Here is a 62,050-nt window from a genome sequence, read left to right as displayed (position 1 = left end):
GCAGCTAACCCAGGAAGGTCGCAAATTGCGCTGCGCCCGCGATGCTGGTAAACCTCAGCACATCAGTGTGAAAGCAGCCTTATAGGGGGCTCAGAACAGTAAGAGTTCATTTACATTTGTAGTTTCTGGGGTGGTAAAACCCCACAGATTTTTGGATGAGGGAATGTCCGTTTTTTTTTGTTGCATGCTAGTCTCATGTCGAAAGTGAAGAGGTTACTCACCATACAAAAATTCTCATGACAGGATACAACTTTAGAAGTGACGTAATGTTTTGAATAGTTTTGTATGTATTCTTTTGTTTCTGAGCATGCGTAGTCTTGCGATTATGATTTTTTTTGTACGAAAACCGTACTAATTAAACGAAAATCAGATGTGGAGTACCCCTTACCCAACTGTACCCCCTTTAGATGCAATGGCCAGGGATGAACACGTCGCAGCCGGAGTTATACGCCCTGTCATGGTTGGTGGGTGTAGCACCTGCCAAGCATGACCCATTCAAGTGAATTGCAAATGCCCTACAACCTTGTGCAATACAGCAGACAAGGGGTTAATGCAGGCAGCGTTGTGTTGCTTTCTCACTACCTGCTTTAACCCCTTAGACACCGCAGGAGCATGCAGTTGTGGGGCGCTGGCAGAGTGGACTCATTTTTTTGAATAGGTCGCGTTTGGCAGGCGGTAGCACCCACCAAAAGCAACAAGGGGGTATAATTCCTGCTGCGGCATGTGTACACCCTTTGGCTGCTGCTTCAGCAGCTAAAGGGGGTAGGGATTGGGGGCGGTAAATCTGACTCATACGGCAGGGTTTTACCACCCCCCAACTTTGTGTGAATGAGCCCTAAGGGTGCCGCTGACAAAGGAAAGGACTCATTCACAAGTGCAGCAGGCACCGCTTCTCCTCTGAAAAGCGATCGGAGTGTGTTTGACAATTGGAGAGGGGGCAATAAGTTGCGACACGGTAGTATGGCAATTAAGAGGCTTAAATCAGGGGAGAGGAGGCGACACTGTGCCCGGTGATCTTTGACTTCTCCTATATTGTTCAGGTAAACCTCCACTTCTTTAAGGTTGCCTACCCCTGCTCTAAGTGCCGGTTCACACAGGGGAGACTTGTCAGGCGACCTAGCCGCCTGACAAGTCGCCTCCCGTTCTGTACAATGGAACCGTTCTAATAAATTAGAAAAAGGTTCCTGTACTACTTTGGGGGTGACTTGCATAGACTTCTATACAGAAGTCGTTTTGCAAGTCGCCGTGGAAGTCGTGTGCAGGTCGCCTCGGTGAGAAGGTGAAGAGGTTACTCACCATACGAAAATTCTCGTATGACAGAATACAACTTTAGAAGTGATGTAATGTGTTGAATAGTTTTGTATGTATTCCTTCGTTTCTGAGCATGCGTAGTCTTGCGCTTACGATTTTCTTCGTACGAAAACCATACTAAATTAATGAAAATCGGATGTGGAGTTCACGTACTACAAAAACTTTATAGTCTGCACATCCAGCTTTTGTCTTGACAAAAAAGCAAAATCGGCTGTCGAAAGCACCGTACTAACGATCCGAAAATCGGCAGGTCGGACGAAGTTTTACTTCCGATTTTCGTATCGAGTGTAGGGGGCCTTTACACCTGTTGCAGAATAAAAAATCCTGTCATTGCAGAAGTAGTAGCTCAGACCAAATTTATATCTGTCCTACGTTAATATTTCACATTAAGCCTTCAGCTGCTGAGATGACTTATTTCTAGAACCTCAAGAAAACGATCCATAGTGAAAAACTGCATAAATGATATCTTGGATCACAATAATTTTCTGTACATTAGTTTATTGTTGGTCAATAACATTTATATTTAACAGTTGCCAGTGAGATAGAAGATCTGTCAGTGGTTCACATCTAGTCGATATTTTCCAAACCCTAAAAGAAAAGAAAAAAAAAAAAAAGGACAAGTGTTAACACCGAATGCCAATTGTCTTAATTTCCCTCAAATTTGTTTTTTCCACAGTTTAAATCAGAATTGCATATGTTACTCCCGCACACATATGTAAATGGTGATTGCACCACGCATGCGAGGTATTGTCACAAATGTCAGAGCGAGAGCAATCATTCTAGCACTGGACCGCCTATATAACTCTAAACTGATAACCTGTAAAAGGCATTTAAAGCGTCGCCTATGGGGAACTTTAAGCACCGTAGTTTGCTGCCATTCCATGGCCAGACGCAATTTTAAAGTGTGATATCTTAGATATCTATTTACTTGGCGTAACATTCACATGGTACAAAAAAATTTAGGTAAATATTGTTTTTTGTTTTATATTAATTCATTAAAGTGTATTTTTTCCCCCCAAAAATTGCCTTTGAAAAACCGCTTCACAAATACCATGTGACATACAAAAATTGCAACACCCATCATTTTATTCTATAGGGCCTCTGCTAATAATAAAAAAAAAACAAAAAACAAAACACACACCAAACCAAACTTTTTTCACATTATCATTATGGGGTATTTTTGAGGAAAATAATAAATGTAATCTATTCTGGAATAAGGCTGTAACATAACAAAATGTGGAAAAAGTCAAGCGCTGTGAATACTTTCCAGATGCACTAATAATAGAGATAGATATCTATCGAATATGTTTTTGAGTTCTAAGTAATTCTGTAGCAAAAAAAAAAAACAAAAAAACAGATTTTCACACGTAGGAGCGAAGCATCAGAATTGGCCCAGATACGAAGTGGTTAATCAATACAAGATATTTTCTAATGTAATGAGGTGGAGAGCAGGGGTTCCACCTCATTCAAATCAGAAGAAGCCTTGTATTTATTATAAAAAAAAAAAAAAAAAAAAATCAAGGTGTTCTGTGAATGGCAGCAGTGCCAAGCAAGAGACCCATGTTCAGTGTGCAGAGGGAAAAGCCGCTTATCACAGTTGGGATGCTGTGTAAAATCTACATAAAAACAGAACGCTATGATTTACAAATCTCATAAACCTATATTTTATTAAAAATAGAAAACATAGGTGTTTAAACTGAGAAAAATGTACCATTTTAAGAAAACAAATAAGGTAAATTTGAAATTGATGACAGCAACAAATCAAAAAAGTTGGGACAGAGCCATGTTTACCACAGTGTGGCACCCCCTCTTCTTTTAACAACACACACTGTAAATATCTGGGAGCTGAGGAGACCAGTTTCTGGTGTTTTGGGAGAGGACTGTGGTCTCATTTTTACCTGATATAGGATTCTAACTGCTCCACAGTTCTGGAGTCTTTTGTCGTATTGCATTTCATGTTGTATTTTGCATTTCAAGTTAAATATTTTCAATTGGTGAAAGGTCTGGACTGCATGCAGGTCAGTTAAGCACCCAGACTCTTCTAATACAAAAGCCATGCTCTTGTAATAGTTGCAAGTATGTGGTTTAGCACTGCCCTGGTGAAATTGCTGAATTATGCAAGGCCTTTCCTGGAAAAAATAATCGTCTGGATGGGAGCATATGCGGCTCTAAAACCTGGATATATATCTTTCAGCATTGATGGTGCCTTTCCAGATGTGCACGCTGCCCATTCCATACACACTAATGTACCCCCATACCATCAGAGATGCAGGCTTTTGAACTGATCACTAATAATAAGGTCTCCTCTTTAGTTCGGAGGACGTGGCACCCATGGTTGCCAAAAAGAATGTGAAATTTTGATTCATCTGACCATAGAAAAATTTTACCACTTTGAGCAAAGTCTCAGTAAAATGGTCTGTTGCAGAGAAGACGGTGGCGTTCGAGTCATGTTCAGACATGGCTTCTTTGCATGATAGAGCTTTACCTTGCATTTTTTTGTATGGCACAGTGCCTGGTGTTCACCGACAGTGATTTTTGGAAGTATTCCTGAGACCATGCAGTGATGTCCATCACAGAATCATACCGGTTTTTAATGCAGTGCCCTCTGAGGGCCCGAAGATCACAGGCATGCGATATTGCCTTTCAGCCATGTACCCAGAGAATTATCCATATTCTCTTGATATTACGTACTGTAGATGATATATTTAAAGTCTTCTTAATGTTGATGAACATTTTTCAGAAATTGTTCAACAATTTTTAGATGCAACTTTTCACAGGATTGGTGAACCTCTGCCCATCTTTACTTCTGAGACACTGACTCATTAAGATGCCCTTTTTTTTTATACCCAATCATATTAACCACTTCCAGACCAGCCGCCGCAGTTTTTACTGCGTCAGGTTGGCTCGGCAAATCGATGTTACCTTACGTCGCTTTTCCCTCTGGCCAGTAGGCGCACGCGTGTGCCCGAAGCTTATGCGAGTGCCCAGCGGGCATGATGACCGCCGGGTACCCACGATCGCATGTGACAGAGCGAGAACCGGGATCTGTGTGTGTAGACACACAAATTCCGGTTCTTTCAGGGGAGTAGATAGAGACAGATTGGTGTTCATACTAAGTATGAACACCGATCTCTCTCCTCCTCCTAGACAGTCCCATCCCCCTTACAGTTAGAACACAGTTAACCTCTTCCCTACCAGTGACATTTATACAGTAATCAGTGCATTTTTATAGCACTGGTCGCTGCATAATTGTCAATGGTCCCAAAAATGTGTCCAATTTGTCCGCCGCAATATCGCAGTCCCGATAAAAAAAATATTCCCTGTTTTGTAGACGCTATAACTTTTGTGCAATTCAATTAATATACGCTTATTGTGTTTTTTTTTTTTTTTTTTTTTACTAAAAATATGTAGAAGAATAGATATCAGCCTAAACTAAGGAAAAATGTTTTTTTTTTTTTTTTAAGTGGGATATTTATTATACCAAAAAGTAAAAGATAATGTTTTTTTCAAAATTGTCGCTCTTCTTTTGTTTATAGAACAAAAAATAAAAACCGCAGGAGGTGATCAAATACCACCAAACGAAAGCTCTATTTGTGGGCAAAAAAAAGACGTCAATTTTGTTTGGGTACAACGTCGCACGACCGCGCAGTTGTCAGTTAAAGCGACACAGTGCCGTATCACAAAAAATGGCCTGGTCATTGAGCAGCCAAATCTTCCGGGGCTGAAGTGGTTAACATATATTAGTTGCAAAATGTTCTTTCTGCTCTTCGTTGTTAGTACCACCTAATATGCCAGCTTTTTGGTGCCCTGTCCAAACTTTTTAGGGATGTTCTGCCATCAATTAAAAAAATTCTTAATTTTTTTCTTAAAATGGTACATTATCTCAGTTTAACCGCTTCAGCCCCGGAAGATTTTATTCCCTTCCTGACCAAAGCACTTTCTGCGATTTGGCACTGCGTCGCGTTGACTGACAATTGTGCGGTCCTGCGACATTGCACCCAATTATTTTTTACTTTTTGCTATAATAAATATCCCCCAAAAATATATAAAAAAAACTTTTTTTCCTCATTTTAGGCCGATATGTATTCTTCTACATATTTTTGGTAAAATAAATAAATTCGCAATAAGCGTATATTTATTAAAATAATAAAAAACAAACTCACATTTGGAAGAACGAAACAGAGCCCAAACATCAAACAGCGGCGATCGCGAGGGGCCCACCCGACACGTCCCAGCCAAGGAGCCGCCATCCGGAGGTTGATGACGGCTCCCCAGCCGACACATGCTGGGCGGACCCCCCACGACCGCCGCCACCCGACACCCGAGCCCTGCCTCGCTCCCCCAAACGCGAGCCCGTTCTCTCTTTTTTATATAATCTTTATTTATCAAAACGTTTTAACAATACTTTATAATACATATACACATCCATAACATGAAACAATTCTATAATTCTTTATCGTGACCATTATTACATTCTCTATTTCCTTAAAACTACATAATTTATTCAAGGATGTACATGCCATAATGTAAACCCATCCCCCATCCTCTCTAACAAAACAATCAAACCCATTCATACCAACAAACCATACGACAACAATAACAGAGGAGAGAAAGAGGAAAAAAAAAAAAAAAAAAAAAAAAAAAAAAACCTTCCTTTAGAATTTTCTCTCTTTTTTCCTGGGGACCTCACTTCCTCCCATGTTAAATTAGAAATTCTATGCCTTCCTCAGAAGCTTTGAAGAGACTCTGTACTCTTCCCATTTAATCCATATGTTTAATAATTGTTCCTTATACCCTTCTTCTATCATCATTCTTTCCTCCAGGGCACGCATCTCCGCCATTTCACACTCCCACTCCACTACTGAAGGCATATATGTGCTCTTCCAATTTCTTGCTATAATGGTTCGAGCCGCTGTCAAAAACTATTTCAAAATTCCCCTTTTTTTTTTCACCGATCCTGGGATCATAGATAATACTGCTATCTGTATTCCAGGGTATAAATCAGTCCCGGTCATATCTCTGTATATCTCGAATATTCTCTGCCAGAATGGTTGAATTTCTGAGCAATAGTACCAAATATGTGACACTGTACCCTGAGCTGCATGACACCTCCAACAGGTATCCTCATTATCAGGGTTTATTTTATGTAAATCCACAGGACATCTATACCATCTGGCTAAGATTTTATAGTTCCTTTCTTGATGTTTAGCAGATATTGAGAGCTTATGGGTTGCTATGATTGCTTTTTTCCACTTTTCCCTAGGGATTTCCATCCCTATCTCTATTTCCCACTTCTTAATGTAGGGTAATTCCAGTTCTTTATTCTCTGAATTCAAATATTTTTATATCTTAGATAGAACATGGGTGGGTCTATGTTCTTGCAGGAAAATTTTTTCTAGATCTGTCAGAGGCCTATCTATTACTGATTCTTTTATTAAAGATGTAATATACCGTTGAAGCAATCCATACTGCATCCATTTTGTTTTATGTTCTTCGCCAATCCAATGGAAGGAGTCTATTCCCTGCCATCGTCTCCACTATCCTGGTATCCTCACATCTCTTCCATTTAAGAAATGTTTTGGCTTCAAGTGCCAATGGGAATTCTGGGTTACTAAATAGTGGGATCATTGGGCCTCTACTGATAGATCCTATCCCTCTCTTTATCATGCTATCCCATACCTTTAGTGTCGATACCACTAGAGAGGGCATTTCTCCGTCCGGCGGTCTTAGCTCTTTTCTAATCCAAGGTAATGATTTTAATTTTAGGGCCGTGATCTCTTCTTCAAGCCTCACCCACTGTTTATTATCTCTGTTGTGGAACCAATCCACCATTCTTGTTACCAAAATTGCTCTAAGATATAAATCTATATCTGGAAGGGCAAGGCCCCCATCTCTTTCATTTTTGTTTAACACTGTTCTATTGATTCTGGGGGTCCTGCCTCCCCAGATAAACTTACCTATTAAACTATGTAGTTTTTTTACAACATTTGTTGAGGGAAAAATGGGTATCGCTTGTAAAATATAGAGAATTTTGGGTAATATGTCCATTTTTACTATACTTATTCTACCCATCCAGGAGAACATTCCTTTCTCATACTGTTGTAACATTCTCACAGTTTTCTGCACCATCGGGACATAATTATATTCCTGCAATTTACCGAGGTCGGTAGGGATATAGATACCTAAATATTTGAATGCATTTACCTGCCATTTAAAAGAAAAATTATTTTTAAGGAGTTCCACCATACGTTACAGAACGTCGTTTCGCCCAGCAGTGCCATTCAGCCAGGTCGGCAAGTGGTTAAACATTTGATGTTTTCTATTTTCCATTGTGAATAAAATATGGTTTTGTGAAATTTTCTAAATATTGTATTCAGTTTTCATGTAGATTATAAACAGTGTCCCAATTTTTTTTTAAATTGGGGTTGTAGCTCTGTTGGAGGCCAGCAAATTCAGTCTCCAATGTCTTGGTTTATAAAAAAAATAAAAATTAATAATTATATAAAATATATATATATATATATATATATATATATATATATATATATATATATATATATATATATATATATATATATATATATATATATATATATATATATATATATATATATATATATACATATACATATACATACACAACCAATTATATAACATGATGTCATGCAAATGTCTCTTAATGTCAACTACACTGTGTTACTAAGCAGACATGCCTGAGTCATGGCTTTCTAAAAATCCACTATTTGAAAAAAATAATCAGAGGGCTCCAGCTTTCATACAAAAGGTTTGCTTTTGTTAGATTATGTGTCAGGAGTACAATAACATAGAAGATTTAGGTGAAGCGGAGCATCGTGGTGATGTCAGCATGGTGGCTCACACGGATGCTGTGGTTATATTCCTTGTTTGTGACTATTTTTAACCTGTTTTTTTTAATAAATTAAGTTTAAAATGCTACACTTTGTGGATTCTCCTTCTTCCACTCGAGACCATCTTTACTTATCTTATAGTTTTTTATTTTCACATCAGAACTAGTTGCATTTATGCACATAATAGTTTATTGCAGGCATGTCCAAAGTCCGGCTCGCGGGCCAATCGTGGCCCGCATTCCGGTTTTGAATGGCGCGCCTGGTTATTTGGACATATATATCTTTTGTGGCCCCCCAACGATCTCCCAGCGCCATGGCCACAAAAGATATATATGTCCAGATGCCTTGGAGGGGACAGGGAGGAGGCGGGACAAGTGTCGTGCACACAGCGGCCTCTGTAATAGGAAGTCCCATCTCTGGCGCTGCCATTGGATGTCTGTTCTGTCCATCAAAAGGAGGCGGGACTTTCTATTAAAGAGGCCGCCGAGAAAATAGGAGTTTCTCCTGTATCTAATCTTTTGGCGCTCGTCCCACCCCCCCCTCCCTGTGTCCCCTCTGAGGCTGCAGATGGATGGGCATCAGTCAGGCTGCACTGATTGCAATGGTGAGTCTGCATTCCTGGCAACGATGGGGGTGCTGCATTCCTGGCAATGATGGGGCTGCAGATGGGTACTGACCCTTATTTTCCTTCATAGTTCTTTATTTAAAATGTGAGTTTTTTTCCTGAAACTTCCCTCTTAAAGTGAAGGTGTGTGTTATACGCCAAAAAATATGGTATATCCAAATAACACGCCCGAGATCATCTCTTTACTCACACACAGCCACAAAGGCAAGAGAATTCTTGTTGGGCAGTGTATTAGTGCTCAAACACACAGACCAAATTTTGATAGTTTAAAGAATGTCAGGGAAAATGGTCGGCCCTCACGCACGTTCACTTCATCAAATCTGGCCCCCTTTGAAAAAAGTTTGGACACCCTTGGTTTATTGAATTTTTAAACAGCACAACACACTGGGGTTTATTTTACTAGAACTGGAGAGTAGAGCTGCACAATTAATCGTTAAAAAAATCATGATCTCGATTCACCTCCCCTGATGATCTCTCCTGCAGAGGTTGCCGATTCTTTCATATAAACAAGTGGAGAGACTTTATCTGTCAGCTGTCAAAAGAAAGCATCCGGGCATTCTGCCAAGTCTTTTAACTTGAAACATTGTAACTAAGCTTCCTTCTTAGATCAAAGGGATAGAACTTCTGTGTAACTAAATAATCCAGGCAGTCTGCCAAGTTTTCAACACTGTGTAAATGCAGGAAGTTTGACCACTTAAAGGGGTTGTAAAGGTAATTTTTTTTTTCTTTAAAAATAACAAACATGTTATACTTACCTTCACTGTGCAGCTCGTTCTGCACAGAGTGGCCCCGAACCTGCTCTTCTGGGGTCCCTCGGCGGCTGTCTCAGCTCCTCCCCGCAATAACTAACCACCTTAATGCGAGCTCCCTCGCATGGTGGTTAGTTATTGCGGGCGCGCTCCCGTGATACAGCCGGCGGCTATAGCCGCTCGCTGTATCACTCGGCCCCGCCCCGCCGTGTCATTGGATGCGATTGACAGCAGCGCGAGCCAATGGCTGCGCTGCTTTCAATCCATCCACTATAGCCAATCAGCGACCAGGCTGATCGGCTGAATGGAGGTCGGGAACGAGCGGCAGAGTTTCGAGGTGTCAGGTAAGTAAAACGGGGGGGCTGGGGACGGCGGTATTATCAAAAGTTTTTTTACCTTAATGCATAGAATGCATTAAGGTGAAAAAATGTATACCTATACAACCCCTTAAAGTCTAAGCCCCCGTTCACACCTACGCAAATTCGCAGGACATTTTAAAATACATTCATTTGAATGTATCTGGTTCACATATGTGCGTTGCATTCGCACTGCGTATTGCACAAAAAAAAAAATGTGCATTTTTTGGGCATTGCGGTGCGAATTACAAGCCCGTTATCTCCTATGGGAACGCATCTGATTCGCAGATGCATTGCGTTCTGAACAAGGATTTTCTCCTTCTCCTCACTACACCTCCACCTCTCCCTCCTCACTGATCCGCAGCTACAATGCAGAGAAGCCTTTGAACAACTGATTTTTATCTTCCCAGTGAAACCTGAGCTTCAATTCGCACCGCACATGTGTGAACCCAGGCTAAATCTTTTTCTGACACTTCTTTAAGTTAAAATCAATATTTTTTGATAGAAAATTACTTGGAACCCCCAAACATTATAAATATTTTAGCAGAGACCCTAGGGAATAAAATGGCAATTGCTGCAATATTTTATGTCACACTGTATTTGCCCAGCGGTCTTTCAAATGCAATTTTTAACAATAAAGTTAGCCCAAAATTTTTTGTTTTAATGTGAAAGATGATGTTACGCCGCGAGAATCGTGATCTATCTTCTAAGCAAAAAAATTGTGATTCTCATTTTAGCCAGAATCGTGCAGCTGTACTGGAGAGTACAAAATCTGATGCAGCTGTGCATGGTAGCCAAAACTACAGCTTGTTCAATTAAAGCGGAGTTCCAGCATTTGTTTTTTTCTTTTTTTTAAAAAAAAAACACCTGTGTTTTCACCTAATCCTATATCCAACAAAATTATGGGGGTGTTGATAAAACGCCTGGAACTCCGCTTTAGGCAAGCATGGAAGCCAATTGGTGTCTATGCAGAGCTGCACCAGAGTTTGCACTCTCCAGTTCTAGTAAATCAACCCCATTTTTATATGAAGCTATAAAGTGGTTGCTGTGACATTTGAACACAGAAAGGCCCCTTTCACACGGGCGCTTCCGCTAAGCGGAATCTGCTGAGCAGGCGGAGGACAGGTCCGTGTTTGTTCCGCTATGCAGAGCAGACAAAAATACAGTCCCGCTCTCCTATGAGGGGCAATCGGATGGAAACAGGCCGCCTGGAAAATAGGACCACCATCCGTTTAGTGGACAGGATTAGAGCAGATGGCGGCGGGTGTCAGCGGACATGTGTCTGCTGATATCTAACGCTCCATAGAGAACAATGCAGGGTCCGAATACAAAACTGACAGACAGACCTTATCGGACATCCCATGTGAAAGGAGCCAAATAGATAAATATTAAGTTTAAATTTAGATAAATTAACAGTTTCAGTTGTCATGGGGTGTCTCAGCTAGTCCTTGGATCCAGGTTTCACAGGCAGTAATAGTGATGTCAATGACTTCACATTGCTTTACAACAATTAAAGGGGTAATCCATCCAAAGTAATATTTTTGTTAGAAGTGAAAACTGGAGGGTTAAGTCAGCTCCCTATGCACAGGTCTTGAGCACTTCAACAACAAGATCGTCATGACAGATTTCCAATCCTCTTCCTGTTCACCTGCAAGTGTTGGGTGTTCCCACCCTCCTTTGTTTTTAGCACCTTCTGTTATATCCATCATACTACAAAACTATTTAAAAAACCAGAAAGGTGAGTGGGAGTGGACAGTGAAGGAGAAGCAGCACACTGATGGGGTCACCATCCTGTTCTTTTGCAAGCGTGTTCAAAATGCTGACTGCCTGCATTGTGCAAACCAACAGAGCTTGGATTGGTTCTGACCCGCCTTCTTCCAGTCTGGGTACTGCTGGACACATTACAGGAGGCGTATACTGGGGCAGAAACACTAATGAAAGTAAAATCTCAATGCTGCATTCCCCAGAAGATGCAAGATGCTAGCAGATGACTTTTTGATTCACGTTCTGGAATTTCTACTTGAAGTGGTTATAAAGGCATTCTCTGCCTTAACGTAAAAACATTTCAATGGCAGCCCCCCACTTACAGAATAAGTTCACTTTTAAAAGATAAATGCACTTTTTTTTTTACCTGCAAAAAATGTGCATTTATTATTGTTTGTTGCAGGAGCCTGTAAAACATTGCAGATCGCTGGTGCCATGCAGGTCTTCCGGAGATCTGTCAGTGTATCGGCTTGCTCATACCAAGTACTGTATGAGGAAGCCATTCTGACCGGAAGACTCAATGAACTTCCACAATGCTCACAGCACCGTGTTAGTTCATTGAAAACTACAGACCGACACCCGCAAAGGCTGCCGGACCTTGTAGTTTCCCATTCACAGGACACTGTGAATGGGTGACATGGCTGGGGGGTGGCGGCCATGTATTTTTTTTATTGTGACAGCTATCCTCACTAGCTAACAGATGGGGGAGCAGGGGGGGGGGGGGGGGGTACGGAGGCCGGTCCGTTCGTAACATGTTATACCCCGACTATGCACAGCCCGGCTTGGGATCAAACCTGCATGAGAGCCCCCCATAGCAAGCTGCATTCTATGGGGGTACTCAGAGAAGTGGAGGAGCCAAGATTGTCAGTGGGGGACCCCAGAAGAGAAGGGTCGTCTCTGTTCTGTGGAAAACCACTGCAGGGTAAGTATAAAATGTTTTTTATTTTTGGGAAAAAAAATGTAAATCTACAATCACTTTAAAGTGATTTGTATAAAGTCTGTTATTTAAAAAAACAAAAACAAAAAAAACAAACATGTTATACTTACCTGCTCTGTTGCAGTGGATTTGCACAGAGCAGCCCAGAGCCTCCTCTTCTCGGGTCGCTCTTCACTACTCCTGGCCCCTCCCGAGTGCCCCCACCTCAAGCAGCTTGCTATGGGGGCACCTTAGAAGAGCTGCAGCTCCGTGTGTTTATTTAGACACAGGCCTGTTGTTCTGTCCCGCCCCCTCTCTCTCCTGAGTGGCTGACTATGATTGACAGCCATAGGAGCCACTGCTGTGTCTCAGCCAATCAGGAGGGAGAGTCTCGGACAGCCAAAGGACTCATGGACATCGCTGGACAGAGATGGGGCTCAGGTAAGTATTAGGGGGCTGAGGAGATTGCTGCACACAGAAGTCTTTATCTGAATGCACAGAATGAATTCAGATAAAAAATAACCTTCTGCCTTTTCAACTCCTTTAAGTATATGTTTTTTCCCACGCCTTGAATTTTATTTTAACTTGTAATATACAGAGCTGAAATTTTTAGGTTGTGCTGCATACAGCAAGAATTACTCACCTTTGATTTGAACCAACGTTGTTCCCCAGAAATTCGCCTGTCCCTCTCCATAAGGTACCATTGGTATGGATACCGAGCAACTCTCTTGTCCTGCACAAGAAAGAAAAAAAAAAAAAAAAAAAAAAAAACACACATCATAAATATATTAATGTAACGTGCTAAATAAAGAAACCCCAAAATATCATACTTGGAAATAACCACAATAATGCTTTATATAGTTATGCTTTTACTGGCCAAAAAAAAAATAAAAAGGAGTACCTGCCTATTGCGGTCATAAGGGTTGCTTGTGACAGCAATAAAAGTGATTAAAACATTTTTTTTTTTTTTAAGAAAGCGGAAAAAAAATTAAAAAAACAAATTTGAAAACGCCCCCGTCTCCTGTGCTTGCGCACAAAGGTGAACGCATACATAGGCGTTTGCACCACACATGTAAAGTATTCTCATGAATGGTATAGTGAGAGCAATAATTTTTGCACCAGACCTCCTGTGCAACTCTAAAATTTGTAACCTGTAAAGGCTTTTAAAGCGTCACGTATGGAGATTTTTTTTTTTTTGGTACCGTAGGGGGCCATTCCAGGGGCGTACGCAATTTTAAAGCATGACATGTTAGGGATCTACAGTGCATCCAGAAAGTATTCACAGCACTTCACTTTTTCCACATTTTGTTATGTTACAGCCTTATTCCAAAATGGATTAAAATTCATTATTTTCCTCAAAATACCCCATGACGACAACGTGAAAGTAGTTTGTTGGAAATCTTTGCAAAATTTATAAAAGAAAAAAAATCCCATGTACATAAGTATTCACAGCCTTTGCTCAATACTTTGTGAAGTCACCTTTGGCACCAATTACAGCCTCAATTCTTTTTGAAAACGATGCTACAAGCTTGGCACACCTATTTTTGGTCAGTTTCTCCCATTTTTTTTTTGCAGGACTTCTCAAACTCCATCAGGTTGGATGAGGAGTGTCGGTGTACAGCCGTTTTCAGATATCTCCAGAGATGTTCAAATCTGGGCTCTGGCTGGGTCGCTCAAAAAAGGCATTCACAGAGTTGTCCCGTAGCCACACTTGTTATCTTGTTGTCCTGTTGGTAGATGAACCTTTGCCCCAGTCTGAGGTCCAGAGCACTCTGGAGCAGGTTTTTATCAAGGATGTCTCTGTACATTACAGCATTCATCTTTCTCTCAATCCTGACTAGTCTCCCAGTTCCTACAGCTGAAAAACATCCCCACAGTATGATGCTGCCACCACCATGCTTCAATGTAGGGATGGTATTGGCCAGGTGATGAGCGGTGCCTGGTTTCCTCTAGACATGATACTTGCCATTCAGGCCAAAGAGTGCAATTTGTTTCATCACACCAGAGAATTTGGTTTCTCATGGTCTGAGAGTCCTTTAGGTGCCCCTTTGCAAACTCCAGGCGGGCGGTCATGTGCCTTTTACTGAGGAGAGGCTTCTGTCTGGACACTCTACTACCGGCCTGATTGGTGCTGCAGTGATGCTACAGAGATGGTTGTTCTTCTGGAAGGTTCTTCTCTCCCCACAGAAATGCTGGAGCTCTGTCAGAGAGTGATCATCGGGTTCTTGGTCAACTCCCCGACTAAGGCCCTTCTCCCCCCGCTCTAGGAAGAGTCCTGGTGGTAACAAACTTCTTCCATTTATGGATGATGGAGGCCACTGTGCTCAATCAGACCTTCAATGCTTCAGAAATTTTTCTGTACCCTTCACCAGATCCTCGATACAATCCTGTCTCTGAGGTCTACAGACAATTCCTTGGACTTCATGACTTGGTTTGTGCTCTGACATGCACTGTTAACTGTGGGACCTTATATAGACAGGTGTGTGCCTTTCCAAATCATGTCCAATCAACTGAATTTCCCACAGGTGGACGCCAATCAGGTTGTAAAATCATCTCAAGGCTGATCAGTGGAAACAGGATCCACCTGAGTTCATTTTAAGTGTCACGGCAAAGTCTGTGAATACTTCCGTAAATTAGATTTTTTTTTTTTTTATAAATATGCAAAGATTTTAAAACAAACATCTTTCACATTATCATTATGGGGTATGGTTTTGTATAATTTTGAGGAAAATAGTGAATTTAATCCATTTTAGAATAAGGCTGGAACTTAACAAAATGTGGAAAAAGTGAAGCGCTGTGAATACTTTCCGGATGCACTGTATTTACTCGGCGTAACATCTTTTATAGTTTACCAAACAATTGGATATTTGTGTTGTGCACATTAAAAAAAACTCATTAGGATTGTAATTTTTCTCCAAATAATTTGAAAAACTGCTGTGCAAATATTGTGCAACATGAAAATATGCAATAGCCACCATTTTAGTGTCAGAATAGGCTTGGGAAGCGTCTTCTCAGGTCACTTGCTGGTGCTCCTGGCCCCTCCCTCCTGCCAAGCGCCCCAGAGCAAAAAGATTTCAGACTCAGGGCTGTGGCTCAGCCCCGCCCCTCTCTCTTCTCATTGGCTATGATTGACAGGAGCAGGAGGGAAGTGAGGGATGTTATTCCCCGCTTTGCTGGGAAAAAAAAAATCCATCATGTCCCATAGTAAAAGCACCACATACAGTACATAAAAACACTGGTTAGGCACACAGTTAACCCATCGATCACCCCTGATGTTTAACCCCTTCCCAGCCACTGTCATTACTTTTCTAGCACTGATCATTGTATTAGTGTCAAAAGTGTCAGTTATTCTCTGAATGTCCAATACAATATCACAATCCCATTATAAGTCACTGATCGCTGCCATTACTAAATTATATATATATAAAAAAAGAAAGAAAAAAAAAAAAAAAAAAAGGGAAATAAAAATGACAGAGAAAAAAAAAGAAATACATCGCACAAATCAAATAATATATGCTTATTAGGATTTTTTTTTTTACCAAAAACATGTAGCAGAATACATATTAACCTACATTTATAAAGAAATGTGGATTTTTTACATTTTTTTATTGGATGTGTTTTATAGCAGAAAGTAAAAAATTGTTTTTTTTTTTTTTTATTTTTTTCAAAAATTGTCAGCCTTGAAAGCAAAAAACAAAAACCCCCAAAAATGCAGAGGTGATCAAATACCACCAAAAGAAATTTCTATGTGTGTGTGGGGGGGGGGGGATATGATATCAATTTTATGTACAGCGTTGCATGACCACTCAACTGTCAGTTAAAGTAATTCAGTCCCGTATCGCCTGGTCAAGTGGTTAAGCTGATTTTTTCTTTTTTGTAAATTACAAGCAGCTGCGAGTTTTTAACATAGTAGACACTCTGGGATATTTACAGCCTGAGGAGACCTGCATTATGCAATTCCAGTGCTGGCCGGAATGACCAGAAGCATTGAGGGCAATAAATCACTACTAAGACAGCTAAACAATTCCCCTTCCTGTTCTTGAGGAGTACAGAGGCTGGGTGCTGTGATGTTTTTAGGGGGGCTATGTACAACCCCTCCCACCAGCCATGATCTGTCTGCATTGCATAGAGAAGCATAGTGACCCAGTAATGACATCTCTATATAATGGAATTAGGACCTCTTTCCCTTGCTGGGGATCCCTCTAGTGATACACCCCCAGTTTGCAATCACCTGGAATAATAAATGCCCAAAATCATTTCCTCTGTAGTTCTGGCCAGTCCTGTCCCCCCAGTATTGTTCTCTATCAGAGGATCTCTCCCTAGGAATGGTGTTGATCCCATAGTATGCTGGGCCAGTCCTGTCCTCCCAGTATTGTTCTCTATCAGAGGATCTCTCCCTAGGAATGGTGTTGATCGTATAGTGTGCTGGGCCAGTCCTGTCCTCCCAGTATTGTTCTCTATCAGGGGATCTCTCCCTAGGAATGGTGTTGATCCCATAGTATGCTGGGCCAGTCCTGTCCTCCCAGTATTGTTCTCGATCAGAGGATCTCTCCCTAGGAATGGTGTTGATCCCATAGTATGCTGGACCAGTCCTGTCCTCCCAGTATTGTTCTCGATCAGGGGATCTCTCCCTAGGAATGGTGTTGATCCCATAGTATGCTGGGCCAGTCCTGTCCTCCCAGTATTGTTCTCGATCAGGGGATCTCTCCCTAGGAATGGTGTTGATCCCATAGTATGCTGGGCCAGTCCTGTCCCCCCAGTATTGTTCTCTATCAGAGGATCTCTCCCTAGGAATGGTGTTGATCCCATAGTATGCTGGGCCAGTCCTGTCCCCCCAGTATTGTTCTCTATCAGAGGCTCTCTCCCTAGGAATGGTGTTGATCCCACAGTATGCTGGGCCAGTCCTGTCCTCCCAGTATTGTTCTCTATCAGAGGATCTCTCCCTAGGAATGGTGTTGATCCCATAGTATGCTGGGCCAGTCCTGTCCTCCCAGTATTGTTCTCTATCAGAGGATCTCTCCCTAGGAATGGTGTTGATCGTATAGTGTGCTGGGCCAGTCCTGTCCTCCAGTATTGTTCTCTATCAGAGGATCTCTCCCTAGGAATGGTGTTGATCCCATAGTATGCTGGGCCAGTCCTGTCCTCCAGTATTGTTCTCTATCAGAGGATCTCTCCCTAGGAATGGTGTTGATCCCATAGTGTGCTGGGCCAGTCCTGTCCTCCAGTATTGTTCTCTATCAGAGGATCTCTCCCTAGGAATGGTGTTGATCCCATAGTATGCTGGGCCAGTCCTGTCCCCCAGTATTGTTCTCTATCAGAGGATCTCTCCCTAGGAATGGTGTTGATCGTATAGTGTGCTGGGCCAGTCCTGGGAAACACCAGAGAACACACATACACTTCAGTAGAACCATGCCATGTCTGATGATGTTGGCAGCTATGTGAGGCCGGTGAGAAAGACAATCAGATGGTATTATAGTATTATAGATGGTATTATATGGTCCCCGGCTCACCTTGCCGAATGCATATCGATGAACTAAAATGGTGGAGAGTCCCGGGACCATCAAGCAGGCGGTCATGATGGCATAGCCTGGCAGGATCTCATACCACATGATGGCACACTAGTACACCGGAGCCTTCAATAACTTGTCTGTACAGCAGTCCGCCTTCAGCTCAGGGTCACTCTCCTGGACCAGCATGCACAGCGCGGCTAAGCAATGTCAGGCAAGGCGGCCATTTTTGAAGTTGGCAAACCCTCAGATATCCGTTTAAAAGCGGAAAGAGACTGTGCTGCTGCGTGGCCGACGTATCTACGTCTTTTCCCATATCAATCATGGTGGGATATTATCCGCTGTACCTCAAAAACAAAACTATGCGCCATTCACAATAACCAGCCACTAGAACCTTCGAAATCTGAATGTTTAATAGAACCGAAGTTGTAAAAGTTGTTCTTTTTAATGTAATATAATTTAGTACGAAATAACGAATCGGACAATTCTCGCGACACGCATTGTAGTGAGAATTCCGCAGCAGGTGACGTCAGCGCGGCCATGTTATGAAGGGAAAAGTTCTTGTGAAGGACAGCTGTGTGATACAGACGACTTATTCCACAGACACACAACACCGAACGCTCATGGTGCGGGGGAAGCTGCGTGTCTATAGGGAAGGAGCAGTCTTATAGTTTGTGCGAGGCTCGGCAGTTGCCACATCCAAGATGGAGGCTATTCATGCCAGCGATGATCATGTGACATAGCTGCCGACCAATCACAGAGCCCGTGTTTCGTCAGATTCGGCGACCGGTTAGAATGTGTAACGGAAATGACGTTTCGTCGCCGCCATCTTGCTATACCCCGCATTCCTCCATAGTAAGGATACACTAGGAAGGTGGAAAGCGGACATATTGTTACACCCACCGGAATTTTGCATTTTACACATATTTTTAACAGTAAAGTGATTTTATATAGTGAAATACAGTATTTAGAACTCGTCTAAGTTTAGATGCTGAATTTTAAAAGCAGTAAACGTCTGTCAGATTAGCAAACCTGTGAGATGAGCAGACTTGCCGCTGCTTTTAAAATTCAACATCTAACTAGTCAATTGGAGTTCTAAGTACTGTATTTTACTACATAAACTCACGTTACTGTCATAAATACGTGTGAAATGCAAAACTCCGGTGGGTGTAACAAGATGTCCGCTCGCCCCCTTCTCACTGTATCCTTACTGCAGACGAGTGTGGGGTGTAGCAAGATGGCGGCGTCGGAACGTCACTTCCGTTACACATTCTGACGGGTCTCCTAATCTGATGAAACAGCGGGCTGATGATTGCTGGGGAGAAGTAGTCGGCTGGAGTCAGTTTAGTTTGGCCCATCGAGTATCTGTGTCTGCCTCCCCCACCTCAGCGAACCATGAAGGAAGACAAGGAGAACACTAAGCCTAAGGAGAGGAGAGGGGAGCTCTCTGGGCTGGAGGATGGGGATAAGCCCGAGAGGGTGAAGGAGAAGAAGGAAGTCATGAGCAAGGTGAGGAGGAGGCTCAGGCCTTGTCAGTCACATGGGGGAAATGACATGAGCGGCCAGTGATGTGACAGGAGGGGGGATGGGCCATATACAGGATTAGGGAAGACTGGGCCCAGCTGCCAGTCCTTTTCCCATAACATGGACCTGCTGATACTGAGCTTCTCATTATGTGTCATTCCTCTCCCTAAAATCTCCTCAGTGTCATTCTCATCCATGGTGATCCTGCCACAAATCTTCTAGTTCAGGCACTTCCTGTCATGAAGTGACAACCTTCTCCCAATTGTACCTCTGCGTTGACACATGTGACCTCTGGTTGGAAGGATGAGCAACTATGCTGACACACATTGTGTTGTCATGGCTCCCCAATGTCCATGCTGTTAGATCTACACTGAAGGGATACATCCCCTTTTCTCTTGTCGTTTTCCGCTCCCCGCTTTAAAGTGCTGTGCGGCATGTGAGCAGCCCTGTCTAGCTGTTATTTTACATTCCAGGTGGGCGGCTAGGGAGCACTTCAACTGTCTGGTTTTCCACCCCCTGACTGCACGTCTAAAAAATAGATATTTAATGAGCAGTTGGAGCCAATGTTTCCCATATGTTTAGGCACTTGCAGACCTTCCCAGGTTCAAAATTAATATTGAGCAGCATTAAAGTGGTTGTAAACCTCAGACATGAAATCTAAACAAAGCCTATCCCTCTATAGTGTTTACTTGTCTTAATTAAGAGCACAAAGTGTCAGTTCTGTGTGCTGCTCCATTCCTCTACTATCAGCACAAGTCATTTCTGACAAATTTTTCCTGATGCCAAGAGAAAAATGGTGACAGGGGAGGGATCTCCAGCTGATTGACAGCCTCAGCTCTGTTCCTGTGTGGAGGGGGGTGTGTCCCTTCCCTCCAATCAGCTCTCAGATTTCTCCTCACTGAGCTCTGCAGTGTGTCTCCGCCCCCCCCCCCCCCCTTTTTTTTCTGACAGTCAGTCACGTTTTAAAAATTCTGCACTTTTGCTGTAGAGAAGACTGCAGATAAACAGATACAACTTATGTAGGAGGATTTGTTTTTCATCTCTGTGTATCACCTGAGGCCAGTCACTTCAATGGGTATATGTATGGGTTTACAACCACTTTAAACAGCTCAGTATATATTCTAAGGCCCCTTTCACACAGGCATTCTATCTGTCTGTTGATGGATGAAAAACTGACAGCAATGCATTCCTATAGGCGAACAGATGTAAACAGATGCTGTCTGTTTACATACATATTTAATTTTTTTTTTTTTGCCTGCTTTCACGCAGGTCTGTTTTTTGTAAAAGGAACAGAAAACGGAATCGGGTAAAAAAATAAATGTAAACTAAACAGAGCTAAATGGAAGACGGATGTTAACTGATGTAAACTGAATCCGTTTTTTATTTGCAAAAAATGATTTCATGGGTGACATCCTTGTGAAAGGGGCCTAAAAAAGACCGCGAGCAGGCAGGTGAGTTTATTAGAGATACACCGATATATCGGGTATATTCAAAAGTCGACTATAATACAATTCTATATAAAATTATATTATATTATACATCAATTATTTTTTAACCACTTGCCTACTGGGCACTTTTACCCCCTTCCTGCTCAGGCCAATTTTCAGCTTTGAGTTGAGTTTGAGCTTTTCCCCACATAAATGGAGCTTTTTTCGTGGTATGTAATCACCACTGTGTTTTTTATTTTTTGCTAAACAAAGAAAGACCGAGAAACCAAAACATTTTTACAGTTATAACCTTTTGCAAACAGGTAATATTTTCTCCTTCACTGATGTGCACTGATGAGGCAGCACTGATTGGCGGCACTGTCCACTTTTGGTGGACACAGAGGAGAAATCGCAATCACAAGACAATGGGACTTAATGGGCACCATATCTACAATAAAGAAACATAAATATATTTAGATATATTTTATTTAGAAAAATCCATTAAAACTAGATATCCATAAGAGCCTGGACTAGTATGTGAGTATACCCACCCTCCCGCATATAGGTAGAGAGCCCCCAAAGTACTCTCATTAATTATTCAGCATAGTACAGAGCATCATCAGAATACTTCTAGTAAACACAAGGCTGTAATTGTAGGGGGGGCTCACACTAGAACAGAACTGTGTTCAACATGTTTCACATTTTGTAATGTTTCTTCATGAACATGAAGGGTTAAATTACAATTCTATACCCTGTACAGGAGTAAACACAGTTTTTAATTGGCAACAATTTTATAAATATAATCCTAAAATTTATATAGGATAAACAGTTTCTTAATACTTACAATAACAGTAAACTTTACCAGGACCATAGATGACCAGGCTTAAAAAATAGGCATATGTAATAGGCTATATTACTCTGTACCCTGGAGTACAGAAGTCTTCTCTGACAGCCTTCATAACAGGGATGAAGAGAAGGAGAGAACCACGGCTGACCATAACTAGTCGGCGGCAGGGACGGGAAGGAGTAACTTATCCACGGTTCCCAGATTTTCAAATATTTTGCACGCAAATCCTTCAATATACTGGACATCTGCTCATCAATCATCGGAGCGGTCATTCTTGTTTTCACCCCCTGGAAAGCAACAGGCGGAGTCTTCCAGGCACGGCAATGGCTCGCTTGGCTTAGATAAAAAAGGTATGTGGCCAATTTTTGCTGGGGTGTGAAGAGGCCTGGTATAGGGCGATGTAAAGGAGCCAGCTGGGCATCCTTTCTGATGCGTTTTTATAGAACCCCAAAGGTTCAATTATGTCTTTGCGATCCGTTAACGCGTATTATGTTGTGTGTTGCATTAGGGCAACCCATTGAACTGAATGAACAGACATGACCCTTTTTGTAATGCAATACACCACCGTGTGTTCTGGCACACTACAATGCAGATGTGTTACCTTGGTGCATATTGAATTGCACCACAACACAGAAATGCTACTGTACATTTAGTGTAAATGAGCTCTAAAGGAATGGTGTCTATTGTTTCATGTCCAAGCTGTTTGGACTTTGTTAGCTTTTTATTTGTAATAATCATTACCTTATTGGATATCTCTAATGGAATGTGTGGCTTGTTTAATTACAGAGCAGTAAATGCCAATGTCATACAGTTGTGCTCATAAGTTTACATACCCTGGCAGAATTAGATTTCTTAGCCATTTTTCAGAGAATATGAATGATAACACAAAAACTTCTCTTTTTTTTACTCATGGTTAGTGTTTGGCTGAAGCCATTTATTATCAATCAATCGTGTTTACTCTTTTTAATCATAATGACAACAAACTACCCAAATGACCCTGATCAAAAATATACATACCCCAGTTCTTAATACCGTGTATTGCCCCCTTATCAAAAAGCCTCCAGTTCCTGTAAATTCTTGGGCTGTCTTACATGAACTGCACGTTTTGAGATCTCCCCAGAGTGGCTCAATGATATTGAGGTCAGGAGACTGAGATGGCCACTCCAGAAACTTCACTTTATTCTGATGTAGCCAATGACAGGTCAACTTGTCCTTGTGTTACGGATCATTGTCATGTTGGATGGTTACCTTTTAATAGCCATTCTAACCCCTTTGTGTCAACTTGTGTTCATTTTATCAGGCCAAAATCACCAGGGTATGTTAACTTTTGATCAGGATCATAAATTCTGCCAGGGTATGTAAACTTGCGGGCGCAACTGTAATTGTGAACTGATAAGTGATCTCTCCAGTCCTAGCAAGCCCCAGTCTTTCCATCTGTTTTGAAGGCTTATTGTTCATTTCATCAACAGGATTTTTTTTTTTTTATTTTGCAGGTAGTAATTCGTCGCCTGCCGCCAAGTCTTACCAAAGAGCAACTGGAAGAGCATCTGCAGCCTCTGCCAGACCACGATTATTTTGAGTTTTTTGCAAATGACTCCAGGTAATACATTGTATAAGAATTTGTATTAGTAAAAAAAAGTGTCTAAAAACATTGAGACCCCTTTCACACTGAGGCGCCTGAAAACTGCCTCTCATGCCACCCCAGTGTGAAAGCCCAAGTGCTGTTACACTGGGGCGGTGCGTTTTGCGGGACGGGAAAAAAAGTCCTGCAAGCAGCATCTTTGGGACGGTGTAGGAGTGCTGTATACAGTGTGGGAGCGCTGAATACAAGCAGCCTCTTTGGGATGGTGTAGGAGCGCCCCTCTATCGGGCGAAAAGCTCTGGTAAAACGACAGTAAAACTTTACCGCTAACGGACCCGCCACCCCAGTGTGAAAGGGGTCTTATAAACTATTTACTTGTTAAAACAATCAAATTCATTTTAAACTTAAATGTCTGTACGGATTAATGGGTGCCATCATTCTAACACAAAGTGTGTGTGTGTGTGTATATATATGTATATATATATATATATATATACATATATATATATATATATATATATATATATATATATATATATATATATATATATATATATATATATACACACACACACACATCTATACACATCACGGGACAGAGCCACAGTAATTACTGTATGGGTTACATGGCACCTTCAGGTGATGGACACTGGCACACCCTAGACAGGAAGTTCAATTCTCCATATAACCCCTCCCCTTACCGGGAGTACCTCAGTTTTTTCGCCAGTGTCTTAGGTGTTGGTCACGAGTAAAGATGTGCTGTGCTGAGCTCCACTGGAGAAATCTTTCTGGTGCAAGCCATGCAACTGGATCCATTCAAAGTGTCTTTTCAGGCCGAATTGAATGGTACCCGGGCCTCGTGGTGGAAGAAACAAGGTTTTGCCTGTAATGCTTCTCTTTTTGGAGAGCTGGACCCCGGGATCCAGTGCTTTTGGTTTTTTCAGCCAAATTTCCTGGCAGGGTGCTTTACACGTCCAAGGGTGTGGAACCCCCGATTAAAAAGGGGCTCCGGACCCTGAAGGTTTTTTAACGGAGCCTACCGTGAGTGATGAAGATTGGGTCTGTCTAGTTTACCACAGAACCCTGCAGCTGGATAAGGTAAGGGAGATTCCTAAGGAATTTTTCTAATTCTTGTGGGTTTTCTCCTTTAAGTAAATGTTGTCATGCCTAAAGTCACCATTGGGGGCTGTCAAGAGCACGTACCTGTTCCATGCTTGTCAGTCTCGCTCTGTGTCAATACAAGCTGCACGCTTCCTCCAGCCCATGCCCCAGGTAAGACGTGAGAAGGGGAGGGTGTATTCTTTTGAATGTCCCCCACCTGGACAGAGGTACCTCTTCTCTCCAGGAGGCAGAAGGAGCATGGGCCAGTCGGTGGTATGCCGCGCCGCTCCAGCTGCCACCGCTATTACGGCAGTTCTCCGTCCAGCAGCTCTCCTCCACCCCAGCCCCCCCCCCAATCCACATGCAATCCGGTCGGATCAGAGACCCACTCGTGCGGGAAAACACTTTTTTTTTTTTTTTTTTTTTTATATGGGGGGGGGGGGGGGGGGGCGCGCGGTGGGAGGTCGGAGGAAGGGCTTAGTGTGGCATCGGCGTGATTCAGCGTCCACAACGTGGGCTGTGTAAGCTATAAGGTGCACCTTCTTTTTTTTTTTTTTTAGGTGCATACAGCTGAAGGAGGGACACAGAGCAGATGGGAGGCATGTGAGTGTTGGTGACACAGGTATTCCCAGGGCGCGTTTACTTAGCATCAGGCTGAGCATTAATAGCAGCGGCAGTTGCTGGACTGTGGGTGCATTTTTTTTGGTAGTACCTGTGCGTTTGTGCTCAGCACTATGACCAGAGGGGGTGGTACAATTGCTGCAAAAAAACAAGGGCACAAAGGGGTGGCCCTAAGGACCCTCCCTCTGCAACGCTATCCCCCTTGAAAGGCCTAGGGAGGCTGGTCAGAGTGAGCAATCGGGGTCGTCAGGGGCTGCAATTGCTTCCGACATTTTAGCCCCTGTCTGTATAACTGAGGAGGTTTTCTCCTCCGCCATGATTGGATTGGAGGAAAGGTTAGCGGCTTTAATCGCATCTTCACAGAGTGGAAGAAAACGCATTAGGTACCCTTCTACCACCCAGGATCCTCAAACAGGAACAGTGGGAGAGGGAAGATGAATCCCCCTCAGGGGACCGTGAAGAGACGGATGACGCCTCTTCCGAGGGATCAAGTGGGGATGGAGCTTCATGTTTGGGTTCACTAAAGCCTCCTCAAGCTTTGCGTGTCTTTCCTGTCCATTCATTGCTGGAAAAGCTTATGTATTCTGTGTGGGATCACCCAGATAAGCATTTTATCCCCCCTAAAAAGTTTTCAACACTTTATCCTATGGAGGAAAAATTTACTATGATGTGGAGTATACCAGCAATTGATGCTGCTATATCCTCTGTGAATAAAAGTTTGACTTGTCCGGTTGACAATGCGCAAATGCTTAGGGTGGATCCCTAAGCAATAAAAATTGGAATAAAAAAATAAAAAATTGGAATTCCTGTTAAAAACATTTTCTCCTTGGTAGGTTCAGTGGCTCAACCTGCAGTGGCGGCAATCGGGGTATGTCAATCCTTGAGAGACCATTTGAAACAGGTGCTCAAGGTTTTCCCTGAACAGCAGGCACAGGATTTAGCTGAGCTGCCAGCGGCTTTGTGTTTTGCAATTGATGCAATGAGAGATTCTAATCTTCAAACCTCTCGCCTTACGCTTGGGTTGGTACATATGCGTAGAATCTCTTTGCATGGCGCTTCGGTCAAAATTGGACCCAAAGTGTAAATATTTTGTGTGGCCACCATTATTTTCCAGCACTGCCTTAACCCTCTTGGGCATGGAGTTCTCCAGAGCTTCACAGGTTGCCACTGGAGTCCTCTTCCACTCCTCCATGAGGACATGACTGAGCTGGTGGATGTTAGAGACCTTGCACTCCTCCACTATCCATTTGAGGATGCTCCAAGTTGCTTAATATGGTTTAGGTCTGGAGATATGCTGGCCAGTCCATCACCTTTACCCTCAAACTTCTTTAGCAAGGCAGTGTTCGTCTTGGAGGTGTGTTTGGGGTCGTTATCAAGTTGCTATACTGACCCGCGGCCCAGTCTCCGAAGGGAGGGGGATGATCATCTGCTTCAGTATGTCACAATACATATTGGCATTCATGGTTCCCTCAATGAACTGTAGCTTCCCAGTGCCGGCAGCACTCATGCAGCCCCAGACCATGACACTCCCACCACCATGCTTGACTGTAGGCAAGACACACTTTGTACTCCTCACCTGGTTAACGCCACACATGCTTGACACCATCTGAACCAAATAAGTTTATCTTGGTCTCATCAGAACACAGGACATGGTTCCAGCAATCCATATCCTTAGTCTGCTTGTCTTCAGCAAACTGTTTGCAGCCTTTCTTGTGCATCATGTTTAGAAGAGGCTTCCTTCTGGGATGACAGCCATGCAGACCAATTTGATGCAGTGTGTGGCGTATGGTTTGAGCACTGACAGGCTGACCCTTCACCCCTTCAACTCGGCAGCACCTATACATCTATTTCTCAAAGACAACCTCTGGATATGACGATGAGCACGTGCACTCAACTTCTTTGGTCGACCATGGCGAGGCCCGTTCTAAATGGAACCTGTCCTGATGGCCTATAGCCTAGGCCATCTTTATTTACAGCAACAATTCTTTTTTTTTTTTTTTTTTAGATCCTCAGAGATTTCTTTGCCATGAGGTGCCATGTTGAACTTTCAGTGACCAGTATGAGAGAGTGAGAGCGATAACACCAAATTTAACACACCTGTTCCCCATTCACACCTGAGACCTTGTAACACTAACAAGTCACATGACATCGGGAGGGAAAGTGGCTAATTGGGCCCATTTTGGACATTTTCACTTAGTGGTGTACTCACTTTTGTTGCCAGCGGTTTAGGCAATAATGACTGTGTGAATTATTTTGAGGGGACAGCAAATTTAGACTGTTATACAAGCTGTACACTCACTACTTTACATTACACAGAAAGTATCATAGAATCCTGATTCCACTGATCATCCTGCTGCAAGTGCTCACCGGCACAGAGAGATTTCAAGAAGGGAGAAACTTCATAGTGTAGTAGGTAAAAACTGACAATTATTTAAAATATAATTTTGCACTTACAACAAAGTAGACGTAAGAAGGCAGATAAAACAAACACAGCCGCGGAGCTTGTTCTGCAGGCTGGTGCATGGTGACTTCAGAGAATACAGCCTCATCCGATGCGTTTCCCCAAAAGAGGCATAGTCTGGGAACTAAGAGGGAGCGTCCTTACCTGCGTTTTGAAGTGGAACATCTCAGCTGATTCCCAATTGTAATCGAGCGTGTGAGATCCCTTTTACCTGGGATCCGTTTCTTTTGGTAAGAGGTGCACAATTCCTTTCTTGTGGGACAGAGAGTACTATTTCAAGCACGGATTTTGTTCACATAAGAGCACCTATGGACTATTTCTATTTTCTACACCGTTAGATGTGGACTGTATGTATGTGTATATATATATATATATATATATATATATATATATATATATATTTATTATTATAACCAATGACCTTATTTAAAACAGACCTTCTGCCAGAAAATGTACTTTACGTTATTGCATTGTGTACAGAGTTCATTCTTCCCTCAGTAAGTTGGATAAATGAGTCCCAGAATGTTTCACCCTCATTTTTGTTAAACTTAAAAGTTTGTGTTTACTTGAACAAAGTGCAAATAAAAGGGAGTCCTAAAATATGGACAATTTCCACACATTTATCACAGCTTGTATGGCTGGAGTCTTAAGGACTGTGGGCGCCTCTGTCCCTATAATCGTTTAATTCTACTCACAGCAGGAGCCTATGCCTTAGCAGCTTGCACAGCTTATCACCATATGCTGAAGCCTGATGTACATTCTTTACCTTTTTAACCTTGCGTTAGATTTAAAAGTTATTTATAATTTGAACTGATCAGCTGATGATCATTTATCACATCCCTTCAGTATTCGAAGTGGCCAGTGAAAAAAAAAAAAAACGTTGCTGCATCCAACATTTACCTGTCGTGAGACCATGTAAGCCACTGCTGCCAACCTACCTTTCTGAAAAGACTGATGCCTGTGTTATGATGATGAATTTGCTTAAAGGCTATTTTTATTTATTTTTTTTTAACTATAAACTGGCCCATGCAAACAAGGGGCCTCGATAGTTTAAAATGCACTGTTCTGTTTGTAAAAATATTTACTTAATGCAAATGCCATACCTGTAGGCCTTTACTGATACCACTAAAGCCTGGCTGAAATACTCCCAATGTTTAAGTTTCTACGTTCTGGCTTATTTTCAGGACACAACAGACCTTGGGCAATTGCCCCCACCGTCACATGACCGAGCGCACTTTTTCAAAAGCTGCGCACCCTTACTCTCTTATCCCAGCATTGTTGAGCTCATCATGTCCTGGAAACAAGTCAGGACATGAGAATGTTAACATTGACAGTATTTTGAACAGGCTTCATGGGTGACAGAAAAAACCTACAGGTATGGCATTTTTTTTTTTTTTTTACAAATGACTCGCTGCATTTAAAACTACTGGAGTCCCTTGTCTGCATGAGCTAGTTTATGTGAAAGGGGAGCTTAGCCCTTTAAGTTCTTCCTTTCATTCGTTGCATAGCAAAACGTTAAAGGCTGTTAAAGTGGTTGTAAACTCTGTTACGCCACTTGTACCTACAGGTAAGCCTATAACAAGGCTTACCTGTAGATACTGTAAATATCTCCTAAACTTGTTTACACAGTTTAGGAGATATTCACTATATATGCTGCTGCCGACATCGGCGCACTAAACAAACAAGCCGCTGGTGCCATTTTTTTCAGGGCCCGTGCCGTGACCGGCGGCTCCTGCGTGCGTGTGCGGGTAGTGATGGTATCACGGCTCCGGCCAATCACAGCGCCGGAGCCTGCGCACCCGGAAGTAACTCCGGTGAAAGATGTCAGCCGTGGGAGCGGGCGGCACTGCAGGGCATCGTTCTACGTTAAGTATTTCATAATAAGCTAGTGTGCAGTGCATATTAGCTCATTGTGCCTTTTTGTCTTGCAGGTTTTTTTTACCCCGGAGGTTTACAACCTCTTTAATACCGTATCAGACACCTTAATGTAGTTGGCTAGCATTCAGCTCTAGCCATTCAACTCTAGTCAAAGTTATTCTCACTGGGACAAGGACAGAGACACAGATGAGGGGGGGGATATAACCCCCCCCCCCCCCCCCTCACTCAAAAGATTGTTGTGATTATGCATTATTGTCACAGCAGCATTTGGATAATTAAAATGTCTCCTGTAACTGAAAAATGTTTGCTCTGTTTACAGCTTATTTCCTCATATGTACTCAAGGGCATACATTAATTTTAAAAGTCAAGAGGACATCATGTTGTTTAGAGATCGTTTTGATGGCTACGTGTTCATTGATCATAGAGGTAAGATCATTTGTTTTGTTTTTTAACATCATGTGCTTATAATGTTGTGTCTTCTACTAGGGTTACATATTGGATTTTTTCTGTTACAGGTCAGGAATATACAGCAGTTGTGGAGTTTGCACCTTTTCAAAAAGTGGCTAAAAAGAAAAATAAGAAAAAGGATTCCAAGACTGGCACTATAGAGGAAGGTATGAATGTGCTTGGTTATAGTGGATCAGCACAGAAACCAATTTTTTTTTTCTCTCACCAATAAAAAAAAAAGGCCGAAATGTAATAGTAGCAGTAATTTAAAACTGTAAAGTGAAAAGTGGATGAAGAGGGTGAAGGTTTGTTTTAAGTTCTTGCTAAATGCATCACAAACACTTTGTATATGTATGGTACAATATGTGTAAGTGTGGGAAGCAATGCTTAATCAATACACATGGAGGCTCTGTATCTTTGCAGTGCCTTGTGGTTGTGCTTTACTGCTCTGGTGTATGGGTCGGCCAACTCATTGAAAACAATGTACTCTGTGGTGTCTGAATAGTTTTTGAGAGAGGAAGTAATTGCACTATGCCAATGAGGGCCCTCTAGTCATTGATCTACAAATCTCTATAGTTAAAGTGGATGAAAAGCCTAACTATCTATCTATTATGTCACTTGTGACGTCACCCATAGCCCAGCAGTTATCGGCGCTCCCCCCTGCAGCTGCTGCTCCCTGAAACATGGGAGCCGGAGCTGCAGAACCACATCACCTGACCAAAGTGGATTAAATATGTTCCCTCTCTCCTACCTATCTTGCCTACCCTGTATTTAAATGATCTGAGTACGTACCTATTTTAAATCCACGTTGGTCAGGTGATGTGGTTCTGCAGCTCCAGCTCCCATGTGTCAGTGAGCAGCTGCTGCAGGGGGGAGGAGGGAGCGCCAACAACTGCAGGGCTATGGGTGACGTGTCGGCTCGTGGAATTCAGAGTGGTTGTTGAGTGCTCCCTTACACAATGCTGAAGTATCACGTGAATGGAACAGAGCAGATTAAAAATGGGTAACTATACAGATGTTTTTTTCATATAGGTTAGGCAGGACAGATTTTTAGAAATAGGGTTTTCATCAACTTAAAGCAGAGCTCCACCCAAAAGGCTAAGCTCTACTTGTTTGCCCCCCCACCCCCGCTGCCACATTTGGCACCTTTCGGAGGGGAGAAGGGAAGCGGGTACCTGTTTTTTTGACAGGTACCCATCCCCACTCCTGGGAGAACTTGCCTTGTCCCCTCTCCTCCTTCCCCCAACGCTGGGCCATTTTTTTTTTTTCATTTAATTACATATGATCTCCTAGAGTGAAAATTATTCCTGAATATATTGCGTTTGTGTAGGAGGGTAGTTGCTGGCTGCAGATACCATGTTTAGTTTGCACAATTCTATTTTATTTATAAACCTAAAGGTCAAGTATTCATACTAAGGTGTAATGAGAGTTGAAAATCATACTTTTTAATGTATTTATCTATTTTCTTATTTTATTTACAAGATCCAGAATACAAAAAGTTTTTAGAGTCATACAATTTGGATGAAGAGAAGCTGACTTCTACCCCAGAAACTTTGCTGGAAGAAATAGAGGCAAGGACTAAAGAAATGATAGGTAAAAAACATTTCTCTGTGTATTCATTTGTGTTTTGGATTAGACCTATAAGCAAAGGCCATCAATGAATTATGATTTTACTAGGAGTATGTTGCATCCAAGCAAACACAGTAATAATCCTCCTGCTGTCAATCAAATGCAGTGAGGAGGAAGTGGGGGGCGGGGCGAAGTCTTGCTGTCTAAGTCTATGGAGCGCGGCTCCGTAGACACACAACTGGGGAGCGTGCAGACACTGTGTGTCTCGAAGAGGAGGAGCCAGAAGGGCCGCCGGAGGACCTGAGAAGATGAGGATCGGGGCCGCTCTGGGTGATACCACTGCATAGAGCATTTGAGTATTACATGTTTATCATTAAAACTTTAGTAACCGTTTATGAATGGAACAATGTTCCATGTTTGGTGGACATGCCCAAAAGTCAGGCAGTTCTGGATCCGCACCTATAATTTCACATACTCACTGACTCAAGTGAACCTCATTAAATCACCACTGCAGGCACTGTTGGGGCGCCCGATAGAGGGAACGACGAGACATACAAAGAGACTTATAGCCTTTATATTTGTAGCAGCCAGGTTCTCCATAGCCAGATCATGGAAATCTTCCACGGTTCCCTTTAACTTATTGAGATCCAAACTATCTTGGATAATGGTACATGAGAGCCTATTGGTGATTCTAAATGATAAACTTGTCCCATTCAAGAAGACTTGGGACTCCTGGATTAAATACCTGTCAAATACTCTGAGACAGCTATGCAATGGAATGTCTGCCTCCAACCCTCCCCCCCTTTCTTTTCCCCTCCCTGGGATAGGGTGCACTTTCCACTTTCTAATTCCTCTTCTCCTTTTAATCGTATTCTCTCTACCTGTGCTACTATATTGACCTTTGTGGGCACTCAGGTCCACTGGGGTGTCCACAACTGGTGGAGAGTTCAGACTGGCCAGTACCTCACACCGGTATCACGGGTTCCTCATAATTTAGCGTAATACTTTCCTTTCTACATGCTATCCCACACATGTTGACTTCTGAGTAACAGGTGAGCCTATAAGATCTAACATAGCATTTTTAGATGGTCTACTCCCACGCCCTGTTTCCTTTAGAAGGATGGGAGGCGACAAGAGTCATGATGTATACATATTGTTTATTGCAGATTTTCCTTTTAAACTTTTCTTTCTGAATCACGCCTTATATGTTCATAAGGTAAATGGTAATTCAGTATGTTTGTCAGTATGTATCCTTAATTGTTGCAAAGACTAATACCCTGGTATATAGCCAACGACTGTCTATCGATATAACGGCTATTGTCGACGTTGTATACTATAAAAATAATTGAAAATGAAAAAACTTTAGCAACCATTGATTTCTTGATTGTGGTGGACATTGGGCATCTAAAACTCCAGTTGTCTACATTTTAAAAAATAAAAATAAAGAGTAATATGCTAGTGTGGAGGTCTATACCCAGAGTTCTTGTCTGCCCATGTTCTGTCTTTTTTTTTGCATGGCTTCAGCCACTAAGTTTTTTTGTCAACGTTTCCACATCCTACATTGAGTGTGCGCCCTTAATGTTTTTGCTTTGGTGCAATTTTTTTCTGCACTCATGAAATGTTAAAGTATCCATGCAATGAAAATGGTTGGTCAGTCCAATCTGTGACCTGGACGTGATGAAAGGACTCGTAACCAGAATGTGCCAGATATGTTGCCTCACACGTCAATATATGTCTGAGTTCTCAGATTACTGAAGGTAATTCATGCAACATTGATCTCTTTTTGTGGAATACCATTTCGCTGACAGACATCTGAATGTATTTTTTCAGTTTTTAGCTGCTTTTCATGTCCCCCTGATGATCATAAATGTCTTGATATGGAGTCACTGTATTTTTATTAAGCCTCTAAAAAAAATTTACCTTTTACCTTTCAGCCAAGAAGACTACTCCCCTCTTAAGCTTTTTAAAAAATAGACAGGTATGTGTTTATTTTTTTTGTTCTTTGTTTTGTTTACCCCTTTTTCACTGATATGGTTTTGTTCATATTTGTACCTCCTTTTAGGATGTGATTTCTTTTTTTATAAATATTTTTAAATCTGACCAGATACAGGGTAAATATACATCTTACAGCAATCAGATATTTTGTTCAGCTCCCATTGAATCAAGACAATAAGGCCTCATGCATACTGGACTTTATATAAAAGCCAGTAGCGTTAGCTGTAGAATGAATTTTTTTTTGTCTTTTTTTTTACTGTACCGTGTGTGTGTGTGTGTGTGTGTGTGTGTGTGTGTGTGTGTTTTTTTTTTTTTTTTTTTTTTTTTTTTTTTTTTTTTTTAAAAAAAACTATACTCCCACAAAAGCTTATTGCTGAAAAACACTGATAAGTGCTGAATAGCTGCATTTTTCAGCTTTTATTAGCATTAGAGTGTTTTTACAGCTAAAAAACTCCCCTTGAAACCCACTAGCTCTGGGGTTTTTTTCAGCCAGAAAACGCCACTGTCAAACACTGATAACAGCCTATGTGTGCATGGACACATAGGATAACATGCTGGGGAGTTTACTGGCTGGAAAGTAGCGGGAAGAATGGGAACAAAATGAGGGAGGGCCTTTAAAAGGCCTACTCACTGAGAGTTCAGATATAACCGCCAGTGCACCCAAATCTCACAATGTTTCTGAGGCTTATTCTTAACGAACGCGGTTAACTGTTTCATAAGTTGACTGTCAGATACCCCATTTATGCCAATGTTCGAATGTGGGTGGAGTAGAGCTGCACGATTATTCATTAAAAAAACTTGATTCAAGAACTTCGGTCTGTAAATGAGTTCAGTTTAACCACTTGGAGACTAAAAACACAGTCACTTCCAGCGCTAATAGGTCTTCCAAGGTGTGATGATGTTACACCAAGAATCGTGATCTTTATTCTAAGCAAAAAAATTGTGATTCTCATTTTATCCAGAATCGTGCAGCTCTAGGGTGGAGTAATTTGTTTACAAAGGGCTGATATACACGCTTTTGCAGCATTCAGAAGATGTTTTAAAAGTGAATTTTTATAACAGTTAATAGATAAATGCTTATCTTGTAAGAAATATGTGGATGACGAGTCTACAAGGGACCATCTGGTAAGATTTTTTTAATAGAAGACTTCTGACCAAAAAGTGTTAATCATTGGATAGTCCCAGAAGATGTGTAGAAGGGAGCCTTCTGCCTTTTGAGAGCGCCAGCATAGGGGTGGACACGAGGGTTGATCTCATGTAAAACCTGTGGCTTTTTATACCACCTGTTAAGTATTTTATAACCATTTTCTTGATATGTGTTTTGCCAGTAAAAGTTTGAGCAAAACATTTAAATTTTAGCATTTTGGGTGGAGGAGAACATAAAATTCAAATCAAGTTTCCATTTTGTCAAGAAGTCCGGGTCACGTTGATGGTCTCCAGCTATTGGCAAGGAATAGGATTGCGATAGGGCTGGTCTAATCGGCACTGCTTTTATTGAAAATCCTCTCAAATTATGTTAGAGACCGAACATTTTGATATTCCAGTGGAAGGACTCGCCAGCAGGAACCTATTTGAAAACAACAGAAAAAAATCCAAGTCTGAACAAAGCGTGGCTTATATACTTGCAATGGACATAGGTTTGTTTACCAATGAAAGATGGCATAGTCAAAATATCCCTTTGGCATAGAGATTTCAGAATTGTGAGTCAGTAGAACTATGTGGTAATAAATTAGAATTGAGAATCTGCAGAAGAGGACTAGAATGATGTGAAAGAGAGGTTGTTTTGAAAATCAATTTAACATTATGAAAGGTGGCCCTAACGAGTGGTTGGGTCTTAATATGGCTGCTCATAGAGGAGGAAGGATACACTGAGATACCTTCCAATGGGGAAGGGATTGCTGCCTGTTCTAGCCATTGTTTAGTTGTCTTCTGGGGGCACCAATCAATCACTCTTCTCAAATGGGCAGCGGCATAATTTTTATTAGGGTCTGGAAACCCAATGCTACCCCTTGATTTGGGAAGAGTTAGAATCACTCTGCTGATTTTGGCCCCATTTCCTCCCCAAAAGTAGTGCAGAAATTGGGTCCTTAGATCTTTTAGAAAACTCTATGGTAAAGACACCAATAGAGTTTGTAATTTAACAAAAAAAGGAGCCGTGATAAAAATATTTTTAAGACCCTATTTTGTGCGAGACATGTAAGGGCTGCTTTGCTTTAGTTTTGTAGATCTGCTCTAATCTTTAGCCAATGGTCGGAAATTTAATTTAAAAAATCTGTCTTAAGTTAGTGGGAATCAGCATGCCCAAATAATTCAAGTAATATTAAAGTCTCCTTGTTTGTTATTTTAAACAAACAAAATAAAAAATGTCATACTTGCCTGCTCTGTGTAGTGGTTTTGCACAGAGCAGCCCAGATCCTCCTCCTTCTTGGGTCCCTCGCCGGTGCTCCTGGCCCCTCCCTCCTGCCCCCAGAGAAAGCAGTTTGCAATGGGGGCACTTGAACAGGCGTGATCCTGGGCTTCAGCTCTGCATGTCCATTCACACTGTCTCAGCCAATGAAGAGGCAGAGACCCCAAAGAGCCAAGGCATTCCTGCACATCGCTGGATCGAGATGGGGCCAAGTAAGTATTTGGGGGGCTGCTGCACACAAGGTTTTTCACCTTCATGCATAGAATGCGTCAAAGTAAAAAAACCTTGAGCCTTTAGAACCACTTTAATATAAGAAGACCACTTAAAGGTAAATTGTTGTTGTAGGCTCTGTAGTTGTTGAGGGGATAACGTAATATTAAGGTCTTCTGATATGGAAAATGTTAATTTTGGCCTTAGGGCAGTTTTGCATGAGCAAGTGGGGGGTATAAACAGGTGGAAGTGCTGCGCTTTTGCTGCCCACCTGAATCCTAACAAAGACAGGGCTGTACACCTGAAGTGCTTCATGGCCACAGCATCTTTAAATTTGGCTGCACTGTTTGACAAACAACACTGCCTGTCAATTTTGTCCATTGAGTTCAATGGCGCCCTGCCACAACCACATGCATTGTATGTAATTTCAGCCCAGTAGTGCACCATTACAGGGTTCAATAAAGTGGTGAGAATGCAACATGACATGGCTCGCTCTTCACAAATGTCTGTATGCTGTTAAAGCAGACCTATAGTAAACAGTGACTTTAGGTTTGCAGGTCCTTTTATGCTACTGCTATTTAACAGGTATGTAGACACAGATACTTGCCTACCTCCTGTAGCAGGGTCCCCCAGAGTCCAGCAGATTATCTATATGTTTGGAGTATTGCTAAAAATGAAAATGATTATAAATTTCAAATCAATATACACTAAAGTGCCCTGTGCAATATATAACGTACAAAAAAAAAAAGTGAACGTGAATGCAAGAAGATTCATATGTGACAAATTTCACGTTTTATATTGCACAGGGCATGTTAGTGTATATTGATTTGAGATTTATAATTTCATTTTTTTTATTAATACTCTTTACAGTTTGTATTACTATTCTTTGCACATATTGTATTTGATGAATTTTGTAAATTTGTGGATTTTTTTTTTTATCAATAATTTGGGTTGGTGTAGATTGCACAGGACACTTTATATCTTTTTTTTTTTTTTTTTTCTGAATGTTTTTACGACAGTTAATATGACATTACACACATGTTGTGAGCACTGATTGAAATGCATAAAAGGGTCAGCGCTGTCCATTCTTTTGTTCTTGGACAGTTGGTGCCTATGCCTTACAGTTGCCCAGTATTACAAAACCCAATTCCAATACCATTTTGCACACATTCTTTCAGAGACTAAGAGATGAAAAGCGTGAAGAGCGGAGGAGAAGAGAGCTAGAGCGAAAAAGACAACGTGAAGAAGAAAGAAGGAAGTGGAAAGAGGATGAGCGAAGGAAAAGGAAAGATGCAGAAAAACAAAAGAAGTATGAAAAAACGCCAGATAAAGAATTGGAAAGATCAAAAGATGAACCTAAAATTAAGGTATTGCCAAAACTTCCACAGGAATTTTATTTACATGTTTAATCTTTGTTGCTGTTAATCAGTGTAAAAGCAGGGCTCAAAGTTTCAAGTCCTGAGCTACTAGCCAGGCCTTTATGCCCCGTACACACGGTCGGACTTTGTTCGGACATTCCGACAACAAAATCCTAGGATTTTTTCCGACGTGTATGTATGTCTTGCATACACACGGTCACACAAAGTTGTCGGAAAATCCGATCGTTCTGAACGCGGTGACGTAAAACACGTACGTCGGGACTATAAACAGGGCAGTGGCCAATAGCTTTCATCTCTTTATTTATTCTGAGCATGCGTGGCACTTTGTCCGTCGGATTTGTGTACACACGATCGGAATTTCCGACAACGGATTTTGTTGTCGGAAAATTTTATATCCTGCTCTCAAACTTTGTGTGTCGGAAAATCCGATGGAAAATGTGTGATGGAGCCTACACACGGTCGAAATTTCCGACAACAAGGTCCTATCACACATTTTCCGTCGGAAAATCCGACTGTGTGTATGGGGCATTAGAGTTACTCGCCACCAGTTGCCCCACCCCTACACTGCCCCTAATTCCCTCCCTGAACATGCCCTCTTAAATTATCCCATGAAATGACACTATTAAATGTTTTATGCAGAATTAAGTTATAAAAATATTTTACACTATTAACATAAGACATATTTCATTAATCTGACTGTGATAAATAAAATAAGAATAAAATACTATAGGTACTGTATACATCCTTACTGACTTTTTAAGTAAATATGTACAGTTTGCAGTGTTGAGAGGTGCGCTATGCTAGGTGACTGGGCGGGAGTGACACCTTCTTTCTGGGTTCGCATCGGAACCATCCCTAAGGCTCCACTCACATCTGCGCATTTTGTGCACGCATTTATAAAATGTGTTAAAACCACATCACATTTGCCGCGCCGTTTATTGTTAATGGCATCCCAAACACCGTAAGCTGACATGCGTTTTTCTGCGTGCAAAAATGTGCAAACACTGTAAAATGAGTGGTGTTAAAAAAAAAAAAAATAAATAAATAAAAAAAACACCCAAAACTAAATGTGGCAAAAGCACCTGCGCCCAGCATCCCTGTACACTGCTGGCCTGTGCACAGTTACACATTTAGACTCGTCTCTGATGGTCTCCCTGACCTCTCGGTTCTCACTTTTCCCTGGTAGGCCCGACTGTTCCCTGGAGCCCGTGCTCTCGCTGCTCTTCTTCCTCCTCGCTGTCCTAGGGCACACGTCTCCTCCGCTATATATATATATTTTTTTTTTTAATTAACAAATATGTCATAATTACTTGTTCTGTTCAATGGTTTTGCACGGAGCAGCCCTGATCCTCCCCTACTAGGGTCCCCTGCGGGAGCTCCTGACTCCCCCTAAGTGCCCCCATAGCTGCTGCTTGCTAATGGAGGCACTTGTGCTGGCTTGAACCCAAACCGCGCTCTGCGTGTCCAACACACAGAGCGTGGCTTGGCCCCACCCCTGCACTCTCCTTATAGGCTGTGATTGACCGCAACAGAAGCCAATGCATTCTTCTGCTGCCTCTATGTCCAGTGAGGAGAGAGAGGGGAGAGCCGCTCCACAGTGCTGGATCGCAGACGCGCTCAGGTAGGTATAAGAGGGAGCTGGGGGAATCCTGTGCACAGAAGGGTTTTTCACGTTAATGCAGATAATGCATTTAGGGTAAGAAACCTATCTTTACAATGATTTTAACTATATCAAGAGTTTAAAGGGAGGCACCTCTCTGCAGTACAGTCATCTTTATACAATGCCACTACATTTTTAAATTGCAAAATAACTCTTTAAAAAGAAAAAACTGAGTATTTAGTGAAAGGCATTTTCTGGTCTTGTAGTACTATTTGTTTCTAAAGAGCACCTAGAGGAACGTATTTAATTCTAAGCTCTTAATTCTATTCAGCTAACGTTGGATTTCTTGTTTGCTTGCTGTTACTTCTCCTATGATTTTGTGATGTGATGAGCTAAGCTGTGCATCCCCTGTGTTGCAGCTGGCTTACAGAGTTGAAAGTTGGTGATTAGAAGCAAGGTAGCATCAGCATTCCTTTTAAGCAGCCTGAGATTTAGGGCCTTTGAAAAGGTGAGGCTACTAGCAGTCGAAAGATCTATCGAGCAAGATTGCTAGATGAGCAATGATGACGCTAGAATAAAAATTAGAACCGCTCTACCCCCCCCCCCCCCCCCCCCACCCCATTAAAAAGTTTCATTGCAGTGTTTTCTTGGATTAATTGTATACCTTTTTAAGCTGTCATTTGTTTGTAAATACATATAATTTTAAATATTGTGTAAGGGCTGGTCCACACCACAAAAAGGCAATCCAGATCTGTTCCGAATGCATGTGTGTTTGATGCGTTTCCGGATGCATTCCAGATGCTTTTTGTTCCGTTTTTTTTTTTTTTTTTTTTCCCCCCACTGTACTGGGGTTCGGTGCGTTTTTGATGTATTCCAGTGCCTTTTTGATGCGTTTTACCGCGTTCTAGTACAGTCCAATGCAGGAAAAATGCAGCATGTTCTACTTTTATTTTTCTGGAACTGACCGCACTGGTGTGAACTACGCCACTGGAAACCATATAACCTACTTTCCATTTGTTTTTAATGCAGAAACAAAAAAACGCACTGGACTGCTTGTGCTGTGAACTGGCCCTAACAGAAAAAACATTTATATTTGCATTTAGGACTTGTTCATAAAGGCAGTAAAATTGGGCAATTGAACTGCATTTTTACTCTCCACTGAAAACGTAACATGAAAGCTGGAGGGAGTTGTACATTTTAAAGTGATTGTAAAGTCCCTTTTTTTTTTTTTTCTTTTCTTTCTCCTATTAAAATAAGAAACGTTATACTCGCCTGCTTTGTGCGGTGGTTTTGCACGTGGCAGCCTGGATCCTCCTCTTCTTGGGTCCCTGGCTGGAGCTCCAGGCCCCTACCTCCTGTTGAGTGCCCCCACAGCAAGCCGTTTGCTATTGGAGCACCCGAGCCGAGCTGCAGCTCCCTGTGTCCATTCAGACCGTGCCTGAGCCCCGCCCACTCTCTCTCCTCATTGGCTGACTGAGTTTGATTGACAGCAGTGGGAGCCAATGGACCTACTGCTGTGTCTCAGCCAATCGGGAGGGAGAGTCCTGGACAACCAAGGCATTCTTGGCCATTGCTGGATGGGGAGGGGGCTCAGGTAAGTATTAGGGGGACTGAGGGGGGTACACAAGTTTTTTTTTTTTTTTTTTTTTTTCATCTTAATGCATAGAATGCATTAAAGGAGAAGTCCAGCCTCAGCTTTTTAGGCTGGGCTTCTCCTAAGGGTCACAGGAGTGCAATTCGTTTTGCACTCCTGTGACCCGGTCTCAAGTCCGCTCTCTGCTGAGGTCACTGCCATGAGTCGAGGCAGCGCTTCTTTCCAACTTCCAAATCTGTATCCGCCAGCTGCCTTGATTGATGGCAGTCTCAGCGAGATGCTGAGATGGCCGCTCCCCGCCCCTCCACAGCTCATAGCTCCAATGAGTGTGAAGAAGCAGAGAGGAGAGACACTGACTGATAGCAGCTCTCCTCTCGAGGATCTGTGAAAACTGTGGTGGCTCGGTTCTCAGTGCATAGTCGGTGGGGGACAGCTGCAGCATTGGTTTGATGCTCCATCCACATAGGTAGGTAAGTATTAATCTAAAATAAAAATAAAAATCCCATACTTCTCTTAAGATAAAAAAAACCTTCTGCCTTTACAACCACTTTAAGCATCCTCAGAATGTCCTTGCTCTCCTACTACTTGCATGTGTTTTGTTGTATGTGTGGTCCATTTTCTTGACTTTAGTGCTAGTTTATTTTTGGTATTAAGTAGATGTTTCTTGCTTTTAAAGCTGCTTAGGAAACCTGAAAAAGATGATGAACAGGATTCTGAGAAGAAATTTAAGGCCAAAAAAACAGAGAAAGAGACTGGGCGGGAAGATCGCAGCTCAGCAGTAAAGAGACTGGATGGTGACCACGCAGAGAAGACCAAAAGGTATGGTGTTTTTCATTGCAGGTAAAGACTGATAACTCTTTCTGAATACGTTACAATTTGATATACTTCCTAATAAAAAGCACATGCACTATATATGCATAAATAGCTTGGTCAGATGTCAGAACATGTTATTTATACATTAGGAACTTTAGTTTCTTTTCAAAGGGATCTCCTAAGTCAGCTTTGACTACCTTTTTGTTTGTGTGGTAAGGTGTTCACATGAGTCTGTCTATCTATGTATCATATTCCTGAACTACTCTTTCCAGATAACCGGAAGGTTGCTGAACTAAATCTTTTCTCTGGTCAGAAGATGGGTCCCTGCTCTTAAAAGTGTTACTACTCTTCCACTCAGACTTTAGTGGAGTTGTTTCTGTATTTGCAATCTGTGTGATTTGTTCTCCTCTTACAGTGGTATTGTCTCATATTTTCAAATGCACATACATACAGCATTGTTGAAGCACATCCTGTCACTGAGCTCCAGGGGACCCCCTGAGTTGTCCTGCCTATGGCTTTATGAGAACCCTGATGTGCGCTGGAAAATAGTACCAAACCGCAAGACTGAATCTCCGGTTCAAATCTGTAACAACATGTTTGAAAATTGTTACTATTTATTTTTTTGTAAAAATCAAGTCAAGTTTACCTTTTGGTTAACTGAATGGCCAAATGTGTTTTGGTGGGGTCAAAATGTAATTTTTCCTAAAGCGATTCATGTGAAATGATGAAAATCCTGTACAGAACCATAATTGTATTTTTCTTTTGAAAATTTAGATGTGAAAATGAATATGTAAAAGATTACAGAGAAAAGGATTACAGAGACAAAGATTTTGAGCAAGAGCGGCGTGCAAGGAGGGAGAAGGAGAAGCACCAGTATGAAGAAGAGCGCAGAAAGCAAAGGGATCGTTACGAAAAAGACAGATGTTTCCGGAGAAGAGAGGATGACTACAGGAAGGAGCGCGAAGCAGTCAGAGAGAGGGCAAGGAAGGACACTAGTGAAAGTCAGCAAGCAACTGAAAAAAACGAGCGCCAGTCTCGGGAGGAGAAGAAAGAAGATGCCGCCAAGAGAGATCGGATAAGGAACAAGGTGAGCTTATGCCTTGTGAGTTAAGTCCCCTAAAATTTTTATTTCTTCAGTAATGTATAAACAGATGTTTTGCGTAGAACCAGTTATATGCCTTAGTCTCAGCCAGCTGATTGATGTCGGTTACAGGTAGTGGTGTATTTTGGTTTTGTGCTGCCCTAGGCAAGACTCTAAAATTGGGTGCCTTCCCCCATGTAAATTTGTCCCACCTCTTCCTGTCTGTTGACACCTGCCACCATCTTAACCTGTCTGCCAAAAACAGACGGATGGGGGATCTATTCCCCATCTGGTGGATCAGATAGATCAGACAGCAGTCTGATGGAAATGAACAGGTGGTCCCTTTCCATCCAACTGCACCATAGAGGAGAGCAGGCTGTGTATGTGCCTGCTCTGCATAGCAGGCAGATTCCATAACACCCCCCCCCCAGGCAGATCCGCTTTGCAAAACCCGTATGAAAGGACTCTTACTATGTTTTTTGTTTTTATTTAAACTTTCATTTCATTCACAAACTGACAAATAGTAAACACAGTTTTACTATGTGTCAATGATTAATGAATACAGAAGTGATCAGTACCTATGGCCACATAGCAATCAGGGAGGTGGGGGTCAGAGGAGCGGAGGGGGGGCGGAGTTTGGACAAACCAATCCCTCTATGGATGCCCTGCAACTCCCAAAGTTGGCAGGAGGGCAGAGAAGGGAAGCTGACAGCTGTAGGGCATCGGGTTTGCGGGGGTCAGTGCACCGGAGTGAAGTGGCAGGAAGAGGGAGTTGGGGGCGGCGCTGACCCCTCACCCTCCTCCCAAAAACTGATGCCCAAGGCAAACTCCTTGTTTACCTTGCAGTAGATACTTCCCTGATTATGGGTACTGTTTCCCAGCTTTTAAACATGAGTTTAAAAATATATGTTTTGATTTGTTATGCTACTTTTTCAGCTTTCCACTTTTATTGCAAAAATTCTATAATTTGGGTTTAATTAAAGATATAAGGTGTTAATGGAATGTCTACTGTGTTACTGGAGAATATGGTGGTGTTTATGCTATTGCTACATTATTTTGCAATGTAACATCATTGGTATATGGTATAGTATTATCTGTCTCACTGCGCCTTACTGGCTATTAGAACATATTTGCTGTATTGAAGTAACACTAGCCATAGATGAGAGACGACATTTTATTTGCTTCAGAATACAGGTAAATTAAAGAGATGCACCCCCAGCATGTATGTTAATGCATTTCTACTACTGTCTCCATATTAATGACAGTACAGACATTATTAGCATTGTGGAATAGGTAAACGTACTACAAAGTATACAGAATGCTGAAGTCTGGATTATGTCTTATACTGCACAATGTATAGAAAAGACACCTGAAAATGCACCACTGCCAAACTTGGCACATATATCAACCAACCATATACGAATGTGCAGGCAGTCACTTGTTGGCCTTCAGAAAGATCTGAAGCATTCGCTTTCATTCCCCCTGGACGGACGGCTATATGAAATGTAGCTTCCCCCACTTTATGCACATCGCACCTCCCTGTCTACCTTGAGAGTTTTGCATTGAATATATTGATGGTGTGCGTGTACATTATACTATACTATTAATATATGTAAATATACTGTAATTTCATTATTATAATGTATTCAACATTACAGGATCGCCCAGCAATGCAGCTGTACCAACCTGGGGCAAGGAGCAGAAGCCGACTAACACAGTGCGACAAGAGCCCAGCCAAATCCAGTGATCTTTCTGAGAAGAAACCTGAGGGTGAGACCAGTGATCAGTGCAAAGGCGAGTAAGGAGCTGAAAGATGTGGAGTGTCCTGCCCGTCATGACAACCAAAGAAAACAAACTCTGCAATCCAGAAGTGCCTTCACAGAGAAGGAGCCGGGAGCAGGCAGGAGAGGTGTCCAGAGGCGGAGGAGCCTCTTTGAGGGGGTTGCACACAGAGTTTGGCTAAGAATCCACCATGGATTTTCATAGCAACAAGACTGCTGACATAATGTTTAGTTCTTAGTGTTGTAGTGGTCCTGGTGAGAGAGAGAGAGAGCATGGTGGAAATCTTCAGTTTACAATATCTTGTCTCGTGGCCTTAATGAAACATGAGTCCTCCATTCCTGTACTGGCAGAAGGTTATAACAGAAGAGTATTTTTGAATGTTATTTCAGCCCAGTATTACATAGGCTGTTTCCATAGAGCTTGCCCTGTATTTCAGTTTTGCAGTGTAGGTGTTGAAGAATTTTGCTTTGTATTCCTTCCTGGAGTACAGAACGATCGCTGCTGTACAATGCTGTAAAGATTCAGAGCAATGCTGTAATTTTTGGTTTTCCTAATTATTTTCTTACAGATCTTTATTATAACAGATGTCTAAGTTGGCAGATTCTCAGTCATATGACAGCTTATTTTATCACGTATGGAGCATATAAAGAGTTGGTTATCCTTCTAAGGAAATGTAACCTACATGTTTTCTTAACTTTTTTTCTATTGAAAATAAAAATACTTTCACTGGAAATTAGAATGTGTTTGCTTTCTCTGATGTGAACGGAGCTGTACAGAAGTTTGCCTTTTCAAATTTGATTAAAAAACAAAGAAGCTCCTAGGCTGTAATGCTGTGGCTACATGGATGACATTAATAGCTTGCTACCATGAGATTTGGCCTTTTTTTGACAGTTTTATAGCAGCACGTTGATTTTAGTGTGTAGCAAAATTAAGCAGGCAAGTAATGTGTATGGAAACTGTCTTCATTAGGAAGACTCACTTGATATATCTAGCTGTCACCAGAAAAGGAATAGAAGAAAAATCTTCCACTGCGGACATTTATTCCAGTAAAAGTGGCCTACAAGGGGATTTCCCTCATGTTGGAAAGATTTACTTTGGGAAAGAAAGTGAAAAGAAGTCTCCCCAATAGGACACTAATGTTAAAAAGTTTTAACAATTTCTTCTCTATCCAGAATTGATAAACGCAGGTGTTTGTCAGGAATTCCTGTGGGGCTACACCTTCCTCTCCTTTAGTGTCAGGCATGCTTTAGGCTTGGTTTAGGCCTGGTTCACACCTATGCATTCTTCAGTGTGTTTTTAGTTTTGCGGAGATGCACCACAGTTCATTTAACATGGTTTCCCATGGGTCACGTTCACATCTCTTCCACCGGTGAATTTTTTTGTAAATGGTCAGGGACTTTTTGCCCACAGCAAGTTGCATTTTTTGTTCCATAGACTTTCCCAAAAACACATGTGAACCAGACCCTAAACACAGTTGCCAGAATGGCAATTAGTCTAAAAGCTCTTTCAGTTGTGCAGGATTGTGCAACCTTTTTTTTCCTGGGAGGTATGCATGTTTTGTTGCAAGCCTTTCATTTCCAATAGTATCCCAATGTGCATGCACAAGTAAACCAACACACCTGGACCCAGTGCAGTGCATGTAATAAACACCACGTGCCTTTCCTTGCAGCGCATTGGAGAATATTTTTACCTTTTTTTGTTTTTCTTTGTTTTTTAGGCATCCGGAAGAGCTGAGGGCTCATCAAAAATGAGCCCCATGGTTTGTCTCTTTTTAAATCTGCAACTACAGAAAAATGTGTTGATCCTGCCAGAAATACACCAAACTTCTGGTTCCTGTGCATTGCTGCCTGTGCTGCAGTAAAATATAAAATAGTTTTTTATCGGCCCTGCCTAGCAACAAATACCAGATACCTCTTCCAGGTCATCAGAAACGGGTGCATGCCCAGTTCTGAATGTATAATGCTCAAAAACAATGGATTATTGCACTTAAGAAAAATCAACTTCCTTACTGATGCAACTTCATAAATCCACACAACAGGGGTACAGCAAGGGGAGTGAGACTTTAAAAGTGTTTACTGCTAAAAAGCATTTAATCGTAGATGATCTGATTAATAAAGCACCTTTTTAGCCTGAAATGCCTTGTGAGTGCATTCTATGTGGCTGAGTTACTAAAGGATACATAGTTGGCTGTTGCTGACTGGCACTGTTCATGGCATTATACAGTATATTACTACAATCGGCTCCATGGCTGAATGCGGAGGATGGCACCTAAGTTCTCATTGCTCCTAATGTTCAGCTGCCTAGCAGCAGTTAAATTCCAAACATAATCTTTGTGCACTGCAAATGTATGCTTAGAATTCAGCTATACGGATGAAAAACTAGAACATAAAGATTGTGCTGACAAACTGTGATTGAAGAAAAACCAATTGGGTATAACCAGCTTCCAGTGATTGTTGGGTTTTTAGTCAATATTAACCACTTCAATACCGGGCCAATTCTGACACTTTGCTCCTACATGTAAAAATCATCATTTTTTTGCTAAAAAATTACATAGAACCCCCAAACATTATATATGTTTTTTTAGCAAAGACCCTAGAGAATACAATGGCGGTTGTTGCAACTTTTTATCTCACACAGTATTTGCGCAGGAATTTTTCGAACGCGTTTTTTTGGGGAAAAAAACTGTTTTGTGTTTAAAAAAAAAAAAAAACAAAACAGTAAAGTTAGCCCAATGTTTTTGCATTTTGTGAAAGATGAAGTTACACCGAGTAAATAGATACCTAACATGTCACGCTTCAAAATTGCACACGCTCATGGAATGGCGCCAATGTTTGGTACTTAAAAATCCCCATAGGTGACGCTTGAAATTTTTTTACTGGTTACATGTTTTGAGTTACAGAGGAGGTCTAGGGCCAAAATTATTGCTCTCGCTCTAACGTTCACGGCGATACCTCACATGTATGGTTTGAACACCGTTTTCATATGTGGGCGGGACTTATGTATGCGTTCGCTTCTGCGTGCGAGCACACGGGGACAGCGGCGCTTTAAAAATTTTTTTATTTTGACACATTTTTGAAAAAAAAAAAAATTGATCACTTTTATTCCTATTACAAGGAATGTAAACATCCCTTGTAATAGCAATATGACATGTCAGGTGCTCTTAATAGTGAGATATGGGGTCAATAAGACCCCATATCTCACCACTAGGCTGGGAAGCCTGAAATAAAAAAAAAAAAAAAAAAAAAAAAACGATCGCCGCTTCCCAGCCGAAGCGGCGCCGTTTTTTTGAATGGAGAGGCCGGGCGTGACGTCATAACATTGCGCCCGGCCTCCGATGATCATAGAGACTCCGGGGACCATCTGGTCCGCCGGAAATCTCTATGATCTACATCCGGCGCCGGCGGATCCACTCTCCGCCTCACCGATCGTAACGGGGAGTCGGAGCAAGCAGCGGAGGGCGGCGGGAGGGGGGGGACGTCCCCTCTCGCCTCCCATAGGAACGATCAAGCGGCGGAACGGCCGCTATGATCATTCCTATGGTGTAGAGATTCACCGGCTGAAACCGGCAATATCTGAATGCTGTCTGTAACTACAGGCATCATTCAGATATACCTGCCCAAAGCCCAGGACGTCATATGACGTCCGTGGGCTGGAAGTGGTTAATAATTTGCGCTACCCAACTTTTCTGATTCAATAGAACTATAAATGTATCTATCAGTAATAAAATCTGTTAGAGGGCAACTAGGACGGTGTGTGTCCCAAAAAAAACACCCAATATCTATATACAATAATGCAGCGCACCACTTTTAGCCCCCGTTCACACTAAATCTGACGCTAAAATAGTGTGAGTTCACTTAAAATCTCACAATTTCAAAGGCGCATGTCAGTGCGATGCAAGTCGCACCTGAAATCACTAAAAGGTGCAGGAAATTCTTTTTCAAATGAGTGCAGCTCCACAAAGTCAGCATTGCACTGATTTGAACAGTTCCTTTGCCGACAATAGGGTGCAATTTGTCATGCAATTTGGACCTGTCAAATCTCATTGCAAGTCGCACCGGTGTGAATGGGGGCTTACAGTGATTTATGGAACTAACAGCGGGGAATCTACTAAAACTTAAAACTACTGGAGCAGACAGAATCAGGAGCAGCTTCATGTAGTAACCAATCCACTTCTATCTTCAGCTTGTTCAGTTAAAGCCTCATATTTTTTACAGTTGAGGAAGTTGTCATCTTGCACGTGATCATTTATGGCACCAGACATTTGATGACTTGACAGTTTGGTTGAGAGCACAAGCAAATGTGACAGTCATCATTCACTGATGCTTTGACTGTAAAGCCTAGTACACACGGGCTGAATGTTGGGCGACATCGGCCGGTTCACATTCGGCACATGTGTACTGCAGCCGGTCTAACAGAAGCCTGCATGACTGAAAAAGGTCTGCCGATCAGCACTCTCAGGCACTGGTAGGAAGCAGTGCAATGCATGTTTTGGATAATCGGAGTACTTATTTGTTTTTTCTTTTACTTTATTTGAAGTGACACTTCATTCATGTCTCTGCACAGCAGCAGGTTGTGCTGCTGTGTATTGACTTGCAATGCCATCCAGTGTGCTGCTGGACGGCACATCACATTACACCCACCAGAACTGTGGTGTGAATGTGGCACATAGAAAACAATTGTCTTCTATGTGCCCTAGCGGTGACTGGTGTTTATCTAGCATGGAAAAATGCAGCTCACTGCACAGAGTATGAAAAAGTCAAATGGACACTAAACTCGGATTTTAAAAAATCCTATTTAAAGCAGAACTCCAGGATCGGCAAAATATCCCCTAGTAGTACCCCCCCACACACACACACACACACCAGTTATTACATTTGTGAAATTCCTTACCATTGAGGGGAAAAGTATAATTGAATTTTCAGGAAGTCAGCTTTGTAATTAAAAAAAAAAAAATGCATCATGTATTCTGCCAAGGAGGAGCTTTTAGAACAGTGATTACATCATATCGTCTTTTCTCTTTAACTACATTTCCCATGAACCTTCGGGAATTGCAGTGAATTTGGGAGGGTACACTAGGCCTGTACATGTTAAATATGAATAAGCCCACTTCAACATGAATCACACCCCTCATTCTCCAGCCAGCCGTACCTCTTAGTAACACACAGCAGGATAGGTAGGTTACAGCCTTATAAATGCAAAGCTTGTTTGTGCCCTTCCCCGTCCAACCACAACAGCAGATAAACATATTGTCCTTACTTGCTTTAGGTAATCAATACTGAACTGTAGACACATGCCCATAATTTTATATGATATACCCTGTACTCAGCTGTAATGTAAAGTATTAGAAATATTCCTCTTCCTGCGCTTTGAGATCTTTTTAACAGCAATCAGTGCTTGTTTGGTGTATGAGAACATCCCTAGCTGCACCACAGAAAGAGCCAGGACATGCTGCTTAACATCAGCATGTGGCACAAGTAAATGTCAACATGAGAAACAAACAAGTGCAGTGCTAACTTACTAATCATTATTGGTGGAACCCTCTAATGTATGGAAATCTCAATAAATTTCAATATCAGTGTAGTACCTCAGTGCCCATAAGTGCGGTCTCATCATCAGAGCCCATATGTGCAGAGTGGGGATCATTACGAGACACCGGCTGGGTGACAGAGCGGGAGATCTTGGGCTGTGACAGATCTTGTATCTAGTTGTATGTGAAATACCGATCGCCGTAACGTCCTGCCTCTTAGACCGGCTTTGTGCTGTCAATCACAAAGCCGGTCTAAAAGGCGGGATGTTACGGTGATTGGTATTTCATATACAAGATCTGTCAAAGCCCGAGATCCCCGCTCTGTCACCCGGCCTGTGTCTCGTAATGATCCCTGCTCTGCAGTGAGAGATGGCGAGCAGGCGGCGGGGGTGGTGCTAGCAGGGAGGAGGAGAGAAAACCACCTCCATGGGCGGTACAGAATGGGGATTGTGAGACCCCTCCGCCCACTACAGCAAGCAGGGACAGAAGTACAAGTACCTGCTTGCTTTTAGGGAGTTACTGGTGGGCAGTGACAAGACCGCTGGCTGATGATACAGGAGGAAGGGCAGCCAGCGGTCTTACAAACAGGAAATCACTGGGCAGTAACGTTTTTTTTCTTCAAGATCAGCAGGCTACTACAGAGGAACTACAGAACTCAGAAGAACATGGATGGCAAAGTCAGTGAAGGTAGATCAGCAACAAGGACATGGAAAAAAGTTTTTGCTTTAAAGTGGAGTTCCACACAAAAATGGAACTTCCCAGGAGACAGCAGGGACCAGTGGGAACGCGCAGCGCAAGTCGTGCATGCGCAGTAGGGAACCATGAAGTGTAGCCGCAAGGCTTCACTTCCTGATTCCCTCACCGAAGATGGCGGCAGTAGCACCCGAGAGCTGAGAGACAGATTGGCTTTGGGTGCCGAAATTGCAGGTGTCCTGGACAGGTAAGTGTCCATATTTTAAAAGTCAGCAGCTGCAGTATTTGTAGCTGCTGACTTAAAGCGGAGTTCCGCTGTTTTTTTTTTTTTTTAAGTACTGTATGTATTCCTCAGGAAAGGTCCCTTCTATCACTACCTGCCACCTCCAAATACATTTTTCTGCTGCTGTGATCCGACTTCCTGTTAGATGGTGGCTACGTTCGTTCTGCATGGTCCTACTGTAGAAGAATGTAACCACTCTCTCGCTCATTTTTTAGATGGACAAGGGACTATTGACCATGGGATTTGTATCCATGACTGGGGGGGGATCATTTTTTAGAGTAAAGCAAAGCTGCTACTGTCAGGTGTTCAGAAGGCGATCCTGCCACCTCCTGAATGCCTTTCTTTTGTTTTTACTGCCAAATGGCTGTTTATAATGGGGCTAATGTGCTGAACCACCAGCCAAGTATTTGGCTGGCTAATGCATTGTGGCTCCATTGACTTTAATAGTTGAGTTTGACAGGCGGTACTGCTGGCCTAAAATTAGCATGTCACATTAAATTTGCCGCAGCCCCAGCATGTGAAGAGTCTCCTACAGCTGTTTAGCCTTTAGGTGTGTGGGCTGGGGTGTGGTAAAAACATGTCTTGAATGCCTGTTTTTAGCACCCCCCAGCTGCCCATGTAAAGGAGGCCCTAGAAATGGTATCGAGAAAAACAGATTACAGGACCATTAAGGATGCATATGGATTATTTTGGAGAATAAGGATATCGTTTAGTGTCACTTGAAATCAATGGGTTTATTTTAGGCTTTGAACATGAAAGCTAGAATCTGATTGGTTGCCAGGCACAGCTGCGCCAGTTTTAGTAAATTCCCCTCAAGGTATCGGTGCAAAATTATATTCTAAAGCAGGGGTGTCAAACTCAATTTCATCCTGGGCTGCATAAGCATGATGGTTGCCCTAAAAGGGCTGGTTTTATCTGTAAGACTAGATGTCAAGAGCCCCCTAACCATCAAAAGTCAAGAGTCCCCTACCCTCCCTTACGTCACAGCGCACCCCCCTTACCTTGTACTGCTGCTGGGAAGAAGCTGGGAAGCAGAAAGTGCAAGGTCTGGAGGATTACCAAAGGAAGTGCTGTGGCTACAGGGTCTGTAGGAGGAGTTCTGTCCTCTCTGCTGCCAACCACTAAGACAAGGTGGCGGTGGAGCCGCAAGTGCAAGAGAGGTGCCAGGGCCACATCAAATGGCCTGGTGGGCCGTGTGTTTGACATATGTGTTCTAAAGTGTTCAAACAAGTATTGCAAAATAATATGACTACATAGTCTCTTTTGTCTTCACATTCCCACAAATAACTTTTTTGTGTGTCAAACTTCTTTTTATCTATGAAACACCACTGTGTACAACAAATTCGCTGCCACTACCACCTGTGTGTAAATGGAAAACCAACCAGAGCAGCTTGATCTCTTTGTTTGTAAACCAGTCCTCACTCCGGCTTCCTCCTCCTCCTCCTCTTCCTCCTCCTCCTCCTTCAAAGCCATGCTGAATGAATAACAAAATGAACACGGTGTAAAACTGAGTAAAATATTTTATTTCTCCAAGTAAAGAATTACTCTCCACTCACGTGTATAAGCGCTTCCAATCACATTGATTGTATAACGTTTAATTATAAATGTAACCCCACCGGGTACCATTTCTCATCAGAACAAACACGGAGCAGCTCGCTGAGGGGAATTTCCAAGCATGTCTGATGTGACTCCACCTCCTGATGTATCTAAACCAGGGGTCTCCAAATGCTCATAGTAAACTACCAATTTACTGTCCTTCAGGCTTTAGGGGGGGTGGACTGTGCCTAGTGGGTGTAAAAAAAAAAAAAAAAAAAAAAAAAAAAAGCCCCGGGATCAGTGCCCCATCTTTGGTTTCAGTGGAAGAAATAGTGTTCCATTGTTGAGATCAATTAGAAGACTAGTGCCCCATTGTTGGTGTCAGTAGGAGGAATGGTGCCCCGTCGTTGGTGTCAGTTGGTGGAATAGTGCCCCAAGAGCCAGATAAAGACAAGCAAAGGGCCACATCCAGCCCACGGGCCACAGTTTGAAGACCACTGGTCTAAACCATGGTGTATAATGTTTCTTCCCATAAAATACTGTTTTCAGTATTGCATCCCAGTGCTGCTGTGCCCCGGTCTCCTTCAGCCTCTTCTTGTATTGGTAGAAAAACCAAAAGGTGAACGTAGCGCTAGAAAAAGGAAAAGCAAAAAATATTGTTTTTAAACCAAAGAGAATTGAATTTCATCAAATAAAGCTGCCAGCATCAAAAAAGTTCTAATACAAACTCCAAAACATGAAAAAAATATGTGTGGATGCGGTGCTAAAAATATTGTGAAAAAAAACACAAAATGGTTGAATTGTGTCAAATTTTCAGAAGTGGTGAAAACATAATAAAAAAAGAAAACTAAAGCAGTGTCACATAAGTGAATATATGGTAATCAATTAAATGACCAATATACTATGGATAGGAGATTATCAATCAACAATCCAACTAGTAGCTACCACTCCACAAACATGATCAAAATAGTATACAAATTAAATTAATAAAAATTATATAAAGTGTCCAAAAAACTTCATATAAAGTGATGATTACAACCCAGAAAAGAAGTGATGTGCATATGAATATATAACTTCTTCAGAGTTCCAGTATAATAGGATATCCATGCAAGATTGTGACTGGAAAGATTTACAAAGAAGATCCCAATCGCCAAGGAATGGTGTTCACCCAATGTGAGTAAGCGATCTCCTTACCAGATGCAAGGACCGCTGCGGCGGTCACACCAAACACAGGGATTAAAGTCTCCCAAAACTCATCGGTGTAAATCCCCAGCCTCTTGATCAGATAGATCCCCACAACTTAGCATGAAAGAGTGCTCCAAAAATCCTCCAAACCACCCTGAGGGACAGAGGTGAAGATTCAAGCTCAGGGATCCAAATAGAGGAAACACACAGAGAAACCACAATGGCATTGAAGTCTCCAAGATTCCCCAAAGAAGGAAAGGATCGCTGCAGGGGGGAGAGAAACTAGTCCTCCATCCTGCCAGTCACAGAACTGTCATGGATATGAATGGCATTCATAGTGCCATTCATATCCATGACAATATACTATGTGATAATCTCCTATCCATAGTATATTGGTCATTTAATTGATTACCATATATTCACTTATGTGACACTGCTTTAGTTTTCTTTTTTTATTATGTTTTCACCACTTCTGAACATTTGACACAATTCAACCATTTTGTGTTTTTTTTCACAATATTTTTAGCGCCGCATCCACACATATTCTTCTCTTCTTGTATTGGCTGTACACCATTGCTCTGGACTGGCTTCCTGACTGTGATGGACTCATTCCATAGTAACGTGTGTCAGCGCAGAAGCTTGTAGTCTCTCCCAGAGGTGCATATGATAAGATGGTATTGAAAGAACACAACCGGGAGACAGTTGTCACCCCATACATGCCAACTGTCCCAGATTTGCCAGGACGATCTTGTATCTTCGCCCCCCTGTCCTACTAAGGCTGTGTCCTGGCCATGTCCTGAGATCACAGCATCAACCTAACCTGAGTTAATGCACATACGCATTAATTGAAGGATCAGATCTACAAGTGGGCAATTCCAACATTATTGGCGGTAGGGCCTGGGTGGGACCAACCTGTAAAGTGGATGTGATGGGCAGTTCCCTCATATTTAGAGACAGGATCAAAGCAGGACTATTGCAAAAAATGAGTATAGTTTGGTCACGCCCACCCTGAAAGTGGGCGAATGAAATGCAGGCTGTGGGCGGGGCTAGCTGTTTCCTGGTATCTAGGATTATAATGTCAGTTATGTGGGCATAGGACACCTCCTGCCACACCCCCTTAAAGGAGAATTATACCTAAAAAATGATTAGTTACACCCACAAGTGCTTTTTTCCCCACTACTATTCCTTTATACTGGCTTTTGACAATTACAAATGCAGCAATTTAGAAATTGGATGAAAGTTTAGCACGCAGAAACTATTTTTGAAAGATAAAAAGTGCATTTTATATACAATTATATAGATCAGACCAAAATGAGGGACAAAGGAGGAGGAAAGAGGGACAGATGGAAATTTTTCCAAATCGGGGACAGTCCCTCAAAATCAGGGACAGTTGGGAGCTATGGTTTTAGTGGTTGGATAACACAGTATGTGATCCACAGTACCAGGAGCAATTCCTTCCGTAGCCACTGGGTGGAGCAAGTATTTTTCTCAGGCTCCCTACAGAGCGCCTCATCTGTTCTCTATGGTTCCGCATCACTAACCTCTGCTCTGCGCCTTCCGGTTTCCTCTTTCTTAGCCGCCATTGTGGTGACAGGGTCTGTCCGGTTCAGGATGGTGAGTGAATCTGGTGTAATCCTCGGTAGCGGTGCGGAATGTTGTTATGGATGGTGTGGTTTAGGAATGAAGAGACAGTGAGCGGCCGGGTGATGTGATTATGGCGTGCGGTACAGCAGTGATGTCCCGGCAGGGGCCGCTGTCCTCGGTGGATGCTGAGCGCTGGTTTATAACATGGCTGCGCCCTGTGTGTGGTACAGATAATGTACATCTTCACAGTCAGGAATACCCCCCCCCCCCCACCCGTGACGCCATCTCTCTCTATGAAGTCGTTGGTCCCATGGCAGTCCTATTGTGGGGTGTCAGTGCACAGCACTGAGCTCCATCTATAACATGATCTAGAACAGGGATATGCATTTAGCGGACCTCCAGCTGTTGCAAAACTACAAGTCCCATCATGCCTCTGGGTGTCATGCTTGTGGCTGTCAGTCTTGCTATGCCTCAAGGGACTGCAACAGCTGGAGGTCCACTAATTCAGTGGTCATCAACTCCAATCCTCAGGGCCCACTAACAGGCCAGGTTTTATGTATTACCTTGGGGAGAAGCAGACTAGAATACTGCAATCACTGAGCAGAAAATTATATCACCTGTGATGTATTTCAGTTATCTTGCAAACCTGGCCTGTTAGTGGGTCCTGAGGACCGGAGTTGATGACCACTGCGCTAATTGCATATCCCTGCTATAGAGGCTTCTTAACAGATCTAGGCCTCCTCTTTACCTGTAGTGTGCTTGGTGACTGCATAGTATATGGAGGGGACCCCAGTCATGTCCCTCGAGGTGTAAGGAGTGGGGGGCTTCTACACGTGTATGTATGTGTGTGTGTGTGTGTGTGTGTATATATATTGTAGTTAGTGTGTTCTGAAGTCAGTTTCCTTTTAGGGCCTCTGTTTGGTGTGTGCTTTGTAGGTATGGATTTCAATGTATTGCACGGGGTGCCCTTTTTTGGTTTAAGGCAACATTAAAGGCTCTTGTTTTTAAAAAAAAAAACAAAACAAAATACCTGCTCATGCAGTGGTTTTGCGCAGAGTAGCGCTGATCCTCCTGTTTTTCAGGTCTCCTGCTGGCACTCCTGGCTCCTCCTCTTCAACCAGTGCCCCCAATAGCAAGCTTGGGGCACTGGTGTGTGTGCTTGCTCCTGAGCCCCCACCCCTGCTCTCATTGGCTCACTGGTTGTGATTGACAGTATCGGGTAAATGGCTCCCACTGCAGTCTCAGCCAATGCGAGATAAAGGAGAAACTCGGCTCTCGTGCACATCACTGGATCGAGAGGGAGCTCAGGTAAGTATAAGGGGAGGGGGCTGCACACTGGTTAAAAACACAGGGGGAAAAAAACCTTAAGCCTTTAAAACTGCTTTAAAGGCATAGTTCAGCTTTTGGAGCATCTTACCCCCGTCTTTAGTGTGTGATGTGCTCCAGCAGTCCCACCTACACACCTCATTATGCGCCGACAACCACGTGCACACACACACACACTTTGTGACAGTGGGTAGAGGTTCTTCTCCGTGGAACCGCTGTCACTTTTAAAAAACTGTGGGGCTCCACCCACACAGCTGCATCATTCATTCAGTGATCTGTGAATGAACTAAAGTCCTGTCTTTCATGACAACAGACCGCTTGTAGTTCATTCACAAGCCCTGCAGCTTTCAAACTGACAGCCCATACAGAGGTACAGGTTGTGAGCTGCAGGAGCCTGATGTTGCACCCCTAATTAGGGGTGCAATGCTTTGCTTATTCCTGGGGGGAAGTGCAAAAAAAATGTGCTTTTATTATTTTTCCCCAAAGGTGAACTTATCTAACTTTATTGTGCACTAGGGCTGGGGAAAAAATCGATTTAAATCTTGAATCGAGTTAAGAGGTCAAATCGATTCAAAATTTAAGCAAATCGATTTTTTTTTTTTTTGTTTTGTTTTTTCTTTTTCACCGTGCCGGTCCTTAGGCGCTGCGGGCATGAGTTTTTAGGCGAGGGCGCGGCTTCGGCGGGACGCTGCAGACTAGGTCGAAGCCTCACCTAAAAACTCATGCCCGCAGCGCCTCAGGGGAGCTATGGGCAAGGAGTTTTTAGGTGAGGCCGCGACTTTGGCCTAGTCCGCAAGGCCGGATGCCGCGGACTAGGCCGAAGCCGCGGCCTCGCCTAAAAGCTCATGCCTGCAGCGCCTCAGGACCGGCGCGGTTTCCAAAGGAAAAAAAAAACTATTCGAATCGTGAATCAAGTTTTTTTTTTTTTTTTTTTTTTTTTTAAGAAAATCTCCCAGCCCTATTGTGCACACGCCCACACTTCAAAACAGTGTGAATTGAAACCAGCAGAGTATTGAGTGAATTGCATTGTCTGTGTGCTGGGCCATTGGGGAGATTTCCTGACCTGTAGACAACAGAAATCTCTGAAGTGAGAGAACAATGCTAGGCAGTTGTTAAAACAGGGGACCATTTTGGTGACTGCATGTTCCAGTGACCTCATGTAAAAGATACAGATAAATATCGCTATTTATTATTTCTATCCCTTGATGGTCACCAGGACAAGTGTGAATCCTCCTAGTGAGGACACGGCAGAAAAAACCTGAAGGATTCTGACCTTTCTATGGTTAAAAACAGAATGGGGGTCATTTACGAAAGGCAAATACTCTTTGCACTGAAAGTGCACTTGAAAGTGCAGTCGCTGTAGATCTGAAATGAGGGGAAGCTCTGTTGATTTTATCATCCAATCATGTGCAAGCTAAAATGCTGTTTTTTATTTTCCTTGCATGTCCCCATCGGATTTACAGTGACTGCACTTCCAAGTGCACTTGGAGTGCAAAGTGGATTTTCCTTTTATAAATAACCCCCGATGTTTAATCTTTATGTGCACTTTAACCCTTTCATGACTAAGCCTATTTTTGAAATTTTGGTGTTTACAAGTTAAAATCCTTATTTTTTGCTAGAAAATTACTTAGAGTTCCCAAACATTATATATATTTTTTTAGCAGAGAATCTAGAGAATAAAATGGTGATTGTTGCAATATTTTTTATCACACGGTATTTGTGCAGCGGTGTTTTAAACGCAAATTTTTGGAAAAGGGACACTTTCATGAATTTTAAAAAATCCAAACAGTAAAGTTACCCCAATTTTTTTGTATCATGTGAAAGATGATGTTACGCCGAGTAAATAGATACCAAACATGTCACCCTTTATAATTGCACGCACTCGTGGAATGGCGACAAACTACGGTACCTTTGAATTTCCATAGGCGACGCTTTAAATAATTTTTACGGTTACCAGGTTTGAGCTACAGAGGAGGTCTAGGGCTAGATATATTGCTCTTGCTCTGACGATCGCGGCGATACCTCACATGTGTGGTTTGAACACCGTTTACATATGCGGGCGCGACTTCCGTATGCGTTTTCTTCGCTGCGCAAGCTCGCGGGGACAGGGGCACTTTAAAAAAAAAATTTTTATTATTATTTATTTATTTTATTTATTTTTTTACTTTATAAATTGCGTTTAAAAAAAATTTTTTTTTTTTTTTTTTTTTTTTTACTTGCTGTCACAAGGAATGTAAACATCCCTTGTGACAGTAATAGGTGGTGACAGGTACTCTTTATGAAGGGATGGGGGGTCTAAAAGACCCCCCATCCCTCCTTTACACTTCAAAGTATTCAGATCGCCGAAAACGGCGATTCTGAATACTGTGTACTTTTTTAAATTCGGCGCCATTGGCAGCCGAGTAAACGGGAAGTGACGTCATGACGTCGCTTCCGCGTTTGCAACAAGAAGGCTGGAACGAAGCCGCTCACAGCTTCGTTCCAGCCCACCCCCAGCTGCCGAAGGTTCCCGATTGGACACCGGGCCTCCCGATCGCACAGGAGGCCCGGTAACAGTGGCGGGATGTCCCCTCCCGCTCCTCCGGTATAACAACCGAGCGGCTTTTAGCCGCATCGGTTGTTATACACGGGTAGCCGATCACCCGCTGTAAACAACGGTACCGGGATGATGCCTGCAGCTGCGGGCATCATCCCGGTATAACCCCGGAAAGCCGAGTACGCATATCTGCGTACGGTCGGCGGGAAGGGGTTAAAATGTTACATGACAGGTCCCCTGTACTCTAATACATGGAACAATGTCTGTAAAACTTTATAGAGAAATTTGTCCAAAGCTGACTAAATAACTTGCAGTCAGATAGTACAATTCTACTTTTCTTCCATAAAATCTGAAGTGAATAATTATAGATACATTGTTTTTCATGATTTTCTTAAGCATTCTGAAGATTGTTCAGTCAGATTGTAATGTGTGTAGTCAGTTTAGCTTCTACATCATGTTGCCATAGCACTAACATTTTTGTTTTTCCTCTGTCCCCAGTCGTCCCACAAGACCTTCAGAATTAAGAGGTTTCTTGCCAAGAAGCAGAAACAGAATAGACCAATCCCACAGTGGATCAGAATGAAAACTGGCAATAAGATCAGGTATGTGTGGACACTTACAGAGATTTTTGAACTCGCTGATCTTGTGCTACTTAAAGGATAAGTATTTAGCGTGTAACATGTTCCAGCCCCCTCCCCCCAATCACCTTCCCTGTGATAGCAGGTGGGACACCTTCTTCCCTGCAGCTGTTTTAACATTTAACCACTTCAGTACCAGGCACTTAGACACCTTCCTGCCCAGGCCAATTTTCAGCGCTGTTGCAATTTGAATGACAATTGCGCGGTCATGCTACTCTGTACCCAAACAAATTTATTTTTATCATTTTGTTCCCACAAATAGAGCTTTTGTTTTGGTGGTATTTGATCACCTCTGCAATTTTTATTTTTTGCGCAACAAATACAAAAAGACCAAAAATTTGGAAAAAAAAAGTTTCTTTGTTTCTGTTACATTTTTTTTGTAAATAAGTGTGTTTTCTTCTTCAGTGATGGGCACTGATAAGGCGGCACCGATGAGGTGGCATTGCTGGGCATCCCTGTTTTGTAATGTGCCACAGAGGTGCCAGTCAGTGCCCATTTGTGGGTACTGGCATATTTTGGGCATATTTTTTCACTTGTGGATGGCCATGGGGGATGTACCTGGCCATCCACGTCCTGGGGGCTTCCCTGGTGGTCTAGTGTGGACATCTGAGGGGGGGCTCCGCTGATAAACAATCAGCACAGGCCTCCCCTGTCAGGAGAGCTGCCGATCGGCTCTCCTCTACTCGCGTCTTTCAGACGCGAGTGAGGAAAAGCCGATCAATGGCTCCTCCTGTTTACATCGTGATTGGACACGGCTGATCATGTGGTAAAGAGCCTCTGGTAGCGGTGTGTCGGACTGCCGCGATCGGGTGTGTGGCGGCTGTTATCCTGAAGGACATCATGTGATGCCCAGTCAGGATAACTTAACCACCGCCCGGCCATCATTCTGCTATAGGCCGGGGCGGGAAGTGGTTAAACCGCATCATTCATTCACAGGGATCTTTGAATGAGTGAACTACAAGAAGTCCCAACTGGCACATTAGCAGACGGACTTTGTTCTCAATGCACTACGAGTACGCTGATCAGCATGGTCGTAGTTCAGTTACTCATCCTCCAGCTTTCTAACTGAAAGCCTGTATAGAGGTACAGGCAGAAAGCTGGAGGTAGAGTGCACAAGAGCCTGACATTGCACTAGTTAATTCACTGATCACAGCAGCAATGCTTTGCAGGCTCCTGTGGGAAAAAAATACATGCACCTTTTTCTGCAAAATGTACTTTTGTTATCTTTTCCTAAAAGGTGAACCTGGCCTTCAAAAGCATAGCTCCATCCAAATATCTGTTAGAGGTTCCGACCTGTCTCCACTCCAATAATTTTTTTTTTTTTTTAAGTTTATCCCTGCTGCAGATTTCCCATAGTAGGGAAGGAACTGTTGGGGTGCAGGAAGTGAGTGTTATATTCTCCAAAATGGACATGTCAAAATAATCTGACAGATGTTCTATCTAGCGTTGCTCCGATACTGGTATCAGTGCCAATACTAATCATTTACATGAGTACTTATACTATGATGCTCTGATACTAAAACCGCTACCTTCAGACCGGGTTTACATATGTGCAGGGCCTGTTTCAGTCCTATTTGTAAAAGGAGTCCAGTGCAGTTTCATTCAGCAGTTCAGGTGCAAATTTTTTAGGTGTATGACACTTGAAATCACACCTAAACCAGACTGAAAATCGTAGTGGTCTTGCTTTAAAATTGCACTGCTGCCAGCCCGCACATGTGAGCCATCTCCATAGAAAGCCGGTTTGGATCACATGTCATGCAATTCGGTTCAGAACACATCCAATGCGCATATGTGAACCAGGGGTTAAGTCCACAGATTGTAACTACCACATTATGGATGTTGTTTTTTTTTTTTTTTTCCCCCTGCTCCGTGACTGCGACATTATGAAGGACAGATCGGACACTTTTGGCTCTATTTTGGAACCATTCACATTTTATACAGTGATCAGTGCGATTAAAGATGCACTGATTACTGTGTAAATGTGACTGGCAGTGAAGGGGTTAACCAAGAGGGGGTGCTGCAGGGGTTAAGTGTGTCCTAGGGATGTGTTCTAACTGTGGGGGGATGGGCTATGTGTGACACGACACTGATCACAGCTCCCGATTACAGGGAGCTGTGATCAGTGTCACTAGGCAGAATGGGGAAATGTGTGTTTTACATCAGCATTTCCCCGTTCTTCCTCTCCGCGAGGCGATCGCGGGTATCCCTCCGGACATCAAATCCGCGGGACCCGCGGTCAGACTCACGGAGCTCACGGCGGGCGTGTGCCTGCTATCTGGACCTTGCGAGGTCATGTACAATAACGTGATTTCGCTCAGCTGAGCCAACCT

The 62,050-nt window shown here is 42.5% G+C and overlaps 3 protein-coding genes across 4 annotated transcripts in view; 2 read left to right on the top strand and 1 right to left on the bottom strand.

Annotated features, from left to right (window-relative positions):
- Window positions 1–1,792: 1,792 nt before the first annotated feature.
- NDUFA1 (NADH:ubiquinone oxidoreductase subunit A1) lies at window positions 1,793–18,363 on the bottom strand. Its single transcript, XM_073599337.1, has 3 exons — window positions 18,098–18,363; window positions 13,231–13,320; window positions 1,793–1,899 (listed from the first exon to the last, which is right to left on the bottom strand). The coding sequence occupies exons 1-3, from the start codon at window positions 18,194–18,196 to the stop codon at window positions 1,879–1,881; spliced, it is 210 nt and encodes a 69-aa protein (XP_073455438.1). The 5' UTR covers window positions 18,197–18,363; the 3' UTR covers window positions 1,793–1,878.
- A 973-nt stretch (window positions 18,364–19,336) lies between these two features.
- On the top strand, window positions 19,337–45,145 carry UPF3B (UPF3B regulator of nonsense mediated mRNA decay). 2 transcript variants are annotated; one of them, XM_073599335.1, is made up of 10 exons: window positions 19,337–19,603; window positions 23,386–23,492; window positions 29,855–29,961; window positions 30,051–30,149; window positions 31,465–31,575; window positions 33,486–33,529; window positions 37,342–37,530; window positions 41,413–41,555; window positions 42,324–42,651; window positions 44,289–45,145. In XM_073599335.1, the coding sequence occupies exons 1-10, from the start codon at window positions 19,490–19,492 to the stop codon at window positions 44,430–44,432; spliced, it is 1,386 nt and encodes a 461-aa protein (XP_073455436.1). In that variant the 5' UTR covers window positions 19,337–19,489; the 3' UTR covers window positions 44,433–45,145. The 2 variants fall into 2 exon arrangements, with proteins under 2 accessions (XP_073455436.1, XP_073455437.1); XM_073599336.1 differs by having other exon boundaries at window positions 19,338–19,603; window positions 42,324–42,636.
- A 9,787-nt stretch (window positions 45,146–54,932) lies between these two features.
- RPL39 (ribosomal protein L39) overlaps window positions 54,933–62,050 on the top strand; it is a 10,737-nt gene continuing 3,619 nt past the window's right edge. Inside the window, exons 1-2 of the mRNA XM_073599334.1 lie at window positions 54,933–55,250; window positions 59,581–59,684. Of these exons, the coding sequence (XP_073455435.1) occupies window positions 54,948–55,250; window positions 59,581–59,684 (407 nt within the window). The 5' untranslated portion in view covers window positions 54,933–54,947. The remainder of the gene's footprint in view (window positions 55,251–59,580; window positions 59,685–62,050) is intronic.

Source organism: Aquarana catesbeiana, linkage group LG09, assembly GCF_042186555.1.
Source record: "Aquarana catesbeiana isolate 2022-GZ linkage group LG09, ASM4218655v1, whole genome shotgun sequence".
Taxonomy (NCBI): domain Eukaryota; kingdom Metazoa; phylum Chordata; class Amphibia; order Anura; family Ranidae; genus Aquarana; species Aquarana catesbeiana.
Note: the sequence above shows the minus strand (reverse complement) of the source record. Positions and strands in the feature narration are given on the sequence as shown.

Bases quoted from the DNA above. Each gene is read 5' to 3' on its own strand.
- UPF3B (XM_073599335.1), top strand. From the start codon at position 19,490: ATGAAGGAAGACAAGGAGAACACTAAGCCTAAGGAGAGGAGAGGGGAG. The intron at 19,604-23,385 runs GTGAGGAGGAGG...TTTATTTTGCAG, and splicing joins AGAAGGAAGTCATGAGCAAG to GTAGTAATTCGTCGCCTGCC. The intron at 42,652-44,288 runs GTGAGTTAAGTC...TCAACATTACAG, and splicing joins ACAAGGTGAGCTTATGCCTT to GATCGCCCAGCAATGCAGCT.
- NDUFA1 (XM_073599337.1), bottom strand. From the start codon at position 18,196: ATGTGGTATGAGATCCTGCCAGGCTATGCCATCATGACCGCCTGCTTG. The intron at 13,321-18,097 runs GTGAGCCGGGGA...TTTCTTGTGCAG, and splicing joins ATCGATATGCATTCGGCAAG to GACAAGAGAGTTGCTCGGTA. The intron at 1,900-13,230 runs GTGAGTAATTCT...CTTTTCTTTTAG, and splicing joins AACGTTGGTTCAAATCAAAG to GGTTTGGAAAATATCGACTA.